This window comes from Gymnoscopelus microlampas (assembly GCF_963454915.1).
Source record: "Gymnoscopelus microlampas genome assembly, chromosome: 2".
NCBI lineage: Eukaryota > Metazoa > Chordata > Actinopteri > Myctophiformes > Myctophidae > Gymnoscopelus > Gymnoscopelus microlampas.
Genome location: NC_139939.1, coordinates 46,604,565 through 46,667,049, shown reverse-complemented (window position 1 = coordinate 46,667,049; position 62,485 = coordinate 46,604,565). Strand labels below are relative to the sequence as shown.

Here is a 62,485-nt window from a genome sequence, read left to right as displayed (position 1 = left end):
GCTGAGCTATTTTTAACTACAGAGATAAAGTCTACAGGGTCAGTGATACCCTAAGCACTTACTGTAGGCCTACTAGAGACCCCCCCCCCTGCAGCTATTTTTAATACACTCTATTTTAAATTAGCTGATATTAATTAAGATAAAACAGACATGGCACGCTTGGTGAAAAGTGTGGGTGGCAAATATGATATGACTGCTTTTCTTCTGAAAAGGCTGCCTATATCAGTAGCCACAGGTGGAGTTTTCCAAAGGTATCAACATAACAATCACAGAATACAGCAGAGGTGTGTTAAAACTCAGGCTTACTGTAACTTCAACGCCCTGAATCCATTCAAATGCACTCATTGGGCTGTGTTCCATTGGTGTATGCTGCCCCCTGGTGGTCACATGTTTAGTTTTCAAGTGGCCAAATCACGATGTACTGTGGTTCTCAAACTTGTTCGTGCCAAGGACCCCCAAATAGACACTTATTAGACCACGGACCCCCATTTGAAAAGATAAGCCAGGGACCCCCATAAGAGAAGATTTTTACGGCTCTCTAGCAGCCATTTCAACCATTTTAATTTCAAGGACCCCCAGTTTGACATGCATTAGGCTACAGACCCCCATGTAATGACATGTATGTCTCTGGGACCCTAATTCATATTGTAAAATCAATGTTAATTTAACTCTGAGAGTGTACAAATGGAACCAAATGGACCCAGGGGTCCATTTGGTTCCATTTGTACACTCTCAGAGTTACAGACCATAAGGTCCCTGTCCATCATTTAGCTGGGGACCCCTGGAACCCCCTCAAGTACCCCTGGGGGTCCTCGGACCCCACTTTGAGAACCAATGCACTAGCCAATAGCCATATTCTCTACCAGCTTTAACAAATCTTGTGATTATTTCAGCCCATATAAAGTGTTTTACTTACAAATCACATTATGTTCTAAACACCATACTATCACATACATCATCACATAGCGTACTGTATTTCTTTTGTTTTATTTAACCTTTTTAACCCTTTTGCTCTCACTCTATCTCTATCTTCCCTCTACTCAAAGAATAAGATTCTGATTCTAAAAAAAAGTAGTGGGTGGATAATTCTTAACTCTTAATAGTGTTAGCTATATTGTTAGAGTTGAAAGTCACAAGAGTTACAGTCACTGTAAAAAAAACAACTGTTGATTAAAAAATTATCAACTAAACTAATTTTACATATTTTTGCATAGGAATGTGAAAGTCAAGATCTGTCAGATACTGCATGTCAATAGGTTCTGTGGGAATTATATAGTAGGCCTACCAATAACATAGGCGAATAACCAATAATCAATAACACAGACATTCCATAGTATCTGCAATGCAGCATAAATAAATGCATGATCATTGTACCGTATTTAAAATATATATATATTGATACATTATGTGCTTCAAAAAAATGCTACTGAGTAGTGGCTAGTCTATAGGTAAACTAGTTGCTTTACAGGAAAACGTATCCATCTCAGTGTGGCTAACTGTAACAAAGGCAAAATGAATGTTTATAATTTGTTCATATGACAAACATATACAGCTTGGATTGTAATCTATGAGTGAAATGTTGATACATCCTTTTTCTTTTCTTACCTAGCCTCTGTGTGCATCGAACAATGTTAAATATAAAGCTTATTTTATAAGTTGGACAAATGTGTTAATAAAATAACACATACAATCCTGACCACCTGAGAGCATCAGTCTATACCGACACTTTTAAAAATGGACAAAAAAACAATATTTGTTTGTAATATGGTAACATACACTGTTTTTGTATGCTTTTGTTTTATTGACCTGTATGTGAATTGGAAAATACCAATAAAGAAACCATGAACAACATTGTCTCTGCCAGGCCGAAGGCATGGCCGAGACAGGAGGCTGATTTTTGCAAAAAGAAACTGCCAGTAGCCTACTCCTACAGATGTTGTCCAAACATCATGCAAATCGGTATCTCTTTCACGCATCTCTTTAGTCATTAAACAAAACAGGTCTTGCAGATTTTTCATATTCCATCCTGATTGGCTAAGATTGGCTTCCAAAGTTTTGAACAAAATGCCTCAAATCATGAACACAGCATGCAATTTACATGAACTTTTGCACACACATTTCCACTAAGCCGAGGAAGAAACTGAAACTTTTCAAATCATCTTCATGGTGGCGCTATAAAAGGCCGATTCGTGCTTTTACCTATAACTGCACCGATCTGTGTAAAACTTTGTATGCGCACTTAGAGGCCAAGGAAAAACATTTGCCCTGCATTTTTCACATCTGCCTTTTATAGCGCCACCAGGAGGCCCACTCATGTAAAACACATTTTTTGATATTACTCCCTTCAGATTTGATCCAAATGTCACGGAAATCGTTATGCATGATCTCTATAGTCATGTGATCTATTCTAGATGGATCTGTTTGATTTTCCATATTCCATCCTGATTGTCTAAGATTGACATTTAAAGTTTGCAGGAGTGGCTTGTTGCGGTGAAACTTTGGACGCACATTTGCACTACGTTGAGGAACAAATGCCACCCTTTTAACATTGCCCTATTATAGCGCCACCAGGAGGCTGAACATTTATTTTTATATTACTCCTACAAATGTTGTCCAAACATCACACAAATCTGTACACATTATCTCTTTAGTCAAGTGATCACGACGGATCCGTTACATTTTTCATATTCCATCCTAATTGGCTAATTCCGAAGTTTGCTGGCCAATAACCTACCTGACATGGCGGAGACCTGTGCTCCGAGGAGCACTTTTTCTAGTTTTACTTTGTGTTTAATCTACTTTTTAACTCTAGTAGGTTCTTATGTTGTAGTTTTTAAACACTGTAGCACTTTGAGATTTGTGAAAATAAAGTAAAGTGCATTACAAATAAAATGTAATTATTAGTATATTTACTGCATATTGTAGTACCTTTCAAATTAATGTGAGTGCTTTACAGTCAAGCAGAACCTATGAAATACAATTGTACACATAAAACACAATAAAGAGAGAGAGAGACGGGGTGTGTGTGTGTGTGTGTGTGTGTGTGTGTGTGTGTGTGTGTGTGTGTGTGTGTGTGTGTGTGTGTGTGTGTGTGTGTGTGTGTGTGTGTGTGTGTGTGTGTGTGTGTGTGTGTGTTGCGTCCCCTGTTGTATCCCTCTCCCTCTCTCTGGCCAGCCCCAGCACCCAGTGCGTTTGTACAAGGACTAAAGGAGCTTATTGGAGCATAATAATGTGATGAGCAGGGAAGTTCAGAGCAGAAGTTTGAGGGGCCTCTTCACTGGAATGTTACATTCACTTCTTAGTATTGGGGCCCGTTGGTCTGTCTACACAGTGAATCTTCTACACTTTGTCATAGTTATTTCAAATCAATAATTGCCTCTTTACATCCTATTAAATCCAATGAATTGCATACAACAAAACAATGAGAAAATGACTTTATACACAGCCCACTTTTGCTGCAGTCTGTAGATAAACTGTGAACTACTCAGTCAGGAGATACACATAGGGAACACTTGTCAAACGTAAGCTTACATTCTCGTATTTCCCCCCAGGGATCACTCTCCTAAGCAGAGCCATACTGTACGTCACACAGACTTGTGCACTAACGTACCCTCTGCATAGTTCAGTGAAGAGATCATTGAAGTTATATCTAACTGGAACATTTTCATTACGCAAAAAAACAAAACAAAAATAATTAAAGATACGTAAAGCATGTTGGTTTATGGCTGTTTTGTTTTAATTAAAAAACGGACTTACCTACTTATATATTTTACAGAATTAATATAAATGTAATGCATATCCCATTTTAGTTCAAAAGAACAGGCTTGTATGCTTTGTGGCTCCCTCTAGTGAAAAAAAGAGAAAATAGCCAAAGCATCTTAAAAGCTGAGGCTGAGAGAGAGAGAAAGAGAAAGAGAAAGAGAAAGAGAGAGAGAGAGAGAGAGAGATGAGGAAAAACATCAGTGAAAATAGCAAGTTTCATCATTTGAAGTCAAGAAGTTGCAGCGAATTTTGACCTGAACAGTGTACACCTGATATTGGAGCTACAGTATAGACCTTTTCACACTTAACAAACATTCCAGGTTAATCTTATCTTGCAGTGTTTGTGAATATCATCAGCAGCAGGAGAAAAACATGTATAAATACAATTTAATTTGACTTCATAGGCTGCATCAGGTCTGAGGTGTCTGCGACTCTGCGTGGGGAGATTATAATTGTTATGAACACACTAACACACATCTAATCCACGTTGTAATCCTGCACCTGCAGTGCTCACACATACTGCACGTGTGTGTGTGTGTGTGTGTGTGTGTGTGTGTGTGTGTGTGTGTGTGTGTGTGTGTGTGTGTGTGCGCGTGCGCGTGTCCTTTAAAGTACATTGTATTCTACACATCCTATAGACCCTAATGTTTTACCAAAATTTGGGGTAAAAAGCATTACTCAAAAAAAAAAAGTTAATTAACTACATAGATGTAAACGTAATTATGCTGGTTCAAAATAGGACTCCACAGCACTTCCGTGTTGCTCTGTGTCAATAGCGAGCCGTGTTCTTTTCTGATGTCCTGACAGACGACCATAAGGAAAGGTCACCTTGGAACAGCCATGACACTCGCCGGACTATTCAGAGGACAGAGAGAGAGAGAGAGAGCGAGGGGCCATCTCTTTCTCTTCCACTCTGAGCTGCTCTTTTGGAACAGAGAGAGAGAGAGGGACAAAGAGACTCGGAGAGAGAGGGAGGGAGAGAGAGAGAGAGAGAGAGAGAGGGAGGGAGAGAGAGGGGGAAGTCCTTTTCATGAACGCTCTCACCGACTCCCCTGCAGTTGGTGGGACCTGTGCATGCTGGGGGTAGAGGGACAAGTGGAGGATGAGGAGGAGGGGGAAGAGGGGAGCAAAGGGAAGTCCTGAATCACAACGCTTGAGGGAATTAAGGGCACGTTCGTTACGCACGCTGCACGTCACGCATGCTGCACGTCACTTAGTCAGCCGACTTGGGTTGCTCCTGTACGCATTCTGTGGTTACGTAGCAAGGCTGTGCGGGGGTGGCAACTCCTTGATGACTAAATATGGCAATACTGCAGTTATACGGATGGATGCAACACATGACATCTTGGCCCGAGACACCTTGCAGTATTGAAATAATTCATTAATCCGTTTTTGAAAGTTTAAAAATGACGTCAACGCAGGCTCGTGTCAATGGTAGACAGTTATCGATTCAAACATTCAACCATTCAAGGACATTTAACCCATTGAGACCTGAAGCCGATTCTACATGTCTCCTAAATCTCAACAGTTTTCTGAAAATGTATGTTTCTATATCAGTGGTGCTCAATCTTTTTCATGCCACGAACCCCCAAAATTATATGTATTTGGCCGCCGACCCCCATCAAAATATGTTGTTCCAGGGACCCCCAGAAGCAAAGATTTGAGTTAAAAATGTTAGCTTTAAAAAAATATATATTCAAAGATTTTCACACATTTTCGCTCATAGCGCGGCACACGGTGCTGCGCTATGAGCTTGTATATCTGCTATTTTTTAATAGCCCAAAGTGTAAAATAATGCTTTTTAGCTCAAATCTAAAAATGACACAGTTCCAGGTCAAAAGGCAGCAGCCATTGTGGTCATTTAACATTGAACATGTCAATTGAACATGTCAGTTCAAGACATGAGAGATATGTCAAGATAATGCTGAATTAGAGTGATTGTCCGTTTCCTTCTAAAAACCCTCTTCCTGTTACTAATAAAGAGGCTGGGATACATCTGGATAATAAGATCAGTATTCAGTCAGTGGCTGGTTTCTATAACCGCTTTAAAGGCCATGTGGAACCCAAGAGTTATGACCTCTACCACATACACTCTGAATAATTATGTACAGGAAACTCTGACACACTTAAAAAAATATTCTAAATGGCTCCATATTTATGTCTTGTTGCAGTGTTTGCTAAATACAGTATATCAGTAGCTGAACGGAAGTACATTTAAAAGCCAGTGACAAGTTGCAGTGACATCATTCCCATAGAAAGGCTGCAGGGATTTTTTTTCTAATGTTTTTCAGGCCAGTAATGAATTAATTTACATGTTACATGTTTTATGTCAACTACTAACGTCTTAGCAAGAACAACAGAATAGACAATCTACAAACTCTCAGAGCATTGCGGTGCGACAGTGAGCTTGTAGCATGGCTATTTTCAGCATTTTTAGAAGCGATTATTTTATTTTATACATTTTATTTACTTGATTATATCAATGTATTCGATTAACCGTTGCACCCCTAATTCTATACACATCCCAGTGGCTCTCTGGTTTCCTTGAGGGGGTTTCAATTAATGGACCTTTACAGGTCTGTAACTCTGACAGTTATGGGGTCCTTCAAATTAAAACGTTTGAACCACTGCTCTAAGGACACCAAAACAGGCATCATTTAATACAAAAGTGACATCATGATACTACTGACCCTTGCTGAACAGCAGCTGGAAGTCCTGCTGTAACACGAGAGCCAAAACACTAGAGACTGTCGGTTAAAAGTGCCACGCACATACAAAACACTAAATTAAGAGTGCCGCTGAAGAAATTGTAATATAAAGTAATATATTAAAAAGAATTGCTAATGTCTGGGGTTTATTCTTCTGATATGAAGTGTAAACTTCATATGTAAACTGAATGCAAAGCGAGGCTCTATGCCGAGCCTTCATGAAGCAAAAAATCACCACACAAGTAGCTTGAATTTTGGGGGTGCAACAGTTGATCGAACCAATCAATTTAATTTATTATATGGTAAATTAAAACAATATATAATATATCTGTGTCTTTTGATCTCAAATGATTCCAAGTAAGGATCCCAAGACTCCACACACTGTGCTGAACAGCACAGTGTGGAGTCTTGATACAGGCCTACTGCCAGCACAGAGTGCACTACACTACACTGTCTTTATACCTGCCTCACAAAAGAATCTATTCATCGTCTTCAATTAGTGCAGAATGCTGCGGCTCGCCTTTTAACTGGGTCCAAAAAAATTCTACCACATCATATCCATTTTAGCTTCTCTACACTGGCTCCCAATCCCCTTTAGAATTGACTTTAGAATCTTGCTCACGATATTCAAGGCTATAGGAGGGGTCTTGCTCCGCCTTACATATCTGATCTGCTCTCCCCCATGTCATGTGCCAACACGCTGCCTGAGATCCTCAGCTAAAGCACTACTAGAAAGCCAAGTTTGCAGTTTAAAGACCAAAGGAGATCTGTCTTTCAGTACCAGAGCTCCAACACTTTGGAATGCACTGCCCTTGGAGATCAGGTTTGCTGAATCGGTCTCCTCCTTTAAATCCCTGCTGAAAACACACTTTTATAGATTAGCTTTCAGTGCCGCTAACTCTTATTAATTTCAGTCTATCATGTTGATTGTTGAAATGTCTCTTGTTGCTTCTTGTTTTGTGAAGCATGCCTCATGAGCACACAAAAACACAAAAGCACTTTGTAACACAATTTTGAAAGATGCTATATAAATAAAGTTTTATTATTATTATTACACTGTTCCTGGACCTAAGGTCAATTTGTACAGTCTCGGTTAAACATGACTCATTTTGCTGTGTGCACTCTTATGTGAGGTTTGACTGACCCTCTATAGCATGTGTCAGCAGTGTGTATCATAGAACACTGCGATTCATCAATAAACGTCTGCATCACTGTCTTAAAGACAATTTCCTCTATATACTTGACAGCTTAAGTGATTTGAGAGATCTCTATCATATTGTCCCTCAGTCACTCCTCTGTCTCCAGCTGAGCAGGAGGAGGATGCTGCTGGCCGTGATGCAGCGGGGAGAGCGTTCATTACATCACCATGTGACTGGGCCAAGCCCTGTGTGCCATGGCAACGTGCGCGACGTGCCGGCTGGGTGGGAGGGGTGGGAGGGGTTGGAGGGGCGCTCGCTGTCCAGCTCCCTCTCTGCTGCTATAAGGAGAGGGGTGGGTTATCTTGCAGAGCACAGTTCATTCTTAGCTCTCTCGCTCTCTCTCTCTCTCTCAATCCCCCCAAGCTCCCCCTCCTCTCTGCCCTTTCCTCTCCCACTGAAGGAGAAGCTCTGGTCCCGCTCTCCCCTTCCTCTCCCTCACATCCCCTCCCTGCCTGTCTCTCTTGACAGCCACACGCTCGACCAATCAGGGCGTGTGGTGTGGGCAGGACAGAGTGAACCACCATTCCAGTGCAGGACTGGTGCATCTCCCGAGAACTAGCAGGGAGCTAGCGGCATTGAGGAGGAGACACACGACAGACCCAGCCTCTCTGCGTGAGTGTGTGTGCTTCTGTGTATGTGTATGTGTGTGTGTGTGTGTGTGTGGGGGTGTGTGTGTGTGTGTGTGTGTGTGTGTGTGTGTGTGTGTGTGTGTAAGAGAGAGAGAGAGTGTGACTGTGTGCGTGCGCAGCCACAGACTAGCAGGCACAGTCCACGCAACCTCTCCTGCTTTTTACGTTTGTCTTGCTTCAGCACTGTGCAGCTTATAGTTAGGCCTATAATATTTTCCTGTGCTTTAGGATAAAAAGGGATCAGCCGGTGTGGACAGAAGCAAGCTGGCTTCCGTCGCCTCGTTTCCCCCCCTCCCACTGTCTTAACTATACCCGTGGTCGCTGACAGCTCCGGCTGGTGGACGTGCAGGCAGGATGATAGCGGCTCAGCTTCTGGCCTACTACTTCACAGAGTTGAAGGATGATCAACTCAAAAAGGTGAGTGAAAGCTTGCTTCGGAGTGCACCAACAGTCCTCTGGCTGTGTTGAGTTTGTAGCTGTTGTGTAACAACCAGGGTCATCTGACAGAGCCACTGGTTGATGGTGATCAATCAATAAAAAGAGAATATGCCTGTGGGGCGTATAGTGAGGCTGAGCGGGGCGGATGGAGCAGTTGGGTAACAATTAGAAGGACGTAATGATGAATGCCTGTTGACTGTTGGATGCTTTTGTCTGGCTGAGTGGGTTAGCGACTGTTGTTTGCTTTCATCACGTTCAGTACTGGATGTCCTTGAGAAAAAAGGGCTGTGGCAGGTTGAGTTGCCGGCGGTGGTGGTAGGGATGCAGTAGAGACAGACTCTCATTAAGGAGTGTTTCTGGGGAGGCTGAAGCAGACAGGTGTCAAGCCAGAGGCTGCTGGCTGGAGTCGTGAGCTCCACATCTTCTCATCACACTCATCCTCTATGCACTCCAATGCCGTTCTCTCTTTCATTTATTTTCTTTCTCCCTACTTTAAAAAAAATGTATTTAGTTTCCACCCTGCACTGTACGAAATGGTACAATGCTGCTGTACAAATGGTTTAACAGATCCCTCTTCATCCGCTCTTGGTGTTAGTGCAACACAAAATTGATCCCCCCTCGTTACCACTGCCAAAAGGACGGCGTATAAACTCGTTAGTAAGATGCAGATGTTGCCCTCAATCAAATCCAGAACAGAGATAGACTCTAGTCCTCCGAGGAAACAGGCCCACAGGTATTGGACAGGATGAGAAACCTGAGGAATGCTCCCATGGGGGCTCGGTAGTCGGTACATACATGGACTACGTGATGAGATGTGTGATGTCATGTGATATTGCAGTGCAGTGTGCGGTAAAGCGTGTGATACAGCGTGTGATACAGCACGCACACCTTTCCCGCTGTCTAGTGTGGGAGTGGAACGAACATGGGTAGGATACACTACACTACCATTCAAAGATGGCTCTTGTGTAGCCAGAGTCAATATTTCTTATCTAATGAATAAGAAAACATTAATTATTGAGAAAAATATTTAAATAAAAAATATTCTCATTTTCATTATTATATATTTAAACTGTGTTTGAGGGAAACTATTTAATTTAAACTGTTATCCAGAAGTCGCATTTCTTTAACTAAAGGCATTAAACAACTGTCGGTACATGGTTGAGTTGTGTAATTAAGTTTAGAAAAGAAATGTGACAATACAGAGACAAAATATATCAAGCTGTGTGCAGTTCTATTTATCTGCTGTGGCTTGAAGGCAAGACAACCTGTATCTCATTAAAAATCAATGTTTGGCCAATGATAAATACGGTACTGTACTGTGATGAATAATGCAGCTCTAATGGATAACAGAAATCTAATTATTCTGTCATTGATGCAGCTCTCTGTTAACTATCATGTCCTACAAGGGATTGGAATCCGCCCAAGTGCTGAAGTTTTTACCAATGAGCCCTGCTTGCTCAGGGGAGAAATTTAATTTTGATCTTCAGGCAGAGCCACTTGTCAACCAGTAATGGTCAACCATAGGATCAACAGAAGAGCAAGAAGACCAAATACAACCACCACAGCTGTGTTAGCAATATTGTATTATACTAACTATTATCATTGAATTCACTGACAAAATTACATAGTGAAGCTTTAAAGCAGCACCATATAACTTTTTTTTTGTTCATAAAATGTAATTTTGTCCAATCTGTATGGTAGAGTATGATAACACAATATAACTCATACAATTGGGGTGGTTGTATTTTGTCTCCCTGCTCTTCTATTGAGACATTTAGATTGTGTCAAAGGTCATGTCACACCTAGACACAAATGACTCTGACACAAATGTTGACCTTATGGTTTAGATTCAATTTATCCTCTGAGCAAGCAGGCAAGCTCCATTAGCTCAATGGTAAAACTTTCAGTACTTGCGCAGGAAACCGGGTTCAAATACGGGGTAGAAGAGGAAAGTTACATAGTGCAGCTTTAGGTAGTGCTCATCATCTGATATACCCGTTTCAATGGGAACAGGAATATGAGAGCATAATATGCTCACCTTAATTTCGTAGTGCTGTAGCTATGGCAAATTCAACAGTGAACAATGAAATGTTACTATTAATATCACAACAAGAATGTTTGGGCTTTAGGCTTGGCACCAGTAGTGCATACGCAGTTTTTCTGTTGGTACTGTACTGTAGCAGCTAGTTTATTTGATAGGAATGTGGGAAAATAAAAGATGCACACTTCATTAGGGATCCACGATAATGGAATTTTGTCTGATATCATTATGTCCATGGTCATATCAACCGATAGATACTATTGCAATACCAGTTTCCACCAGTAGGGTTTACTATAGATCTGTTATGTGATTCTGCAGATTTCTTTAAAAGAACTGCTTCATTATGAGCTGATTATTAGGCCTACTGAAACTGAACACTATACTCTTTCAAAAGGAGTAAGGGACAGTTTTAAACAAGCTTCGATATAGAAGTGCACACAGATATGATCATCCCATTGCTTTTGCGATCATTCTCTCCAAAATATCTTTTGCAACACAGTGCAGAGGAGCGCTACATTTCCACATGTTGAATCTTCAGGTGGCTTAAATATTAAGTTTGGTATTAAACGATTGTGTCTTTGTCCCTTTTTGCATGACTGAAGCTGAACAGGCAAATGTCAAAATTGTTCTCACTTTCAGAGACTTTAAAATAATTCCACAGCACAATCATTGTCTCCTATGTACTGTAACACAAAGCTGTTTTTCCACGAACGCATTAACATGGTTGCTAAATTGTTCTAAATTGCAACTCTAACTTACACAACTACATAGGATGACTGGTTGTTTGTAATGAGTTGTGAACTGAAAGCAATTCAAGTACTTTTTTGCCAGTCACTGTGGACTCAAATCTCTAACTATATCTCCTATATTGTGCCTCAGATTGACAAGTACCTCTACTCCATGCGCTTCTCGGATGAGACACTGCGAGACGTCATGGGCAGGTTCCGCAGGGACCTGGATTCTGGACTGGGTCGTGACACAAACCCCACCGCCACGGTCAAGATGCTGCCAACCTTCGTCAGGTCCATCCCTGATGGATCAGGTACAGTGTTTATTAACAATCACACAGAGACACTAATATGTTAGCCGTTTATGTACAGTACAGGCCTCAGTAGAGCTGGCACTTTCCAGAATCTACTAGTCACATTCACTATACTTCACAGAATATACAGGTTACCTCAGAAATGATGGCTGCCTGTTTTCAATAGTGGGCTGGCTTGTGACAAGTGTACATGTTATTGAGCATCAGCTTAAAGGCATGCTGACATTCAGACATTGTGTGTGGTCTTTTTACTTCAAGCATTCATCACATATAATCAAAGGCCTCATGCATTGGCATTTTATAATCTGTAAATGGAAAGACGCCTCATTACTAGCATTCCTAAATACACAGGGACGGCATTGGCTCAGGAGATAGAGAGGCCGGAAAGTTCATGGTTCGATCACCATGTCTTCCTAGGTTTAGTGTGTCGAAGTGTCCTTGAGCAAAGACAGACCGAATCTAATAGTGAGCACGGGTTAAATGCATTGGACAAATTCCAGGTATGTGCAAATGTACTTGGTCAATACCCCAACAACAACTAAAAGGGACACATTCATAATAATAATTAATATTATTGTCATCATTATCATTATTATTTATTCCTTACTGAGCCTAGCATACCGAATAAAACATATTGGATGTAACCAACAATGTAGAAAAAACAATTTGTATTTATTTCATTTATTTATTTATGTTAGGGTATGCCTTCAAGTTCTTTAATTGTGCAAATTATTAATGAGCAGCATTATATTGCAAAAACGCCATTGTTATGTTGTACATTCCATCGGCCCTATCCTGTCAATCTGTCCTACAAAAATGTGCTGAGGTGTTCAAATCGTCAGAGCCATTATGTGATGTGAACCTTTTGGTGTGTGGCCCCCGTATGTGAACTTGAACCACTGTTTTGGAGGAAGGGAACAGTTCAACAATGACTCTGTGTTGTGTTCTGTTCATTTCCTACTATGATAGTAGATTGACTCACTGCCAAACATTACGATAGTAATCTATGGATTTATGTTACATACAGACGATGCACTGGAGACTGAGAAACAATTGAATTTTCTCTCACTCCAAATATCATAAAATAGGATACAATACTAGTTTGACTTTGAATCAAGGACATGGTGGATTTGATGGGTTAGTTATAGTTAGAATTGCGTGGTTACAGATTACACCATTTATTTCACCTTCAATTAAAATATATTTTTTTCAATGAGAACTTTGTATCAATACAGATCATACTTTCTGTGGGTGTTTACATTTCATTATGCAGTATATCAGTACATGTTAATCTGAACCATGCCAACATTGACAGAGAAGAGAGAAGATAATAGACAATATAAGATAGTAGGCTACTTTCAAGATAATTTGACTTTTTTTATTTGATATAATAGGAAACATCCTCCATTAGAAGAAGAGCTACCGTACAGCTACATTTTTAAACAAAAAATAACCTTCAATCAAAACATCTTCAACAATTTTACCAGGTCAAGATACAAATCTAGAGTCATTATCAATGACTATTATTTAAAAAAAAATAGCAGATCTACAAGCTCACTCTGTGCTGCGCTATGAGCTTGTATATCTGCTCTTTTTTTAATACCCAAAGAAATCTTTTTGTGATATGATTTTTGTTTGATATGAAAAAGTAACTAGAAACTGAACAGCTCTCACATTCATTGCCTGGCATCGCCTGTACTTGTTGGTAAAGTGTTTGTATATAGAAATACCATCAAGCGATTGTCAGACATGAAGAGATTCAACAAGGCAAACAGAAAGGTCTGCTGACCAACGACAGGCTTCTTCCACATTATAAATAGCCACCACTAGACATGAGGTACATGAGTACAAGTAAGTGGGCAATCAAGCAAAGGTCAGAGTTGAGGCTTTGGCCCGAGCTAACACCATAGGGATCATGGAAGAACTAGATCTGGTATGATAAATACCATAGGGATCATGGAACCTAACAAAAGCCGAGTACATACAGTATGCGTTTACCTGAAGACAACATTATATACTGTACATACATATGGAATATGGTGTTGCAATTTAAGAATATTAACGCTATCTAAGAGTAATGCAGAGTTATATTCTTATGGTGTGAAGGTGACTATGAAATAGATGCTCTTCTGCGACCAAACAGTGCTAATTATAAAAGCTGGACCGTACTTCATTCCAGGCAGGTCAGAGGGCTTGTTTATGGCGTAGCATAGCAAACACTGCAGCTTAGTATATATAGTGTAGCATAGCAAACACTAACCACAAATATTGTGTTATCAAATGAACCGCATAGTTTCCCCAGGGTAGCATCACTGGTTAGATAGCGCTTCCTGTACCAATAGGTCACAAGTATGATTTGCATGTGGTCACATGTTTGAGAGCCATGTGGTCCAGATTGTCCTTGACCATGACACTGAACAATTCTCTCTATACGAGTGTCAACTGAATGCCTACACCATGACTGTAGCAAGGAGCAATACAGTGGCCTTAACTGGTATAGTTTCTCTAAGCTTTTGCCCATAGTATGTCATTATCTACACTAAAGGTCTTGTGAGCTATAAACACATACACTATAGCTTGTACACATGTTTACAAAATAGCCTTAAAGAGATTTTCAAAAACTGTCATAAAATAAATAACAGGAGAACAGATGGCTGGATGTTTATGGAACTTTGAGGGAATGATCAGATCACCAGGCTGCCACGAAGAGATTAACTTTTGGGTTGAGAGCAGGGTTGCCAGATCTGCTTATTATAATTTCCCCGCAAGATTGTATTTGAAAATAGCCGATCTACAAGCTCACAACGCGTCGCGATGTACGGTAGATCTGCTATTTTCAAATAGCTGATGTATATGTTAAAGTGCTCATGTGGCTCATAGTCGCTTCTTTTGGGCTGGTTTTCCTAGACCTGGTTGCTTGTTTCTCTCACAGAATCTGGCAACGCTGGTTGAGAGGGTCTTGGTGAAAATGACATAATCGGTCATATCTGGGAACAAAGAGATTTAGAAAGATGTGGTTTGATGTGTTAGATCAAGTGATGTAATCTTTTGCCATCTGTGACATCACATTGTGCCATGAGATGACATCATGTACAACGTCTGTCTGTGTCTGTGAACAATGTAATGGTAGTGATCAGTAATCTAACCTCAAGAGAGAATTCGCTTTTGCGTTGAAAAGGTCATAGTAAAATTCAATAACAGACAGTGGATTTTCATAACATTTCATGTGAATTGTCAGTCGGCTGCCCTGAAGAGGTTTTTAACATTTGGGACAAAAAAAAGGCCAAAACGACAAGGTCACAATCAAGGGCAAAATGACATAATTACACATCTCTAAGGTGGAAATGGCCTATATTGACAGCTTCATAGTGTTGGTTCATGCATGCACTCTTTGTAATGCAATCTCTGTAGTTTAGTTTTTGCTTTATTTAGATTGGAGTTTAGAGATGGAACGAACTACGGTCAGAGAGTTTAGAGATGGAACGAACTAAGGTCAGATAGTTTCGAGATGGAACACGCTAAGGTCAGAGAGGGGGAAAGAGATGCAACACAGGTCTCCAGCTGGACTCAATCTGGGGACATTCTAATTACAGTATGCGGTTGACACTATCTGGTCAGCTACTGGTGCACCCCGTCACTCAGGGATTATTTTAATTTAATTCTTGAATTTGTAAATATTCAAGTATTGAATGTCAAGTAACATTTTATTGAATGAAAAGGTTTTCTGAAACCGCCTCCTTATCTGATGATGTCTGATGTTACTTAAGAAACAACTTCTGCCCAGGGAGGATCCGTTTACATTTTAGCTCCTTGCCTGGAGTGACATTCTACCTTAGAGCCTGGCATGAATACAGTAGATGTCTCAGTTGGGTTCACATAAAAGTGCTACAGTATACTAACTGGTTCTCTGTGTTCACTTTGGAGACCTAACAAACACAGAGAACCAGGTTCTGTGTGTCATTAGATCATGTTGAGATTACATCTCTCTTGTTTTAGACAGGTTACATCTCAAGTTCCCAGCACAAGTTTCTAATTTAGTTGTGTGGTGCCATTGTTCAAGTCATTGTTTACATAAAGAACAGAACCCACTTTTACCTTTAATAGACCTGCTTTCTAATGACATGACCAGTCTTTACCATTACAGTATACAAACAATTTCCATGCTGACATTTTTTGAATGTCTCTCAATTAATAGGTGTCAATTAGGGTAGTATTGTTAGCCTTGTAAAAGTGGCAACATGTTGCTTTCCATATTTTTCCAAAAGTTATTATCGGATCTCCATTAAACTTTGTGAAAAGTTTGGTGATGCCGCAACAGAGAAAAAATGGCATGTAATTTCCAAACACATTCAGGAAACACCATGAAACTATGTGGAAAGGTTGGTCATCATGGGATAAATTAAGAACTGAAAAAACAAAGTAGCGGTGGGTGTAGCTTCTCATAAAATCGCATTGGCCCAAACAAATAAAATGGGGTGCTGAATGGTCCGATACATGGAAATAGCACTTCTTGAAAATTGCATAGCATTGGTGGAGGTGTGATCCGTGACGGAATGGTGCAATCTGCACTGAAGTAATTTGCTCTAAATAAAACTTTGAAGTATGCCAAGCTTCAAAACCTAACTGCTGCTTTAGGGTCACCATATTTTCCATTTTACAGAAAAGGGTGACTTCATAGCTCTGGACCTGGGAGGCTCCAACTTCCGGATCCTGCGTGTGAAGGTGACAGATGACAAAAAGCAGCCGGTTCAAATGGAGAGCCAGGTCTATGAGACCCCTGATGACATCATCCATGGGAGCGGGACACGGGTAAACACTGCACTATCATTTGCTTTTAACCTATTCAGCTCATGCTCAGTTTTAATATCAAGTAGAAAATATTTAAAAACTGGGATGCTATATTTTGGACACATCTTTTATCATCTTATTCATCAAATATATTCTCCATTTCAAATCATTTCATGTTTTTAGTCTGCATTCTATACACATCCGAATAGCTATAAGGCAGTGGTTCTCAACGCGGGTTCCGGGGACACCCAGGGGTCCTTGAGAGGGTTCCAGGGGGTCCCCAGCTAAATGAATGAAAGAAAGTAGGAACCAAATGGATCCTTACAAGTCTGTAACTTCTGAGAGTGTACAAACGGAACCAAATGGACCTTTACGGGTACATTTGGTTCCATTTGTACACTAACAGAGTTAGAGGGGTCTGTGGCCCTAATGGATACCAAGCTGGGGGTCGTTTTAAATTAAAAAGTTTGAGAACCACTGCTAGGATACAGTGACGTCATCATGACACTACTGACCTGCACTGACCTCCAAAACAGCAGCTGGCAGTCCTACAGTAACATGAGAGCCAAACACACTAGAGACTGTCGGTTAGGAGTGCCACATAGAATAACAAAATTAAGAGTGCCGCTGAAAATTGGAACGTTTTGGGACAGCTGGCCACAAAAGTAAGGTGATATATTGGAAGAATTGCTAATGGCAGGGGTTTATTGTTATTCTACAACTGAATGGCAAGCAAGGCTCTACCAAGCCTTCCAGAAAATAAACAATCATCACACGAGTAGCTGAATGGAACAGTTAATTGAACTAATCAATTTAATCCATTATAAAAAATAATTGATATTATTCATAATATTCGAAAATAGCCAATCTACAAGCTCAATGGTCAACGCAATGCAACGTGTTGTGTGCTTGTAGATCGGCTATTATCGTCAAGTATATGGGGCTAATCAGTTTAGTCGATTATAGGAAATCAATAAAAAATGTTCGTGTTGATTATTTGATATATAAACCATTAAGACTTTACATAAAAAAAACATGCGCTTCTCAGTCCTTGAAAGTACATATTCTCTAAGAAATATCAGAGTTGCAGCCGTACTCAATTTGTTTGTTCCGAGACAGATTTTGTTCCTTTTTAGTACTAACAAAATAACTATTTTGTATATGTATGTGTATGGGACAAACTAAGTTAAACATAGTTCAGTTCAGTATGTGCCCTTTGTCCTTTGCACAATACACGTTCCTTTTATGTCTCCAGCTCTTTGACCATGTGGCAGACTGTCTGGGAGACTTCATGGAGAAGCAGAAGATCAAGGGCCAAAAGATCCCAGTAGGATTTACGTTCTCCTTCCCCTGCATCCAGTCCAAACTGGACGAGGTACAAATGGAAATGCAAAGTGTCCTGTTTCCATATATTTTTATTAAAACATAATGATTATTTAATTTATGGAAGCAGCAATAATATTTAATATTTCTAAAGGCATAATACATCTAAAAGGAGAGAAAAGAGCCTGCACACTGCAAACTCCACGTGTACAGTACATGTTTACTGGACGTTTATAGGGTTTTTCGATCCTGAAATGTTGCCCAAGTACTGTACATATGGAGTCTACAGTATATTGTGTACAACTTTGCTTTTTTTAACACCTCCTGAGTAGAATTACCTTCTTCACTAATACATCTAAAGAACCATAGTTGTCGGTGCATTCTCTTTGAAATATTTCTTGCAGTGCAATTTGCTGGTGTCATACAAATGCGTTTTCCTTAAGAGCTCCAGACTTAACATTCATAACAGTAAACCAATAGTTCAAAGCAAAGTTGGTTTCCTCTTTAAAGTCCTCTTTTAGTGATTGTGTACTAAATGTGTATTCTAGTGGATGGTGCTGTGGATAGAATATCAATCGACACAAAAATATCAGAGTTGCCAAGTTTGGCTAATTGTAACCAAGAGACTGGCCCTATAAAAGTGTTTGTTTTATAGGCTGTCTTAGTGACATGGACAAAGAAGTTTAAAGTCAGTGGTGTGGAGGGCATGGATGTCGTCAAGCTTCTGAACAAGGCAATCAAGAAACGAGGGGTGAGTTTGGTTTCTTCTTAACTAGTTCACTGCCCAGTTTGAACAGTTTTCTTGCAAAATGTCAAACATTCAAATACATCCAATCGATTGACTGAATGACTTCAACAAAAATAGGTAACTCAAATCCTTTGCCGTGTGCGTGTGTGTGTGTGTGTGTGTGTGTGTGTGTGTGTGTGTGTGTGTGTGTGTGTTTCAGGACTATGAGGCAGACATCATGGCGGTCGTTAATGACACAGTCGGTACCATGATGACCTGTGGCTTTGATGATCAGCGCTGTGAAGTGGGCATCATCATAGGTAAACAAATACAGCAAAGACCACATTTATCTCATGGACCACTGGCAGATAAATAGTGTAGGGAAATTAGCCAGATACGTAGACCATAATGGTGCGGCCATAGCTGAGTGGGTTGAGAGTCGGTCTGGAAATCAACCCCGGACCTATGTATCTAATGTGTACATAATGTGTATCTACAGTATGTGTCCCTTAGCAAGACACTTAACCCTAACTGCTCCTCCCCGGGCTCTGTATTAATAGCGCCCACTGCTCCAAATAGTTAGAATGGGTTAAATGCAGAGACTGTAGGCTATGTAATGTATGCAGCATGTCATTAAAGGACATATACAGATCAAAGGCTACGTTACCATTTTTCTAAAAGACAAATACTAGAAAATGTAATTGTGTGCAGACATCCTAGCCGGCGAAAACAAAACGAGACACACATGCACGCACGCACGCACACACGCACGCCATTTGAAAGTTTTTGAAAATGTTTGCCTATAATGACATTCCCAAAAATAGGGACACTAGGTTGAAAGTGGTTAATTCCTAGCCTGGGACCAGATGAATCTGCCAGTGCAAAAAAAAACAACCCTGGCACCACTCCATTGTGAATCCATTTCCTGCTCCAGAAGTCTGGGGTGACCAATCAGGGCCAAGTATTCAAATATGGGAGACTGTGATTGGTAGTTGGTTGTAGGTCTAACCAATTGCGTCCAGAGACATTGTTTTGATCGCGCCCCCTTGGAAAAAAAACATCCTCATAGAAGCACCAGACTCATACCCACACAGTGATATAGTCTGGCTACGCGAGGCTAGTTAATTCCATGGTTCTGCCTTTGAGCTACACATGAAATTGAACCCCCTAACCCCAGCAGTGACAGTGCCAACTACATAGGAAATAAAATCTGCCATAATGCCATGCATAAGCTAATTGCTGATTTACCTTCTTGTAGCTCAGGAGTCATGTTGTTGTTGTTGTGACTCCTTCCAGGTACAGGAACCAACGCCTGCTACATGGAGGAACTGCGTCACATTGACCTGGTGGAGGGAGACGAGGGCCGCATGTGCATCAACACAGAGTGGGGCGCTTTCGGGGACGACGGCTCCCTGGAGGACATCCGCACAGAGTTTGACCGGGAGATCGACAGGGGCTCCCTCAACCCAGGGAAACAGCTGTAAGACCACATGGAATGCTTGCACAAACTTTGGGAATGATGGGTTTGTGGTTGTTGATAATGCAGTAAAACAACAGTTTATATGTAGGAATGGGATGTGGCTTCAAAATGGTATAGAATTCTAAAATTTGATAACAAATGCAATTTGATGACAAATTCAGTATGACCACTAGATGGCTATACAAGATGAATAATCATATATAGATGTAAGAAAGAAAAAAACATAAAAACAAATAGTATAGTTTACAGTAGCATTCATTTTTCATCTGTCATGAACTTTGTTCATCAAGTGCTGTAATTTTGTCACTGGGAATTTTTGGGGGCAGGGGTGGCTTAAAAGGTTAAAAGAGTGTGCTTGTGGCTGAAAGGATACCGGTTTGATTCCCTGAACATGCTCTTGAGCAAGGCACTGAACCCTCAACTGCTCCAGTGGAGCTGCACAGTAGCCAACAGTATAGTCTTATTATAAGACTGTGGTTGTACGGGGCAGTTCCCAAGTTTGAATGTGTGTGTGTGTGTGTGTGTGTGTCTGTCTGTGTGATTGTGAAGCAGGACGTTACTGAATTCTTTTTTTAGCGGTGCCAACCGCTCTAAGCTTGACTTTGTCCGTATGTCCGTCCGTCCGTATCAGCACGGGATGATGAGCACGGGATTTTACACAGCTATAACTCCAGATTGCAGCATGCCACCAAGTCCAAATATGGTATGTGGACTTAGACCACCAATAGGGACGAGCATGACTTGCTGAAGTTAGCAAAGAGGGGTCCAGGGACCCCCCGCGTATGTTATGTCCGTCCGCCCGTTTAGGGCACGGGATTTTAAACAGCTATAACTCCAGTTTGAAGCCTGCCACCAAGTCCAAATTTGGTATGTGGACTTACACCACCAATAGGGACGAGCATGAATTGCTGAAGTTATCAAAGCGGGGTCCAGGGACCCCCCGCGTATGCTATGTCAGTCCGCCCGTTTAGGGCACGGGATTTTAAACAGCTATAACTCCAGTTTGAAGCCTGCCACCAAGTCCAAATTTGGTATGTGGACTTACACCACCAATAGGGACGAGCATGAATTGCTGAAGTTATCAAAGCGGGGTCCAGGGACCCCCCGCGTATGCTATGTCCGTCCGCCCGTTTAGGGCACGGGATTTTAAACAGCTATAACTCCAGTTTGAAGCCTGCCACCAAGTCCAAATTTGGTATGTGGACTTACACCACCAATAGCGAGGCGCATGACTTGCTGACGTTATCAAAAAGGGGTCCAGGGACCCCCAGCGCCCTTATGAGCACGGGATGAGCACAGGATTTTAAACAGCTATAACTCCAGTTTGCAGCATGCCACCAAGTCCACATTTGGTATGTGGACTTAGACCACCAATAGGGACCAGCATGAATTGCTGAAGCCCCGCCCCCTCTGTCTTCCCATTGGCTGGCCTTCAAACAGCCATAACTCAAGTTCGCAGCATGCTACGGAGTACACATTTTGTACATGGACTAAAACCAGCAATAGGGACGAACTGTAATTACTTAAGCCCCGCCCCCTCTGTCTGCCCATTGGCTGGGCTTTAAACAGCCATCATTCCAGTTTGCAGCATGCTACCAAGTACAAATTTGGTAAGTCGACTCAGACCACCAATAGGGACGAACTGAAATGAGTTAAGCCCCGCCCCAAAGGCACCGCTTCCTTCACACAGGGTGTGATTTTTTCTACTACAGCAAACTCTGCCTTTCTCAAAACCTTCTTTTGCTGTGGGATCAGGTTCGAGAAGATGGCCAGCGGTATGTACATGGGAGAACTTGTTCGACTCATCCTGGTCAAGATGGCCAAAGAGGGACTGCTGTTCGAGGGACGGATAACCCCTGAACTCCTGACAAAAGGAAAGATTGAAACAAAGCATGTTTCAGCAATTGAAAAGTAAGAAATCCTGGCTATGAAGTTGAAATAAAGTATGCATTAGTTATGTATATAACTTATACAAAGTACTTCATTTAATTGCGGTTAGACTTGAGATTTGGACTTCAGTCAGAAAAAAGAATCAGCACTTGTACTTTTAAGATTTGACTTGACTCAAGACTTCAAAGCAAAAACTAATTCAGATTTGATGTGGTAAAAATCCCAGAGCAGTCGCTTATTAAAGAACACGCCTAGTTTAGTGTACTGTTCTGTACAAAGATCTGCCTTTCTGTAGCATATTTTTTGGATAAACTGTGATAACTGGCTAAGCACTGCCAAACTGGCATGGATATTGTAGACTTAACACTGAAACTTACTCAACTCAGACTTAAGTTGCGAAAATCAGCTCTCAAGACTCGACTTGTACTTGCACCGAAAGACTTGAAAACAGCTCTGCTTACTTTCAGTAAATTATTTCCATTTTAGGAGCAAGGAGGGCTTAAAAAAGACCATGGAGATCCTGACCAGGCTAGGAGTGGAGCCTTCGGACGAGGACTGCCAGGCTGTGCAGCATGTGTGCACCATTGTATCTTTCCGCTCAGCAAATCTCATTGCTTCAACACTTGGTGGAATCCTCACCCGACTAAAAGACAACAAGGGAGTTGCACGCCTCCGCACTACCGTGGGCATTGATGGATCTCTCTATAAGATGCACCCTCAGTAAGTATTTCCAGTGGCATCCTGGATTCATGAATGCACTTCTCTGCATCTCAATTGATTTTTAAAGACAATCTGGAGTATTTAGTTTATTGACTATCACTCACATCTTGACATTACTGCCAACCATTTTCCAAAGCATTCCACAGTTGTTTTTGGGGAAGCCATTCAATTCCATTAATTTCAGTACAGTAAGAAAATCAACTTGCAGTCTCACATATCCAGACGTTTCGATACCTCCGCCCTGCTCTGCCTAAGAAAGTAGATGCAGATCTCTGCAACTTTAGTCTTGCATAGCCAGACTTTCAGAGACTTAAAATCTCCTCGAGACAGCTTAAGTCAACTTTAAGTGTATAGCCCTATAATCACTGTTACAGTCTCAAAGGGCTTTATAGACCCACATTTAGAAGAAAACAAAAGGAAGAATCCTTGTGAAGGATCACTAAAGCTGAGCCCCTCTATTTGTGATCCTACTTAGTTAACTATTAACTATAATCATACTGGTAACGTGGCATTAATAGGAACACATTATACACCAAAGAGTATTAATTCATGAATTGCAATAGGCAACTGGGGGGCACCTCTAGGGGCACAACCTCCTTTTTTGTGAAGAAACAACAACACTACATGTTAAGGGCAGTGGTGCTGACTGAGAGATTAGTTTTCAGCTAATGTTTGCCTATTATGACATGCCCAGAATAGGGGCACTAGGCCTATATCTTCCATTCACATGCTATTGTGAACAACTGATCTGTCCCTCATCATATCAAACCTTGATCTATCATCAATCTCAGTTTTCTTGTTTCACCTGAGGGGTTCACCTTATTCATAATCAAGCCATCATTTTTCAATTCTATATTTGATTTTACCCTTTTAGATCGATGAGCCAGTAAGTATCATCCTATAATTCTACAAAGCTCTGTGGCTCTGTGTGTGCGTCTGAAGCCCATTGAAGTCCATTTTTGTCAATCATTCTTTCAATTAATCATGTGTGTAGCATACATCAAAATAAACATTGGAGACATTTCCAACATAATGTTTTAATGACTACATGATAAAATGTACACGTATGTGAAATCTAATGGTAAAATGGTCCATGTTTATGTATGATATATGGCTGAATGTGTGAATGTTCAGACTCAAAACGACCACATCTCCATTCTCAACAGATATGCCCGGCGTCTCCACAAGACAGTGAGGCGCTTGGTACCAGAATCTGACGTACGCTTCCTGCTGTCAGAGAGTGGGAGTGCCAAGGGGGCTGCCATGGTGACGGCGGTGGCATACCGTCTGGCCGACCAGGCTCGCCAGATCGAACAGACCCTGGACATGTTCCGATTGACCAAGGATCAGTTGTTAGAGGTGAAGAAAAGGATGAGGACGGAGATTGAGAGGGGGCTGGGGAAGGACACGCACGAGGAAGCCACGGTCAAAATGTTGCCTACCTACGTCCGAAGTACACCCGATGGATCAGGTGATGAAAAACGGAGAGAGGTTGAGGCCAGTAGTGGGAGGGAGGTTATAATTTTTCACAAGGTTAGATTAAGCTTTCGGGTTTAAATTTCATATTACAAAGAATACGAGTGTGTGTACAGTGGCTGACAAGCAGGGCTATGCTATAGGATGATAAGCCCTTTTTAAGAATCTATAAATCATGACACAAATATCATCAATAAATATTAATATTTTATCATTTTACTTCAATTCTAATTCAAATCCAACCTGCACCTGGATTTCCTATCTATAGTTATGGTCTCTGACCAAACTTTGATCAAATGATTTTGAGTTTGTTTCAACAAAAACAACACGCAATCCAAATATGAACGTGAATATTGTCACTGCCAGGCGGAAATCTTGCATGTTGAAAACAAAACAAAAAAAGATCCTGTGTTCCACTGGAAAACATTGTATTATTTAGTCACACGCTCTTGTTAATACTGTCCATTGGTTGAATATTTATTAAACCCACAGAATAGCGATAATAGCAGATCTACTGTATAAGCCTATGAGCTGGTAGATCGGCTATATTCGCTACTTTTGTGCGACTGTCATAAGACAAACTAAGGCATTAATATACGGGGGAAAAACACAAAAACCTAGAATATGGACATACAAGGGTTCTGCCTGACATCAACAATCTACTCCCTATGTACAATTTCTTTTAACCAACAAAACTTTTCTCGTGTCACAGAGAATGGTGATTTCCTTGCTCTGGATCTGGGCGGGACAAACTTCCGTGTTCTTTTGGTAAAGATCCGCAGTGGGAAGAAGCGAACGGTAGAGATGCATAACAAGATCTACGCCATTCCCATAGAAGTCATGCAGGGAACAGGAGAGGAGGTAATTAAGGATCTCACTCTCTTTGGACCTACTGTACAGTACCACTTTTCCTGATTATGTTTGCAATACATAACACTCCTGCAGTGTCTTTCAGCTGTGCTACAGATTGTTGTTGCACTGTAGCATAACTATCAGGGTTATAGTCATATTCCTAAATATGAATGTGTTGTTTCTAATAATGCATACTGCATGCTCAAAATGCACACAGTATGCAATTTTAGTATGGGTAGCACCAATTGGAACTGAACAAGTGACTACCCTTTGAGCTATACAGGACCACAGTTATACCGTGAGACTGTCATCCATAATCAATGGAGCTAATGTATTTGAGTCCTCCAAAAATTATGAAAATCCACCTCTTCACATATAAATATTTCTCCTCACCATAAACATGTATTGTACAGTGTTGGCACAGCTGATGACGGTTACATTTGTTTCAGCACACGTGATGTAGCACTTTTGTTCTCTAGTTACTAAAACCAATTAAGAAAGCTCTCGCTGTGTCTTCCCAGCTCTTTGACCACATAGTGTACTGCATCTCCGACTTCCTGGACTACATGGGTATGAAGAGTGCACGTCTGCCCCTGGGATTCACCTTCTCTTTCCCCTGTCACCAGAAAAGCCTTGATGCAGTAAGATTTTAAGTCTAATATACGCACTATAACAACTGTTCCCAAATATTCTTGAAGCAGACAAGCAGTGGTACCTCCGGTTTATTGGCCGGGAGCTCCAAAGAAATGTAGCTGGCACCAGTGTAGAGGTGTGACAGTTAATCGAACTAGACGATTTAATTTAATTAAGTAAGTAATCGTGCAATTGTGATGTGTTGCCTTTCTCTGCATCAAAAGCGTTAATCAAATGACTTATGAGTAAGACATTAGCATAATTGATATGATTATCAAATGGGTTAAGTTGAAGTGTTGACTACTTGGCATTCTATCATATATATATCATATATAATCATAGTGTTTTACATTCTACAGGGTATTCTTGTAAACTGGACCAAAGGCTTCAAAGCCACTGACTGTGAGGGTGAGGATGTGGTGGATCTTCTACGAGAGGGAATCAAGAGGAAAGAGGTAACCTTGAGTGTTCATTGAACACTCAACTGCATCAAGTTGATGCAGTTGCTGACAGATTCTGCTAACAGTAGAATCTGTCTCGAGAGATTAGTTTTCAGCATAACTAACCGTTGTCTTCACCCGTTTTTATCCTTTAATCATTACCGAAATGACACATTGCATTTCATTACACCCTGTAAACTGATGAAGCACTATATACTGTACAGTGGCGCACCTCTTGAAGTATTAGGCTTCACATATTCTAACATATGATTACAAATGCAGGCTATGGGTGTATGGGTCCCATAATACAGGCTATTCTCCAAGGTTAGCCCTGGCCAGACTTTAACCACTTAGCCCCTATATACCAGGTTGCATGTCAAATAGCAGTAGTAGTCGAACTTGTAGATAGGCCATTTTTGTCGACTGTTTGCCTGATTTCAGCCAATGAATTTAATGAATATTTATTTTTCCGTTGTTTTTGACTCTGGGGGAACCACGTCCTAAGAAAGGCTCGTCCCCTTTCTTAGCCCACTTCCTACCAGGTGCTTCAGTGTTTATTCCTGCTAACAACAACACTACATGTTAGGGCAGTGGTGCTGACAGAATCTGTCTTGACAGATTTGTTTTCAGCTAATGTTTGCCTATTATGACATGCCCAGAATAGGGGCGCTAGGTCTATACCTTACATTCACATGCCATTATGAACAACTGATCTGTCCCTCATCATATAAAATCTTGATCTGTCATCAATCTCTGTTTTCTTGTTCTACCTGAGGGGTTCACCTTATTCATAATCAAGCCATCATTTTTCAAGTTCTATATTTGATTTCCCCCTTTTAGATCGATGAGCCAGTAAGTATTAAGTGAATTACAGTTTAAGCTAAAGGTAAAGCGAAGTCGAAATGCAATGTGTGGATTATTATAATAGCATGTGATGAAATCAGGACAATTGCCTATGTCGAGTGTGATTGGTGTGTTGCGTTGTTATTCTCATGTTAAAAATCCCAAAGCATTTTGAAAACACAATTCAATACTTTGTTTTGTGCAAGTATTTGAACCAGTTAGTGAAATGATGACTTTGCTGCCTATTGTGAAAAGGGTTTGTGAGTGAATTGCAATTTGCTTGCTGTGAAAGGTTACCATATCTGACTGACCATTCTCCAACTAAACCAGCCATCGAATTACATTTTTGTTATTCATTATTTCATTAATTATTCAATCATTCTTTCAATTAATCATGCGTATAACATGTGTGTTCAAATATTATTAACTTTTGGAGTGGACAACTGGGGGAAAAAAGAAATATTCAGCATGCATGCCATACCTAATATGGAAGTTTCATTTTAGGTGAAACCTTTTCAAAGAATAAAAAAAACAGTAAATGAACAGTTAACAATAGAATGCAAAAACATATTTTTTTTGTAAATTTGACCGAATAAGTGATTTGGTCAAATCTCAAAACACCCACAAAATACATTATATTCACTGCATTGAGATTTAACGCATTAACTTTGACTTTTAACAGATTATATAATAATGCATGATTTTTATTGGAAGGTGAGAGATGATCTAACACCACCCTGTGATTACATTTTAGCCTAGAACTATAAGTCACCTTGTGCTGTTTCTGTCAACAGGAGTTTGAGCTAGACGTGGTGGCCATAGTGAATGACACAGTAGGGACAATGATGACCTGTGCATACGAGGAACCCACTTGTGAGGTGGGACTTATTGCAGGTATGCTCGTCACTGCTTCTGGACCTTTTTAATTACTTTCAACCTGGCGTCCCTATATTGGGCATGTCCTTATAGGTGGAAATGTTCAATAATTTTCAAAGAATTTAAAATGTTTCTAAAATAGTGAAAATAGCAGATCTAATAAGTTCACAGATCTATGAGCTTGTAGCAGAGCCACAAGCCTCTAGATCGTCTATTTTCGCTATTCGTCATACATGAATGTAATATATATAGGGTTTAAAGGTAGGGTAAGTGATATTTTTGGGTTGAAACAAAAAGTATTTTGTTAAAAGGTTAAAATACTATATTCTGATAGTAATCATTGCTATAGAGTGTTTGTTCAGTAACAGGAGTCTCCCTGTCTCTCCAGCTCTTTAATAAACAGAAAATACATTTTTCGGTAGGTGTCAAAATCTCAGCCAATCAGGAGAAAGTACCCATTTTTAAGCTTAATTTGTATAGTGTTCCAGTTCAAATTTTATCAGCTCATTTCATAGTGTCATCACTTCCAAATTCACTTGTTTAATCTGTATCCTGATTGAGTTCTCTGTCCTGGTTGGAAAAAATTGGAAATGAAACTGAAACTGAAACGAAAATGCATTTTCTGTTTTATAAAGAGGTGGAGAGACAAGAAGACTCCTAATACTGAACAAACACTCTATAGCAATGAGTACTATCAGAATATAGAGCTATTTAACGCTTATTTTAACCAAAGCAAATCACTTACCCTACCTTTAAGTGGTTCATAGATTTTAGACGTGAAATAATTTGCATTTCTTGCTTTGTTGCATTTATCCTGTTTAACTGCGTCTCTTATTGTATTTTTAGCACATTATGCCATTTAGTAAACTCTGTTTTGGAAAGGTGTAAGGAGCTATATAAACATTATAATTATAATTATCCTACTACTTTAGTTGAAATGACCTCCAAAATATGTCCGGGGTTGCTCAACACACGATCACTCCATTTGCCCCGAAACTTGCCCCAGACTGTTGATCAGAGCTCTGGCTATAATATAGGCTTCTTTTCCCGCCTTCAATGTACTTACATATTGTAGGGTTAATATAAAACTACATTTCCTACTACATCTTAAAATTTTAGCCACAGCATCTTTCCTTCTTTCTGGCCGCAGCATCCTTTTTCTGATCGGGCCTAGATGTGAGGGCCGCGAGGCGGCCCAAACCTCTAGTTATTATTATCATAAAAAGGGGGAAAAAAGGGGGAAAAAGCACTAATAATCATTAAAGTTTTAGGAATTGTATGTCCAATCAAACGTGGCAAAAACGTGACGGCAACATTTATAACACCAATGTAACTACTGTATGTAGTTTCTGATTCTTGTGTTGTAATGTGCTGTCCATCTCTCAGGGACTGGCAGCAATGCGTGTTACATGGAGGAGCTGAAGAACATAGAAACAGTGGAGGGAAACGAGGGCCGCATGTGTGTCAACATGGAGTGGGGGGCGTTCGGTGATAACGGCTGCCTGGACGACATCAGGACAGAGTATGACCGTTCGGTGGACGAAAACTCGCTCAACGAGGGCAAACAAAGGTAGAGGGAAATCTCGCCGCTGCTGGACATTTTATTGCTCTTCATTTGCTGTATCGTAGCAGTCATGCAGAAACCTTGTATGTCCAAAACCATAACTTTTCAGAAAATGGAAAAATATAACCTGTGTTCCAATGGATCCAGTTACAAGTTCTTTTTAATCCTTTTCATTTGATAGATATTTATAAAAAACACAGACACATTTAACCACTTTCACTTTAAAAGTGTATCAAAAATAGCTAAAATTGCTGTTTCTACAAGTTCACAACGCCATTTACGCTACTTCATTTACGCTACACTCTAGTATGACGAAGTAGTACTTCTGCCCAAAAGAGACCATATGTTGTGGACCTATACCCATAAAGATAAAGAAATTAAATATTAAAATTAAAGCCAACTATTTGTCACAAATATTATTTCTATCGCAACTTTTTTCCACAACTACAGATTATGAATTCTTGCATTTACAATACCTCACTTATTCACAAATCAGACTTTTCTCTTTCTCCTATGTTTAGGTATGAGAAGATGTGCAGTGGTATGTACCTGGGAGAGATCGTCAGGAACGTTCTGCTTGACTTCACCAAGCGTGGTTTCCTGTTCCGCGGACAGATATCTGAGACACTTAAGACCAGGGGCATCTTTGAGACCAAGTTCTTGTCCCAGATAGAGAGGTGAGTGCTTCAATTCACACTGCACCATCACCATGAACATTCAAGAATATGCTGCCATTGCAAAACAACAGTAAATCAACCCAGTGGCGCTTTAGACTCCACAGGGGCCCTACGCAGGATACGGGACACGCACGCGTGCATGTGTCCCTCGCGCGCGCGTTTTTTTTCGGTGCACGATTTTTTTCGGGTTTCCCGCGGATAAAGTTACTTTTTTTCGGTTTTAGTGTGCTGCGCAGCCTGCGCTGATGTGAACGCAGTAATGCACGTTATTTTCTGCTGAAGGGAGGGGGCGGAGAGGGGGCCTCTTTGATCGGCGGGTAGGCGGGGCCCCACGCAACCTGCGTCGTGTGTAGGGAGAAGCGGCCCTGAATCAACCAGTTTAACCACCTTCAACCTGGCATCCCTATTTTGGACATATCATTATAGTTAAAAAGTAAAACCTCCTAAAATATTTCTTCTCAAAAATATATTTTATACTTCATTGTACATACTAACGTTGCTGCAAAAAATTATTTGTGCAACACCGTTGTATGATGAACTATAAAATAGGGCAGCCGTAGCTGAGTGGGTAGAGGGGCCGTGTAGTACTCAGAAGGTCAGCGGTTTGACTCTTGGCTCACCCATCTAAGTGTTGAGTAAGTTGCGCATGAGCGAGGGCATGAAACCCTAGGCTGATTGGTAGTTTGGCAGGCTAGTAAGCAAGGCAGCAGCAGCTAAACACATTTATAATGGGTGTTTTAGAGGCCCAGAGCCATGGGTTAAGCCAATGGTCAATGCATGCATGCACATTCACACACCTAAATGTAACACGCCCATTATTTTATTAAATGCAGCCACTGGCTTACATCACAGTGTATAAGCAGTACATGGCTAGTATTTTAACCTGAACTGGAAAACAAACTACACAAAATCAGCCACGGATTTCCATCCCCCATTAACCCCTAACAGCTCCCAACCAAGGCGAGCGCACATCTGAGCAAGCCATCTGCTGGTTGAATGCGGATAAGTCATTTCCCCCTTCCTTTAAGTAGAGTCAGACCGATTATCGGTTTGGCCATTATTTGACTTTATCGGCAATCATGCAGCCGATATGTCCCGATGTTTAACCACTTACAACCTGGCATCACTATTTTGGGCATGTCAGTATAGTTAACTTTTTTCAAGTTTCGTTTGATTTTTTTTCTTCTACCAAAACATTGGTAATCTGTTGTCCGGGACTCTGTCGGGATCGGTCCTACAAATCTGGCATCGGTCAGGCTCTACCTTCAAGTGGTTAAAAAAACAACAATGTGAAAGTCTACCTTAGCCTCGACAGCTGTAGGGTTTCTGGTGACCCTCATACTGTTATGTGACCTTTGGACCCGCTCGCTCTCTCTCCTCCACAGCGACCGTCTGGCTCTGCTTCAGGTCAGGGCTATCTTGCAGCAGCTGGGCTTGGACAGCACGTGTGACGACAGTATTATCGTCAAAGAGGTGTGTGGTACCGTGTCCCACCGTGCAGCACAGATCTGTGGAGCCGGAATGGCTGCCGTAGTGGACAAGATCCGTGAGAACAGAGGACTGGACCATCTGGACATCACTGTGGGTGTGGACGGCACTCTCTACAAACTGCATCCACAGTAAGTGACTGAAAGAGGAAAACAGAAGAGCTTTATAAAAGAGTGACGTGACGTACACATCATTTTTTATGTTACTTTTCAAGCTATGCTGAGGAGAGGGGGATCACATTTCAAATTTGATAAAACGGAATACTCCACAGTTTTTCAACCTTATCTCCATGTCTTATAGTACTGTAGTAATAATCAATGCATCAACTAAGTAAGTCCTTCAACATCTAGATATTGCCGACGCACCAACTCAAAAACACCACAGATTGCTGACCACAATGGCAGTTACAGAGTCAGACATAAAACATTACAGCCATTCTTGCCTCTGCCTCTAGGGGCAATAGCCTTGAGAACTTCTCGAGAAGAAACAAGCCTTCCTAGTGAATTATAGGAGCAGAAAGAAAAATTGCATCTTCTGAGATGGCATTTTATCTAATAATCAAAACATGTCCCAATTTGACTAAACATTCACCCATTTTACAGTGGGGTAAAGTCACTGATTTTACGTGAGTAGAGAAACAATGATTGTATAACCTGCAATAGTAATGAATCAAAACTGCTCAAAAGAATCAAGGGAACACTTTGATATGCCATACTTTGATGCCTTGATTTTTTTTGTGCAGTTTTTGTTACCACTATACACTGCTCACAGAAACTGCAAAGAAAAACAAGAACATTAAGGGATGAAAGGGCTCGCTTAATGTCTTCGAGTAATATAGATTATCAACTCTGCATTTATCGTTGCCAGAGGTTATATAGCTCAGGGCCTATAAACCTGTCCAAGCTGTGTAGGCGAAGAGCCCTAGGGTTAATATCAGTAGCTAATCTGTCTGTCTTTTTATAACTCCCCTCACCCAGGGCAAACTAAGGCTTATAGATAAGATAACAATATAAAAGACTAAAAGTCTGGCCCGACCATCTGCACTTGGACTGACATAGGTTAGCTTAACTTATGAACTATTAATAGATAAATACAGGCATAAGCATCATGTAAAGTCTATCTCCAGTAATACGGGCAAACAATCTGTAGTCCATGAATGGATATACATAAATTAAGACTTCAGACTATCAGTGGATATTATGTGAGGCTGATATATGTACTGTAGCCTAGTGTCAGCCAGCTTGTTTCCCCCCTCTCATTATTGTTTATAACTATGCTGCTACAATGTCAGAGGAGCCGAACAAAAAACGTTTTATTCTTTTTGTACCTGTACACATTACACATTACACAAGACGTAATAAAGAATCTTGAAATTTGAATGTAATCAATCTACAGTGAATATAATGAGCAATATACAATCGATCGACAGTGAAAGATTTACAACAGTTAACTTAAGCTGGCCTCTGTTTTTGACACTACTGTGTATGTGAGATCATAAACTTATGACATATTATTAATATAGTATTATACGTGTATATCTAATATAAAGTGTATCAATTATATATCTGTCTCGTTTGATTAGTTCAGTTGGGAACTGTTGTAGCAGTAGTGGCTCAGAGTCTCTGCCTGATGACCGAAAGCCTAATATCTCCCCCGGCCAAGGGGGAATTCCCCTTTAGGTTATAGTGGATAAGATGTTGGCGAGACCAAAGTCTCTGCAACATCGGATTCCGGGTGTAACACTGTCTCCTGATCACATTTTTCTGTTCCCTACTTCCTCACAGCTTCTCTCGGATATTCCACCAGACAGTGAAGGACCTGGCCCCCAAATGTGACGTCACTTTCCTACTATCAGAGGATGGCAGTGGCAAGGGGGCCGCCCTCATCACCGCCGTCGGCTGTCGCCAGAGAGAGCAGGAGGCCCTGCAACACTGAGGCAACGCTCCATCCACCCCGAAATGAGCAGCTGCTCCACCTCCACCACCTCCCCCCACCTTTAACACCACCTCTCTCCATGTCCCATTGGCAGCCGTGACTCCATCCTCTGCTCCACCTGCTGGCCCCTCCCTCCACCACGCCAGAGAGAGACTCTATACGCATTAGGGAATTAAAATTCAATGTCTAAATATTTATTTATACCGCGACGGAAGGTTTATTATTATTTCCAAGTTTGTACATTTTCCTTGGTAGCCTGTTGTCAGTAATCTGATATAAGCATCTCAACTCCTTACAGTAGGTGTGCAATATTTGTGTGTTTGCTAATTTTATTTTTATATGGGAGGGAAATATAGAAAATTGTATTTATATAGGCCACTTTAAATCCCAGAGGTCATTACAGTATTTGCACCACGGACAAACAACAATCCCTGTACTTTTTATATCCGGGTTAGAATACCAGTTTTAGTGAAACTTCTGAATGCACTTCAAAATGCTTTTTTGCAGTTACTGTAACAGCTTTTTACCAGCTCCAGAAGGGCTCCCTGCATAGGGTTGAATGCAAGAGTCACGGCTGTTAAACCCATTTAGACCTGGAAAGCCTACACGTTGTCATACCTTTAAATCCGGGAAAGCATCTGTGTCATTTTAGTTGTTACCATATATCGTTGCTGTCGGGGCGGGAAACCTCTTATCTCCATTAAGGCTGCAACTAACGATTAATTCCATAATCGATGAATCGGGCGATTATTTAAACGATTAATCGATTAATCGGATTATCGCACTTATTAAGCAATTACCTTATAATTTTGAAGTTTAAGGCATGTTTTATCTAAAAATAAAGACAATTTGTAGTTTTGTAGAAATATTAGACCTTAATTGTCGAATATTTAAGCATGTTCTAATCATGTATACTTTAATTTACTTAAACACTTTCCAATTTTTTATTTTTTTTTAACATTTTGGATAAAATAGCCAATTTTACATTGAATTAATTACATTCCATTATCGATTAATCGATTATCGATTAATCGATTATCAAATTAGTTGGCAACTAATTTAGTAATCGATTATTAATCGATTAATCGATTAGTTGTTGCAGCCTTAATCTCCATGTTTTAACTTTTAGTTTTTTCATGAATTAACGCCCTTGGATCATACTACAGTGTCACATAAAAGCATCAAAAGTAGCAGATCCACAAGCTCGAAACGCGGCGCAAAGTGACACGTTTTGAGCTTGTAGATCTGCTACTTTTGTCATTTTTTATTTGAATCCTGAAAAGTAACAGTTTTGGACATATGAGGTTTCCACCCGACAGAGACGATATATAACATACGTTTTTCAGAAACCTGTTGGTGGTGGTGTTTTTAGAATAGGTCTCAACAGGTCTAAATGGGTTAGAACAAACCCTCATTTTATGTACCAAACACTCACGTTATACTAGGCTACTAATCCTTTTCTGTGTACATGTCCAACAGTTACTCATATATTAAAGTGTTTCACCTGCACCATACCGTTTTCATGAAGAGTTGAAAGGGTTTGAATGAGCCCCTGGTAGTTCAAGTGTTATAGCTTATCTTCTCGTTACCATTTTGTGAACTATTATAGGTGTTGTGTTGATAAGATCACCTCTGAGCATTGTAAGCCACAAAGAATAAAATGTTAATTGGGCTCCAAGAAGAGTGGATACCAAGAGCGCTTTTGTGTGTATTTGTGGCCGAGTGACACGTTTGTCCTATTGTGTTTTGACCTGTAGCTTTCAATGTCCCAAGTTGTATGGAGACTGACTGCATGCCTTATTACATTGACACAAATTGGAGTTCTGGATCATTTCTCTCTCTCACTCTCTCTCTCTCTCTCTCTCTCTCTCTCTCTCTCTCTCTCTCTCTCTCTCTCTTTCATTTATTTTGTACATCAATTACAGATCTGTGCTAAAACAGTGACACGTGAATTCATTAAATTATATTTTGTTGTGCAGTAAATCCTGTGTCTTTCTTTTCCCCAAGAACCAGGGACAGGTTTAAATAGGCTACTAAAGAAGGGACCGGAGTAAAAAAAAAAAAAAAGAGAGAAAGCAAAAAGGGGGGGGAAAGCAACTTGCAGCTATAATATGACAATTAACTGCAAGTTGCAACACATTTTAGGTACATTTTGGAAATAGGGAATAACAATAATTACCTCAGCCCTTCTTCCTTTCTTCCTTCATTGGAATCCAATGCAGTTGCAGACTTAAACATACAGCACAGGATCAAAGCCTTTTGCCCAATGCAATGCTTGCAAAGTCCACGAACAGCTGTGAACAAACAGCATATGGTGTTAATATGCATTGTATGTAGACTAGACTACACACACAGATCTGACATTCTGCAAGTCTGCGAGCCACCACTGTGCTCTGTCTGTCTGCACACACACACACACACACACACACACACACACACACACACACACACACAGACAGACAGACTGCAGCAGCACAAATTGGAGGGATACGCCTGAACGTTATACTTGCTATAGTTGCCTGTCATTTCTCTTTGTTTACAATGCATGCACATCAATGTCTGGAGGTAAAAAGCACCGCGTTGTCGCTGCACGTTGCAGGTAATGTGTGTGTGTTCTGGCTTAAAACGGATGCAATGACAATGTTTACTGTATGATAGTTGAGTCGAAGGCGCTCTGTGCAAAAAAAAAAAAAAAAAACAGGGTGTTAGCTCGTTAGCCTGACAGGCTAACTTGGCTAGTTCTTGCCTTTGGCTACGTGCTAGCATGGGTAACAGGATAGGTGGGCACTTAGGGACATCTGGGCACCTTGGTGTTAAATTGGCTATTTTGTCCAAAATGTTTAAAATACATATATATTTGGAAAATGTTTTTTATTAAAGTAAAGTATACATGATTAGAACATGCTCAAACATTAGACAATTAAGGTCTAATATTTCTACAATTGCTACAAATAGCAACACAACCTGAATATCCAGTCATTTTGGGGCATAAACAAGAAGTTGAAGGATAAAATTAAGTCTGACAATGACGTACCGTGCATGTTCACATCATGTATACTTTACATTACTTCAGACCATTTTTTCACGTATTTTAGTTTTTAACATTTTGGACAAAATAGCCATTTTTTACATTGAGAGGTGCCCAGATGTCCCTAGTAGTGCCCAGCTATCCTTATCCTCTAGCATGTCATCTAGGTTAGCATTGCACTGGAGCGTGGAGGAGGAGGAATAGCTTTAGATAGCAGCAGCGTGTTTTATGTTGCAACTTACGTTGACAAGACTCTGAAGTTGATGTCATTGTGCTTTTGCAATCAAAACTTCATCTTCATTCCCCCCACATTGCTGTGTAACGTATGCATGACATTGTTTTTTTCGTGGCATTATTACGTGGACTGTGTGTGTGTGTGTGTGTGTGTGTGTGTGTGTGGAAGTGGCTAATGTCAACATCTATGCTAACGACGTTAGCTAGTCAATGTTTTTTAACCTGTTGGGTTAGCTACGAGAAGCTAACGTTAGCCCAGTTAGCACTTGTCCATTATATCTGAACTGCCATTTGCATTTGTTAACAGGAAAGAACTGTTGTAGGACAGTCTGTGTGTTTATCAGTGCTGCTCACCGTACGTTTAGCTGTAGGACTCACAGCGCTGACCGGACACTTAAGGTTACTGACTGTCTGGCGGCTCTGGCCACAAATAAACAAATAAAAAACCCTGACACCTGAACCTAATGCACGGCACGTGCTGTCATTTGGCCAGGGCAGGTGTTCCACACACAGGAGTGATTGATTGATTGATTGATTGATTGATTGATAGATAAAGAGAGACAGTTGGTTCTGTAACTAACTAAGTTCAAATTAAGGAACATATTTGTGCAAAAATGAATAATTAAATGACACATTAAGAATGTTCATATTTTGCACTTTAATATATGGTTTATCTTATGATTTCAGCCGGGTTGTGCTAAGCGTGTGAAGCCCCCGGTGAAGGACAACCTTGGAAGAGCAACCTCTCTCTTTGCAGCTCAACACAGGAAGGAAGTTACTTGGACCTCGTCTCAACCCCCATAGGCTTTGAAACTTCGCAAACACGCAGATGACTGCTTGAGAGCACAGAGCGGCCCCACCGTGGCCCATGAGCTGTTCCCGTTCCTCTCCCTGTCCTCCTCGCCCCTCAAGCTGACGCAGAACCCCAGGCACCTGCCCCCCCTCCCCCACCCCCACCCCCACTCCCACCCCCACCCCCACCCCAGCGTGGCCCCGCCGCATGCCATGGCCACCGGCGGCACGGAGACCATGCATTACATACACCTGCACAATTCCAGCCAGTCGGTGCTGGAGGCCCTGCGCACGCAGCGGCGGGAGGGCCTCTTCTGCGACGTGACGGTGCGCATCCACGACGCCTCGCTGCGCGCCCACGCGTGCGTGCTGGCGGCCGGCAGCCCGTTCTTCCAGGACAAGCTCCTGCTGGGACACTCGGAGATCTCGGTGCCGCCGCTGGTGCCCGCCGAGACGGTGAAGCAGCTGGTGGACTTCATGTACAGCGGCTCCCTGGTGGTGCTGCAGTCGCAGGCCCTGTGCATCCTCACCGCCGCCAGCATCCTGCAGATCAAGACGGTCATCGACGAGTGCACGCAGATCATCTCTCAGAGGAAGGCGGCCGGCGGGGCGGCGGCGGCAGCAGCTGCGGCGGCCGCCGCCGCGGCCGGGGGGGCGATGCTGGGCGGGGTTCTCCCCAAGCAGGAGGAGCGCGGAGGGGTCAAAGGGCGGGAAGGTGGCGGAGGAAGCTGTGCCGTCGGGGGTTACCCCAACTTCTCCAACTTCATAGCGGACTGCGGGGCCAGCAACATGGGCGGCGGGCTGGGGGGCACCGGCGTCAGCGAGGGCGGCCCCGGACACCTGGAGCAGGCTAACCCCGTGGGCCTGATGGCGCTCGGGGACATGGGGCCCGGCGCCATGTGCGGCGCCGACGGGCTGGCCGCCGGGGCCGGCTCGGTCCTCATGAAGCAGAACGCCAGCTGCACGCAAGACGTCAGGTACAAGCTCCGGGACCTGTTGGCGCAGACGGCCAACGGCGCCAGCACCAGCAGCACGGGGAACCTCTCCACGGGGTGCAGCTCCGGAGTGGGCAGCGTGGACAGCATCGGCAGGGACAGCCTCCGCGGCAACGCCACCGACCTCTCGGATGACCTGGTGGGGATGGAGCGCTACAGCGAGGAGGAGGACATGGATGGGAGAGAGCGGGGAAGAGACGGAGACCGAGACAGGGGGGCGGGACATAGCCGCAAGCAGAGGCAGCCACTCAGGCTCCAGGTAGGGGGATAAGGGGAAGAGTTGCCATGGTTACAGCTTTCAGGCATGCAGAGCTGCAACGGTTTGCTTTTCTTTCTTTTTCTGCTTTCCCTTTTCCCTCACTGCATTGGCGTATATCACTGAAATGTTTCTGCACTTTATCACAACTGAAGAGAGGCTGTCGTGTAAACTACTTCTCCTCTAGTTGACATGCTATGGCCTTCCGCGTACCTGCTGTGGGTGATTAAGCTAATTAACATCCGGGTGAAGAACTCGTTGCTCTCTCTTTGCTAAATTGCTCTTCTGAAATTTGTAGTCGTGTTTGCATGTGCACTTTTTCTTTTCTTCTTTTATTACTTTTTTGTATTAATTTTGACGTCTCTTTCTTAGGTCCTGGGAGGAGAGGGAGTGGTGGTGAAAGATGAAGGGGTGCAGGACGGAGATGGGACCGTCTATGCTCTGGAGGACGGGAGGCGAGATGGAGAGCAGGAAGGCTCCCAGGAATCCATGGCGAGCTTTGGACAGGTGGGCCAAATCAGAGCTGCAGTTTTGTCTTGCAGGTGCACTGCAGCTATGAGTGCTTGTGAGAGGGGGGGGGGGCCTCACTGGAAAATGTGTTAGATAATCAGGGGAAAAGTTATGTGTCGATTTAACCACTTAAGCCCTGTGTACTTTGTCGTTCTACGAATAGCTGATGTACAAGCTCATGTGTTGTGAACTTCTGCAAATTGTTTTAATTATTCGTTCACTATAATGACATGCTCAGAATAGGGACGCAAGGTTGAAAGTGGTTAAATAAATGAAGAGTTTCTCTCCTAAATGAGATAGCCACTATTATTTAGATTTTTGTCAGTTTGTCTGTTTTTTTGTGTGTTTTTGAAACATTTTTATCTCCTAAATGAGATAGCCGCTATTATTTAGATTTGTGTCAGTTTTGTTTTTTTGTGTGTTTTTGAAACATTTAAGCATTGGGTGTCATTTGATATGTAGTCTTTTGGGAGTAAATCTCCTTAATTAATGATCAATTTGGACAGAATTGCAGTAGCTCAAAAGTTGGCACAGGGAGGAGAAATTGTCAAGCAAGCATATATGCTGCAGCGTTTTGTGTCTGAAGACTGTACAAGGAATATCTCCCTGGAATATCTAAAAAAAGGATTCTGCCTTGTCTACCAATTCTCTCCAAGGCACTGCATAGCATGTCACTGCGAACTGAGGGAGTCATCCACTAAGTATAAGTGTGGTTTGTCATTGTTTTTATGCATGGCAAACCACTTTATTGTCATGCAAGGCAAACCACTTTATTGTCAATTAGACTACATAGTGCAAGATCTGAACTAGGGGCTTTGATCTGTTTGCACAGTACACAGAGGCAATTCAGGGCAGGCAATTTGGTAAAGTTCTCATAGACCTACGATATGTAAACTTTATTTTCCAGTTGCTGCAGTTTGTTAGAGAGAGATTTTCTACCGGTCGGGAGTAATTTTTTGCAGTGCACAACATTGGCAGGTGGGGTGTTAACGTATTGTCAGTCAAATGCTGTTAAATTTAGACTGTAGCTGTTTGGCTGCTCTCACAGTCACTTGTGAAGATAACAAGCCGTCATTCGGATTCCGCTTCTATTTGAATGGTCCTACTCCTAGCGGACTTGTTAAATAGTGACAGGAAAATGAATTTGTGAATCCATCAGTCTATGATGGATTACAAAAAAAAGTGTTTTTCAAAAATGTTTGTTCCTGATTGCAAACAAACATGTACTTTCTTGTTTCCATATGAGAGCTAAGATTTACACAGCGAAATCCTGAATCGTTATTTCCACTGTGAGAGTGTAAAAATGGGAGCTACGGTATAGATATATTCCTGCAGACAGTTCTCGACTATCTCCACAGAAATCCTGTCAGATAATGTACAGTTGGTGTGTGCCCTTGACAGCAATGTAGCTGGACTGGTCGGACCACACTACCAATAAATATCTCTCACTCGTGGAGTATACACTGTGCTGTGCTATTACGGTAGCAGTTGATTTTAAAGGTGCATTGTGAAATGTGAGGGATATGAAATGTTTACCCCTGGATCCGGCTGAAAGCATCGCTCCTGTCATTTGCTTGTTACCCATGAGACCGCCTTGAATTCTGAGACGTATAGGCCTTTCCTGAATTAATTTCCTCCTGTACCAGTTGGTTCTTCTGTCCTCCATGGACCTCATGCTTTAACTAGTTGCAGTGTTAACACTTGAATTTACTTACTACATGTAAGTAAATTAACAGACTAATGGCATCCATCCCAGTAACAACAAACGAATGGCATCCACCTAACAACAGACTAATGCCATCCACCACAGCAACAACAGATGAATGGCATCCACTCCTAGTAACGATAGCCTAATAGCATCCACCCCAGTAGCAACAGACTAATGGCATCCACCCCAGTAACAACAGACTAATGGCATCCACCCCAGTAACAACAGACTAATGGCATCCACCCCAGTAACAACAGACCTAATGGCATCCACAATAGTAACAATAGACTAATAGCATCCACCCCAGTAACAAAGTACTAATGGCATCCGACCCCGCAAATTATCCCTGTTCACATGAGAGTACACTTGAGAGTTCCTCAGAGTAAAACGCCACCGGTCGCTTGGAATTGTGAAATTCAAACCAATATGTGAAGGGTTTTCTTTCCTCCATTGTGTTGTATTGTAGGATTTCTATGATGAGCAGGGGGTGTTCTCTGAGAGCTTCTGGCCGCAGAGTGAACCTACTCAGACCATGTCGTTCAACCCCAGAGGGAGAGTGAACAAGCCCCTGACTCCCCCTCCCTCCTCACAGTCCATCAACAACCAGGTAGGCGCTCCGATTAACTGTGTCAAATCTTGAGTGTTGATTGAACTCTTTAAGAGTTTACATATGGAACCACATGGACCCGTATAAGTGGCTGTCACCATTCCAAATTTAAGTTGACGATTAATTGTCACTCAAATAATTGCGATTAACTATTTAATTGTGTGTTTGGCATTGAACATATGAAGCCTTTTAGGCTTTGTAATCAAAAATTGCACAGGGCAGATATGACTAATAACTTAAATATACAAAGAAATGATTGACTTATTAAATAATTGTATACATGTTTTGTACTTGTAGATCAGAAATAGCTGATCTACAAGCTTACAACGCGTCACGAAGCTTGTAGATCTGCTATTTCTGTTTTTGAGTGGTGCCAACCACTCCTACATTTGACTTTGTCCGTGTGTCCGTATGTCCGTCCGTCCGTATGTCTGTCCGTATGTTTGAGCACGGCTGATTGGTCAAGCTTCACGTGACACGTGACAATATGTTGTCACGTATCACGTGACAACATATTGTTGCTGATTGCAACACAAGGATGCAACCAGTTACACTTTCAAAGGCACCACTCTCTTCACACTGGGTGTGATTTTTTTTTTATATGTGAAAAGGTGTGAACATTTTTCAACATAGAAAAGATTATGACGATTATGCAAAAATAATTGCGCTTATCTCAAGTAACTGCGATTGATGTAATAATTGTGACAGGCCTACGTACAGGTCCATTTAGTTCCATATATACAGTATATGATACTACAATACCACATCTTTGTTTATTTTTACTTTGATTCACCAGTGATATGTTTTCATTGGAGGAAGAAAAAAGCCAAAGAGTTGGCAACAAACTGCATGTTGTACATGCATGATGCATTCAACATGAATACATTAAGTAATGCAAAGCAACGCTTGCATCGCAGCGCAATGCGTCTGCAACTTAATGAGGTGTAAGTAATGGATTCTTTCATTTGAGGCCTGCCCCCACTGTTTGATTAAGTCCAGAAATAGCTTAGAAAAACTTGTCGTATACAGTGTGTGTGTGTGTGTGTGTGTGTGTGTGTGGGGGGGGGGGGGCAATAAAAACAGGATGTCCTGATGGGTTTGCAGGCTATGTCATATGGAAGGTCACAGGTTCATATCCGGCTCTTCTGTGGTCTTTTTTTGCACATCATAACCCATTTGCCATAGTTTCCTCAACTCGCTATCATATACGAACCGATTAATGGCAAATGCAGATCTGCCAGCCTGTATGCATTTTGTATAGCAGGTACACATTTTGACTCAAAAGTACTCTATCCAATTTTACTCTCTAAAGTACGCAGAAAGCTGGTAACGCCTTGTGAGTTTGAAGGTGCAGGACTCAAGTCTACGCGCCGACATTTCTGCCAGGATGCATGTTCTAATAATACCGTCTGACGACATAACTTCAAACTGTGTCTTTCTCTATGTATAACTCTGTCTCTGTGTCTCTCTCTCTTGTCTCTCTCTCTCTCTCTCTATATATCTCGCTCTGTCACTCTCTCCCTCTCTCGGTGTGTGTGTGTCTGTGTGGACCAGATCCTGTGTGTTGTTGCAATCTTTAGAACTCTCCCCAATGACAGCAAAACAATATTGGCAAGACAACATTGATGCAAATGATCGGGTTTCGTGAAAGGCGCTTTGTAAATTCAAGCTATTATTATTATTAAATAAGAGATTAGCTGTAAACGTTTTGTTTTACATGCTTATATTACCAACTATTATACAATGTTGTTGCATGCTTGCATGTCGCCGAGGGGACAAGAGCTACTAGTAGAGTAGATCCCATAGGCTGGACGGAGAGCTTCATTAGCTTGCACCCGATTGGCTACTTCCTTGCAGACACATAACCCATAGGCTGGAGGGACAATTAGTCTGTGATCATGAGAGTATTCACAAAACCCCACAAGTCTGCAGCAACACCTGATTTGATTCCTCTCGTTCCACTGGGAGGGATGTGGAAAGTTGTACTTGAGATTGTGAATTGAATTGAGTTAATGTTAGCCTGACTGATATCATTGACATCAGTCATAAAGGATCGGCAGGTAATAATTAATAAAAAATGAAAAGGGACAAGATTACAACACAAATGTCAATACTTGCTACAGTATATATTCAAGTATATCCCCAGAGTCAAGTAAGCGCTCATGTAATTGTTACCATGTTGTAATACTGTAGGTGGTGGCCTGCTATGGTGCTGATAACCTCAGACCCCAAACACAAGTAACAGCAGTTCCACCAAAGCCTCAAGGCTGAATGAGAAAATTAAGCCATACCAGTTAATCGGCACAAAATAATTATCAGCATGGATTTACTTTTATTATACTATTATAGCAGTCCATAATAGTACATGAATGTACGCACGTCAATGAAGAGAGAGAGAGAGACCAGCCTAATGGTGCGGACAGTGACAGCCCGCAACTGATGGGAGAAATCGAGAATGAAAGCAAAACAAAACAAAACATCACTCTGTAAAGTGGTACTCGCATTACCGGGCAGGTCTAGACATGTTGTAATTGCCCACAGGTTTTTTTACTTGCCCCAGGGCATTCGGGCATCCGTAAAGGTCGGACCCTGCCGTGTTCAAAGCGAAGCTGAGTGAAAACGTGCAGGTTTGATACTCAATTTTCCCAAGGTTGGCAGGTCTGCAAATCAGGTCATCAAAGCTGTCTCTGAAAATCATAGGCCTGTGTGTCCGTTGTCCATCAAAGCGTTTTTTTTGTTGTCTTTTTTCCAAAGCTGAGAAACACAAGGCGCTCTTCCAAAACGCTCATCCAAAAGCCCAAAGTTGGATTATTTTTCAACTCTCTGCGACCAGATAAAAGAGGCTCTGTGCCTCGTCACGCTGCTGCCGTTTCTAGCATACCGTAAAATACACAGATCTTGCATTGGAAATGATTCTAGGGTCTGCCTGACGTTTCTTCCAGTTAAGAGGGAGTTTTTCGTTGCCACTGTCGCAAAAATTGCTTGTTCAGGGTGGGATTGTCGGGTCTCTTCTCTACATGTAAAGTGTCTTGAGACAACTTGTTGTGATTTGACACTTTAATAAAATTGAATTGAATTGAATTGATTCAAAACATGCTTTGGAAAAAAAAAGCTTTAGTGGACACAGCCCCTAAGATGAGAATTTAGGTGTCTCTTGTGTTTTCTCCCAGCTGCTTTTCCAGTACCCAGTGAGCCAGTCGCAGCCAGCTCCATTCTTCGTGGGTGGGCCCATGGGAGGAATGGACAGCATGGCCGGTGCGGAGCCCAGTCAACAACAGCAGCAGGCTCCGCCCCCAGCACCTATGACACCTGCCCCGGCCCCCTCCACTTCTTCCTGTTCCGCAGGCCCCTCCCCTTCATCCCAGGGATCTGAGACCTCATTTGACTGCACACACTGTGGCAAATCATTACGTTCCAGGAAGAACTACAGCAAGCACATGTTCATCCACTCCGGTAAGTTGTCTTGACTGAGTCAGCTGAATGAACACGATGTGTATGTACCACTATATCCTAGGCATTATATAGTCCATGATGTTAGACGTTTAATTTAAATGCCTCCTATTTGAATCGCTCCCCTAAAGTGAAATACATACTGTCCGTAAGAACCGTGGGCTGACATAGGGACTGGAGGGGGAGACAGATTCGTCACGTTTTGTCCATCGAATTTTCTATCCATCCGGCTGCGGACTGAACTCAACCCGACCTGCTTTCACCATACGTTAGCGTCTCCCATAGAAGTGTTTGTGTTTGTGTTTGGTTTGTGTGTGTGTGCGCTCACTTGTGCCAAGTCAACCTGTATGTGTCTGTGTCTCTTCTCCAGGCCAAAAACCTCACCAGTGCTCCATCTGTTGGCGCTCCTTTTCCCTGCGTGACTACCTCCTGAAGCACATGGTGGTGCACACTGGCGTCAGGGCCTTCCAGTGCTCCGTGTGCGGCAAGCGTTTCACCCAGAAAAGTTCACTCAACGTGCACATGCGCACGCACCGCGCTGAACGCACGTTCCAGTGCACGGTGTGCCATCGGGCCTTCACCCACCGCACCCTGCTGGAGCGCCACGCCCTGCAACATGCCCATCACACGCCCCAGGGCCAGGCTCAGGGGCAGGGGCGAGGCTCTGGTATGACCTCGCCCCCCAAGCACAGCCCCCCAGCTCTGGGAGGGCCCTCAGGTATGGCTGGCACAGGGGGCATGGGGAATATGGCCAACATGCCCAGCCATGGGGCTTCCTCCACCTAGAGAGAGAGATCAGTGTTCCTGAATCCCTGAATCCTTAGCTCCACTCTCCCTCCTGACCCCTCTCCCCCTTTCGTTGATCCTTTGTGTTGATGTTAAAAACCATTTGACCAGCCCCTACGTTACGGTGGGAATAAAATACACGTGTCCTGCCACTTTTGCCCCTTTGAAAGAGGGTTCCCAGTCCCACGCGGGTCTTGAAAAGTGCAAAGGTATTAATGAGAATTTCCGAGGTCTTAAAAATGCTACACATGTAATGTTGTGGTTGTAAACCTAGTGTCATTTCTCATGTTGTGATATTGTTTTTGTCAACAATAATTTCCAGTAATGCAGTGATTATGGTGCTGCTAATAGTTCATGATGCTCAGCCACTATGAGCTGGCATCATGCTGATCACTGATCCAAAGTATCTTTTAGCCAATCAAGAAATGTAGGTCCTTAAAATACAGACATTTTTTAAATTCTAGTATTCAAATGCACCACAAAGAGTCAACAAGGTTCGGAAAGAGGGTCAGATTGGTATTGATTCAGAGTTTGTCGGTGGAGATTTTATTTTATTTAAAGAAAAATGATATTTTTTCTTTTTTTTAAAGGGGGGGGGGGGGGTGGTGTGGCGGCTCATTTATGCTCAACGTTAAGTACAGATATGGACGGAGCCTTCTATCCATACACCACATTCATTTTGGCCGTATTTTTCATGTTTTCTGAAAGCTTACGGATATGGACAAAACGGAGCAACACCGCCGGAAATAGCTTGAACTACATCTAGTTGAAGTGAGACTTCACATACTTTTTATTAAATGGCAGCACCTTTTGAGCAGAGGTCGTACGAGTTAGTAAGAACTTTTAAACATATATATATGATGTCAGTTCGCCTGGTCACAGGGACAAACGTTTATTACAGAACAGCTCTTTCTTTAGGTACTGTACATTTATTAGGACCTCCTTGACGTCGCCATGTTTATTGTCACGAAAACCTTCTCTGTCCTCTAGTATTGCTTATTATCCATGACGTAAAGGATGCATTGAAGTCATCATGGTTACATTGTTTGAAACTGACATATTTAATTTCATAAAGTATGTAAACGGAGCATAAATGAGCCTTTTAGGTGAAAGTAATTGGAAGGGGATTGGGATCATTTCACTTGCAGTTCAGTTCTATTTCATTCACAATATAAACTACAGTTTACATACGCATCTCCATCTTCAATCATCTCCATATAGGTTGAATATAAGAACATTTTTTCATCAAAAGATTTGCAGCTTTTGAGAAATGAAGAAAAAAAGAACGCCATTTCATTTTGAATTGAATGTGAATTGCCTCAACAGTGAATCTGGGAATGAACAGAAGTTTGTTGATGGTTGAGACGATGACTTAAAAGTAATCTAGCAAAGCTAGAGTACTTTGACCACAAGAGTGAGAGTGAGGAGAGTAGGAGTCCAGATGCACAAGAGAGTGAATGAAATTCACCGTCGAGCGTCAGACAGCTTTGTAAGTTTTTTCGATAGGCACCACCGCACAGCCTAGGATCATATACCTCGAACCAGAATGAGTCACACAATGGCTCTAAGGACACTATAGTTTGAAATGTTTTGGGCATTTCAGCATGTTTTACACAACACACACACACACCTACAATTACCTCGGTGGTCCAAAGACAGGCATTATGCTTCACATAAGCTACATCAAGAAGAAACAGTGAAAATCTAAAGATTATTATAGATCAGTTTACTTTTTAAAAAACCTTTCTAAAGAACATAAATGTAAGATTTTTCCTGTACATCGTTACGCTAGCTTTGTTAATCTGTTGCTCGTCTGTGATTCTTCGATGCAAAAATAAGAAAAAGGACGAAAAAAAAATACGTTTGAAAGAACTTTAAAACTGAAAGAGCCATTAAAACTATGTTCAACTAGTTTGAATAACGATGACAAATCAATGATTTTTATCAGGATTTTAGAGTGTATGCGTTTGGTTGTATTTTTGTCTTTCAGGGCTCTTGTCGCTGAATGGGAATGATATGTTGCAAAGAGAGATAAGCCTTTCTCGCAACAGTGAAAAACAGTGAAAAGTCTAATAAAGTTTTTTTATGATTTTAGTCAAACTAAATAAAAAAAAGTACAATCACCCCTTAAAGTTTTGACTTAAAGTCAAAACTGTGATAATGTCGGTTATCACATTAATATTTATTACAATTTGATCGCTATGCACAATTAAGTTTGCACATCATGTGACTTAGACCTAGATGTTGTTTGCCCCAATGATATTTGGCCTAAAATGTTTGTTTTGTCTTATTTTGCACCTAAAAGGTGATCCAAACTTTACTACTTTTTGCTTTATTTTTATGTTCAGGAAACCACAATGTAAAAAAAAAAAAAAGCCTTCTATTTGGAATTGATACATAATAAGAAATGAATAAATTGGCACTGTATTAAAGACAACCTTAATAAGTTGAGTAATATATCCCTTTGGTAAAACCTTTTTGTTAAATTAGTGGATTCGACAGACTCATTTCTGCCTGGTCGTCACTATAAATAATGACATGAAATTCCCCTATTGAAATTAGGAAAAACTGCTTGTTTACAATGACCAGCCTAAGCAATGTGTTGCGTTGCCTTGGTTTGTAAGATTGTAACCTAATTTGCATACTGTATATGATGTGCTTGGCAGCATTACAGATGCAAGTGAATAAATAAAGAAGTGTAACAACCGTTAAGATTTTTAATAGGTTACTGCTAAGTTATAAACACAATTTGTTTTTGTGAAACCCACAAGGTTTTTTAAGCTTTTTGGAAGTTATATTTACCTCATTTGCTAAATGCCAACACCATGCTATGGCCTACCTTTGTAAATGGGCAGTATTAGACTGTTTCAGAGATTTTATCTATCCTCAGCTATTGAAATGGTTTTGATGCATTTTGTCTGAGGCGGACCCTTGTACAGTACTGTAATATGTGTGCTTAAGCCATGTCAGCGCATTGTAATGTACTGTGTTATGCCTTTTTTTCTCTTTTTTGTTTTAGGAGGGAACATGATAATTCCCTCTTTTTTCCGTTTCTTTTCTACATTAATATTTGTTTAACAGAGGTGAAATATGTCATAAGAAAGTCATTTTATAAAAGCACTTGTCATCATATACCACATCATTTATGTATAAAAAACTAAAGGCATGATTTAACTTTTTATGAAAACTTAGATGTCGTACTTCATTGACTTAATTGAATTTTAAAACAAGTGATTTTAAAAAATATTTCAAAGATTTTTCCTCCAAATAAAGTCTCCTACGGCTTAAAGCCAGTTTGTTGTCATCTGATTTTTACCCCCCCAACACATACAAAAAAGACATTTGTTTTTCTTCAGTGGTATTTTTGGGTGGTTGAGGTCTAATAGCATTGCTGTCATACAAAGAACATCTCAAGCCCCTGGATGGTTCTTTAGAGGTTCTACTGGTTCTTCAGCTTAATTTAGGCACCTCTAATAGTGCTACAGTACAGGTACAGGTGTTTTCTAGCACCCTTTTTGTGCAGTGAATTGAATATTTTCGATACATATTGCAAAATTGTCAACATTTTTACAAGACAAATCCTCAGTGTTTGCAAAAATAATAATTGAAAAGTGTTCCATTTTTATTTTTAAATTATTTTGTGCGAAATAAGGATGCCATGGTTAATGTGGTTACATTAACGAGGCTTTTAAATGTGATTTTCATCCAAAACGTACCATAAAGTTTACTTTTATGTTCACAAAGCTGTAGAAATGGTTTTCTATGAACATTATACACAAACCAACAGTAACTTTATTTGGTCGGTTCTCTTGACTGTTAAGTCCCCATTACTAAAATAAAATAAAAAAGAAACAAAGAAAGAAAGGAAAATAAAAAGTATTATATAGACAATATAAAAGCTTCCTCTTCTGAAAGGACCCCATAGAAAATCTTTTTCTCTCCTGTTTCAGTCTTTGAAGGTCTGGCTGGTAGTGGCTGAACTCTGGCCAGAAGGCATCTGTTACTCAGCAACATCTGTTCCTGTTAAGCCCAATTTATACTTCGTCGCACAGTGGTGTCACACGCTGAAAATTTCACAGACCTACAAGCTCACAGCACATCACAGATGTGACGCGTTGTGAGCTTGTAGGTCTGCAAATTTTCAGCGCGTGACACCGCCGTGCGGCGGAGCATAAATTAGGCTCCACTCTCTCCCCAGCATGCCGGGGGACACATAGCTTCTCCCAAGGGTGGCCCTTTGTGTGTCCCATTGTCAATTCCATCATTGTCTGCCGAGGTCTGTTCCCATGATGCTGTGGGGTTATAAACCTCTATAGAGGCCAACTCCACTGCTGATGATTTACAGTAATTTATCTCTGCCTATACCATAATTGTATTTTAAAATGTAACCGTAAATTAAAATAAAATTGTCGCAAACCGTATAAACTAAAGATGTTTTATAAGGTGGCCTAGTGAAAGGACACAAAACCCCAGCCTCTGGGTGACGAGAACAACTTCACTTGGAATTTTTCAACTTTTAGGACTGAGTACCAAACTCTGGGATGTTATATTCAAGCATTGCTTTACATTTCTCAAATTTAGCTTAACATTTATCATGGTTTCAGCCACGACTTAACTGGCTTTTTTTCTTTTAACCACTTAAAACCTATCCTACATACTTCTTTGAACAGGGTCCCCCCCCCCCCCCCCCCCACGGCTTTACTTCATCCCTTCTACACCAAATCTCTTTGCCAAAAATTGCTGATTTACAATATTATGTATGTCAGATATTTTCTGCAAATGTTCACCCCAGAATAAAGGGACGCATGTGGTTAAAGAGAAGAAATAGGAGTGGTAAATCTAGCATGAGGACATTGTTTTTTATGAATAGCCCCTCCCGTCTGTCTCCTGGGAGACACTTTAAACTTCTGTCAGTAGCCAACAGTGTCTGTATAGAATAGCCCACTATGGGGTCGCCAGGGAAAGATAACAGATGTTACTGATTAACTTTGCTCACAGACCCCAAAAGAACGAAGTGTTGAGAATGTTTACAGGCTGAAAAGAACAAAAACAAAGTTGCACACTGTTAAATTTCACGTTTAATAATATTTATTTGGAAAAATAGTCTTAGCTAAATCCTTCATTCAAAAACAGTAAAGGAGGCAGTAACATAAGAATTTGTACAATCCCTTTTAAATAACATTTCTTTAAAAAAACAAAGTCCCATTGACCTGAAGTGCCTTTGCAAATAACATTGTTACAAAACTTAAATAATAACAAACATCACAAATATACAATATTACAAAATAGAAATAATGTAAAAATCATTAAATTAACTTAAATTAAATCATAGCTTTAAATCATAACTTTTTTCTTTCTATTTTTTCTTCTTTTTTTTTACAAAAAGGACGATCTGTATCAAAAAGAGCAAAACGCGTTTTTTTTTAATAAAGACAAAATGTTCATGTCCAAAAAAACAATACTATGTCATAAATGGTTTGGAGGGCTTTTTAGGAGAAAGAAAACGCACTTCAATGAACACAGTGATCATCAAGTATACATACAGTCTTCACAGGTCTAAGCGATGGGAGCACAGCCCATGTGAACACCCTCGTGAAGAACCAGGCCATTATGGCCAAACATCCACCGTTCAATGCAGTTCCTGCACCCAGCAACGGCATGTGGGTTAGAGAAAAGACCTGAGTGCAAATGTTGCAAAAAAAAGACTAAAACCTTGGCTGAAATTGTAACAACAAGACATCACATCGTCACAAAGTGACAGTGTCCAAATTCGTCTCAATCTCGTTACAAAATCAATTTGTCAGCCCAATCAAAGCCAACGGAAACACAAGTGATAGTTCACTTCTTTTAAATTATTTTGTTTTCATTTATTTATTTTTTGCCCCCGCCCGTTTCTCTTCCCACAGGCCGCCACTGCCTGCACTTAATTTCCAGTAGAGAACCAGCTCACTCTGAATATCAGTTAAACGTCTCCGTATCAGCAGCAGTCTTAAGGTGGGACAATCCCCCCAGGGTTTAGAAGCAGCATTTCAAGGAGTATAAAAAGTCTCCTATATAGCAAATGATACAACGGGCAGCTCGTTGGTCGCTCGTTACACCTACAGAGACACAAAAGAAAATGGAGATTAGTGTTTATTTCCCAAATATCTCCACGGAAAGCAACAGTGTTTACACAACAATTATACTTGGTGACATGACGTCAGGGCGGGTTCAAAACTCACCTCAGTTGCAATTATACATTCATCCTTCTCCTCTGACATCACAAACACAGATTTGTACTTGGTGTCCGCACATGCAGACATTTCTGGGCCTCTCTTTTCTGATGCATCGCTGTGGAAGAGAGAAAAACACAAAAATATTGTTAGCCATGCGGTACTTCGACCTAAAAATAAATCACAGCTGAATTTGTACATTTCAAGACAACCATCAACTTTTCATCATGAAGCGCTTACCTTTTTAAACGTTTGCTGCGCTTCTCCTCAAACTCAAACGAGTCGAGAGATTGGCACTTGTCCTCACAGGCTGCTTCCAACATGGCTTCTTTAGCAGCGTGCTCGTAGTTTACCTCATGTACGAGGTTATAGTCTGCGGGCGGTTGGCGGCTCTTGTAACTGCTCCTCCCCGGTGAGCAGTCTTCATCGGGGTCACTGCAGAAGTCCATCTTCTTGTTGATGTTCTTGATGCCCGGTGTCGCCACGACACTGACCGCCAGGTCCTTGTCGCTGCGGTGACAGTTGTTGGTCAGGTTGTTTATGGTTTCGCCCTCGGTGAAAGTGTCTTGGCCCTCACGCTGGGCCTTTGAGCGGAAACATCCGACCAGCACCGCGCAGCCGGCGAGAAGCAGCAGCACCAAAGCCACCCCAGAGCCGACGGCCATCCAGGGTACTTCTGTGCCGCGGATTGCGGCGTGCTCCGGAAGTAGGAACTGGCAGTTGCGGCCTCCATAGCCGGGCACGCACGCACAGACATAGCGGCTGTTCCTTTCGTGGCACGTCGCTCCATTGTGGCAAGGATTGTGTTCACATCGGCTAATGGGCGAACTGCAGTTGCGGCCGGTGTATCCCGGTGGACAAGAGCAGACGTAGCCGTCTGCATCCTCTAGGCATGTCGCACCGTTCTGGCAGGGGTACGCCGAGCACTCGTCGCCGGTGTGGTCGCAGTTCATGCCAGTGAATCCGTCGGGACACTGACACAAGTAGGAGTTGACGAGATCGACACAGTGTGCTCCTGTGACAGAGTAAGGACAAGCAATTAGTCTTGGATCCATAAAGCAGGCAGAGTGTTGTACCGTAAGTCTGAAGGTCCATGGCATGCTGCCTGACTCAAAATGATTAACCACTTTCAAGCTGGTGTCCCTATTTTGGGCATATCATTACAAGCAAACATTTCTCCAAATTTCTAACAATTCTAAAAAATATTCAAACATAGCAAAAGTAGCATATCTACAAGCTCACAATGCATTGCAGAGTGACGAGTCGTGAGCTTGTAGATCTGTAGATCTATTTTTTACTACTTTTTAAATAAGTTGTTAAACAAGACATACCGTTTGAACAGGGGCTGGAGGTGCAGTGATCAATCTTCTTCTCACAGTTGAAGCCGGCGTATCCAGTGGGACATTGGCAGTAGTAACCTCCATCAGGGTTATCGGCACATCGGCCATCGTTGAAGCATGGACCGTCGGCGCACGTCATGGCACTCAGTTCACAGGTGTTGCCATAGAAACCAGGAGGGCATACGCAGGTATATGTGTTTTCCTTATCCTGTGTGAAGAGAGGGGCATGTTTATAATTCTATCCTTGAAGTATTATTACAGTATATATTATCTTTGCAATACTGTAATGTATTCTGATCTTTACTTCTCTAACTGTATTTGTACTTCAGCGATCCACTGAGCGGTTGCTAAGACGTGTGTACAAACAAACACTATGACTTACAGTGTGACTTGCAGTGCAGCTTCCACCGTTGCGGCAGGGGCTTCCCGCACATTCGTTGATCTCAGCCTCACAGCTGGCCCCAGTGAATCCTGGCTTGCAGGAACAGGTGTAGCTACCCTGGCCAGTGTTGCTACAAGTGGCTCCATTCATGCAGGGCTTGTGGTGAGTGCAGTAGTTGAGATCTGGAAAGACACAGCAGCACATGTGGATTAGCCTCAGAGGAACACATGGCAGAACAACAGCAGCAGGAGAATGTCTTTTTGTTTCGCCGCTCACATAACTTTTACTGTATATCTTCTAAACGCCCGCTGTCCTGCTGTTGTCTCTGTTTATCTCGACACTTGCGCCCTATCATTCATTTTTGTTTTTAACACTTTTTTTACACCCGAGCGTTGGCATCTCTCTCTAACACACGCACACACACACACATCTTTTCTCCCTCTCTCTCCCCATCTGGCACCTCTCTCGTCTCTTTTCGACTTCAAGAACTTAGCAAACTGTTCTGTGAACGTATGTATTCCACGGGCTCTGCATTTGTTTCCATACACTACGGCTCTGTTTCAGATCAGATTCTCAGAACATAACCCTTAGACTGTTCAGGAGGTTGGTACTAACCCTGAGTTCTGGGAACCCTGAACTTATACTTTTGAAATGTTTCAAAAACGTTTCCATTATAGCAGATCTACAAGCTCAACATGTGTTGCGATGTGACGCGTTGTGAGCTTGTAGATTGGCTTTCTCTATGTTTTTTTTTTGGAATGACATACCTCCCCCTTCAGGGGTGGTCGAGGTTATAATGGAAACAATAAACAAAAAACAATCACAGAACTGGAAAGTTTCAGGTTCTGGCAGGTTCTGGCTTACCCATCATATAGTGGAAAAGAGCCATCTGTCTGTCTGTCTGTCTGTCTGTCTGTCTGTCTGTCTGTCTGTCTGTCTGTCTGTCTGTATGTATGTCGGTCTGGGACTCACCTTGGTTGCAGAAAAGCCCCCCCCATCCCTCCTGACAGTTACACTGCCATGGTTGCTGACACGTCCCGTGGAGGCAGCCCGGGTAACGAATGCAGTCATCGCAGTAACGGCCTTTGAATCCCACTCTGCACCTGTTGTCCAATTAGAAGAACACCGGTCAGTCAGTCCACTCAAATTACCTCATGTGTCCCCCTCGCTAATTAATTAATGCTTTTCTGTTGGTAGCAAGAGGTCAGCATCACATGAACTTACTTGCACTCCCCGGGTTTCTCGCAGAAGCCGTGCTCTTCATCACATCCTGGCAGACAGATCGCTGTATGAGATAAAAAATATATATAAATTATAATGTTTACAACGGTAAACAGTTGGAACAACATGGTTTATGATAATAAAAAAACTGCTGTTAGGCTGCTTACTCATATTTATTTACAAACGAATTAATTAATTAAAAAAGGAGTTCCTAAACCAATTAGCTGTTATTTAAAACAAAAGTCTCCTTTATAACCATGGAAGAATGTTCTGCTTAATGTAGTAAATAGAAGGGAGGCGCGCGCACACAAGCACACACTTTTTTTTTCTTCGCTGTGGGTCAAAACTCTTTTATTCATTCAGTGCACACACACAACTCCCCTTAATGTCTCGGATTGGGCAGATAAGAGTGGACAGCTGGCGAGTGTGTTGCCAGTGCGCGACAGCTGCCCCATTGTCTACTCTCTCCCAGCAGCTGCCCACTTCAAACAATACCTCAGCCGCCTCGGCCAATCAGCGGCCGGCCCACTACGAGAGTAACGAATCGGACGTAAGCATGTAAATTTATGGCACGCGTGAGATTATTCCGAAAAACTTTCCTCAGCCTCATTTGAATAAATCAAGTGGTCGTGTGTGTGGGAGCGTGTGGGAGCGTGGTGTCTCCTTGTATATGAGCGCACACAAGTTGCTAATAATAACGGCTGCCACGAGTAGGCTAATAGGCTATAGGCATACTAAATTCATAACATAACATAACTACTCGTTTATATGATGTACAATGCACCTTTCTTGGCTTTAATCCTTTCAGCATCCTTTTGTATAGAACTGTACTTTCTGTGCTTTATTTTGCAAACTGTTAATAAAGTATTCAATCAATCAACAAGGGATAGCTGATAGCACTTAAATAGACTGCCATTATGCTTGGGTCATGATCATTTTATGCTGTAAAATCCTCAACCCAAAATGTTGTAAGCTACCATCGCACTCTCACAGACAGTTAAATTAACAGTAGTAAGCAGTGTTGCCATGTCGGCTAATAAGTTACTTATTTTGGGCTTGTTTTCCTACACCTGGTTGCTTATTTCTTTCACAAAACCTGGCAACACTGGTCAGTTGTACTCACGTTCTGTGCAGTACTGTCCCTTCCAGCCCGAGTCGCACACTATCTCGCCTCTCTCTCCGCAGGTGAAGTGTCCGAAGGCGTCGTCCCGCGGGCGGCAGAACACCGAGCACCCGTCGCCGTAGTAGTGCTCGTCGCACACGAACCGGTACGAGTACTTGAGCTCGGTCCTGCCGCCGGTGTGCAGGTCCTGGGACCACTCCTCTCCCACGGTCAGATGTCTCTGGGTGGTCATGGTGCTGATGACGCGATCTGGGTTCTCTGAAGCAATAGGAGGAATTATATATTTGGTTATACACACTATTAAGGTTCTCAGGCACTTGGTATCTATGTACAATTAAAAGGTATCTTTCTCTTAAATACCCAGGCAGGGTGTTTATTAGTACCTGTAGAGAGGTCGTCTTTGGAGTCGGTGTGTAATGCCTCGATGATCAGCGAGAACGTGCCCTAGAGAACACAACAAATGGCTTGGTGAGACAGGTGGCCAGCGAAGATGTGGAGATAAGATCAAGCATCAAGCATGGCCCCGAGGCGATTGTTCTCTTCTACAGCGCTGTTTCCTAAACGCTGGGTCGGGACCCATTTGAGGGTCGCGGACACACATTTTTATGGGTCGCAAGTAAATATCTGTTTCCTACATTTTTGTTGTAATTATTTCAAACATATATTTTCAAAATAACTTCATACGTTGCAAAAACAAATCTAAGAAATTCCATAATTTTCACTAGTTGGGTCAAATTTCCCTTTTGGGTCTCCAGCTAGAACCACTGCTCTTACAGTCCCTGCATGTGCACAACAATGCTGTTACAACCGCTTAACCTGATACGAGCACTTTCTGAGCAGCTGTATACCGAGGCTATACTTTCAGTCTCCAAATGTGGTAAACCGTGTGTTTTACGCACGATTACGCGCGGATTCACCAAAGATGGCGTGGGGTCTGCGGTTTGTTTTTATGCATGCATCACTGGTTCGGGAACAAACACAAGCCAATTCCACTCACCGGCCACGTAAAACCGAAGTTGATTTTGACGGGGCTGGAGAACGAGCTCTCCGGGATGACATCGGGCACTTGGAACGAGTTGGAGCCGAGCACCGGCGTCACCGCGCCGCCGTAGGTGCACGGTGGCTCCGGGGACGCGTTGGGCTGATAGTGTTTCAGACAGATCCTGAAGAAGGTTTTACATTCGCACTGCTGTTGGAACGACGAGGTGATGCCCCCCTTGCAGCAGTTCTTGTTGCCCTGTACTCCTTTCTTGTTTAAAAACTCCTGCAACTTCACTTCAAAAACTCCCGAGCAAAATCCCTGTTGAGAGAAAGAAGTGGGTTTTTTGTTTTAACTCGAGTTTAACTTCATGGCTATACTGGTGTTTGTTTCATTCATTGTTCTTTAAATGTTGAAGCGATTAAAATATGTAGCTTACCTGACACACCAAGATGGACATAACGGCAACAGTTAGAAGGATGTCACGCCCCATATTAAATAAATAAATAAATAATAAATAAATAAATAGTAAAAAAAAAAAGTCTGGGGCTCAGGCTGTCCTCTCAAATCCGTCCACAGCTCTGAGAAAGATGCATTGAGCACGTTTTGCTGCCTTGTGGTCTTCACATGAGCTTGGTTGTTTAAGCCACGCCGTTTTCATTCATGTCCAAGAAACAAAAGGATAAATCCCAACTGTAAAAAAAAAGTGATCTGTATTTCAAAGGTAAAAAAAAAATGAATGAAAGAAAGCAAGCAAGAAAAAAAAGGCTTTAAAATTCCCTTGGTGCGATAATCCAGTGCTAAAAGTGTAGAGAATTGTTTGATTCGGTTCCTTTCTTCGTTCAAAAGAAGAAGGCGACAAATTTAGGAAGTAGCTTTTGTTGTGTTCTTGGTCTATCCCAAGGACAGATTTGTCACTGATCCAACATTCTTCCTCGCCACCTTACTCCCAACGTCTTTCCCTCAACATGAACCGTTCATCTGTTTACAGCAAAGGCCGCCTGCCGCCAGTTTTATACGGCTTGGCGCATGCTATGGTAATAACATGCAAATGAACTGCATCCCACCCCAACCCCCCAATCTGGCCCGAATGTTCACAATGGGACCCAATAGGGCAGGCCAATACCCATGCCCTCGTAGCACAAGAGTAAAACTGCAGGCTACTAGTTGTGTGAAACTATTTGATCTCCAAATGAGAAAAGAGCTTTTAAACAAAGATTGAAAGATGATCGACATCCAGACAACACAATAACCTAATTTAGAAGTTGTGTTGCAGCTCAAAGCAGGAATCCAATGATATATGATGATGATTATATGTTTTTGTATAAGACAGACTTTCCAGTAGCCCAATATGTGTTGTGAATGATATACTACTAGCTAATTGTATTGTGCCATGTTGGTCCATGTTTAGCAAAACTTCTTTCAACTGAAGGCATGGTTGGAAAAGTAGCCTACCAAAAAGAATTAATTGTTAGGTTCATTCTATATATTATGTAGGCCTACAGTATATGCTGTTGTGTAGGCTATTCGTCAAACCCTGACTCAGTTAAGTGTGTAGCTTTCAGCACATGGCTTACTTACTCCACCCTCGTTTTGCTATTTCTGGTGATGATGGTGGGAAGAATTTAATGCTTTGAATCCATTCAAAAGCTTAAATAAAGGAAACATTCCTTGGCAGAGATGTGTGACTAGTGAGGTAAACGAGTGAGGGGGGGAAAAAAACGGTTTTCAATTTGCTTCAAGTAAAAAAAAAAGTGGTGCGAGTGAATACACGCGTGTGTGTGTGTGTGTGTGTGTGTGTGTGTGTGTGTGTGTGTGTGTGTGTGTGTGTGTGTGTGCGCGCGCACGCGCGTGTCTGAGAGTGCATGCACATTTCCGCGCGCGCCAGAGAGAGTCCTGAGAGCACTTTGTTATTGTGTGCTGGAGGAATAAGTTGTGTGCGCTCAGCTGTATGGTAATTCGGGCAGCACCTGCTCTCCCCTCAATAACAGTGCGCGAGCCCCCCCACCCCCCAACTTTGAAGGAGTCCCTTCAGTATAAAACAGGGGTCTTCAACAGGGGGTCCGGGACCCCTAAGGGGGTCCTCGGAGCTACTATAGGGGGTCCGCCAAATCTTTATGTGATAGGATGTATTTTTTGTTTTACATTAACCACTAGACCAATTCTGAGGGGCACATTAGCCGATCTACAAGCTCACAACACCTCAGGCATTGCGAGCTTGTAGATCGGCTTTTGTTGGCAAAGAGGTGTAGGTGTAGAGGGGGAAAAAGAGCAGACCAAGTAAACAAAAAAAGTTGTATCTGAAACACAATTTTATACAATATAGAAGGGGGGTCCCTGTGTATAGCTTATACATCTGATGTTTACTCGTTCTTGGAACATTTGAAAATGTCTTTTGCAGCATCATCTCCATGGAGATGGCTTATACATATGGAGGCAATTCCGAGCAAACGTCACATACTTGGGGGACTATTATTCAAGTCCTACTTTTGTGTTGAGGCAATGTTGGGGGGGGGGGGGGTATGGGGGGGGTTTCTTAATTAGGTCGTTCATTATAAGTGTGATTTTCTGTTGGATAATGGGCATGGCCCGCGGTCCATAGTTACCATCAACATATACACATACATTGCGTCACTCTGTTAAGATATGCACCTCGGGTTTTTAGCCTGCATGGTCATTGGTCAGGGCCTTCTTTTGATGCAGTTGTAATTAAGCTACCTGTTGTCTGACCACATTGTCAACACAACTATGGGATGACAGCAAACTCACTGAAGACGTGTGCGTTGGCTTAAAGCCTTTCACATTCAACCATGTTTATGGTATGTCTTGACTGACTCTTATTCAGTCTTATTGACAGAAGTGCCCTGCATGGGCCCGTGGCTTGGTACTAAGAATAAACCTGAAAATTGGCACTCCTTTCCTATTAAGTTCGATTGATTGATTGATGTACTTTGACAAGAGAAACAGTACATGGAAGTACAATTCACAATACAACAAGGTCTAAACTGGATAACTCATAAAAGCACTAAGCTTGTTTAAAATGAGTTCCCATGCACACAAATCATGATGACAGACAGATATACACTACTATACAGAACGTCATACGATCAGCTTAGGTTACTGGTATGAAACTTAATAAATATGTACAAGAAAAGAGAAGTAAGTTGAGGTCATCATTTACAGTAGCCTGTGCTCCAATAAAGTAAGAGGTGTTCTGAGTCTCGGCTTGTGGTGAATGTGATTATTGGCTTTTATGTTTGATGTGATGCTGAATGTGAATATTGTGAAAATATTTATCTGTGGAACCGAAAATGTAATGCCTAAACTTCTATAATTTCAAGTGCTTATCGGGGTGGGGGTCCCCAGCTCCTTTTCTCCACCTTGTTTTTGTACCCACACAAAATGACCCCATCTGGGTGACTGTTTAACTAAGTGCCACTGTAGGGGGTTGATGTAGTTTAACTCCTGCCCACCAGTAGCTGTGTAACTAAAGTGCTATACTGTAGGGGGATGATGTAGTTTAACTCTGACTGTTTAACTAAAGTGCTATACTGTAGGGGGATGATGTAGTTTAACTCTGACTGTTTAACTAAAGTGCTATACTGTAGGCCTATAGTTTAACTCTGACTGTTCAACTAAAGTGATATACTGTAGGGGGCTGATGTATAGTTTAACTCTGACTGTTTAACTAAAGTGCTACAGTAGGGGGCTGATCATGTATAGTTTAACTCTGACTTTTTAACTAAAGTGCTATACTGTAAGGGGCTGATAATGTAGTTTAACTCTGGCTGTTTAACTAAAGTGCTATAGGCTACTGTAAGGGGCTGATATGTAGTTTAACTCCTGCCCACCACCAGTAGCTGCAGCCAAACAAAAAGGGGTGAGTTGAGGTACGACAAATCCATCCATTCTGTGCGCTTTAATTTTCATTGATTGTGAATGGATGCACGGTGGAGCCCATGGGGATTGATTCTGTGTGAAGGACCACGACACGCCTTCAGACGCGGTCAGACCCTTACAAGCCATCTGCCACTATAGCTCCAAAACGTCGTTTTTCCCTCTCTCTCTCTCTCTCTCTCTCTCTCTCTCTCTCTCTCTCTCTCTCTCTCTCTCTCTCTCTCTCTCTCTCTCTCTCTCTGTCTCTCTCTCTCTCTCTCTCCTCCACCCGCCCTCCCTCCAGCGCACCACGTCTCGCCACTGTCCACTGGGCACCAGTGTTGCCAGGTTTTGTGAGAGAAATAAGCAACCAGTTCTATGAAAACAACATTGATTGATTGAATACTTTATTTAGAAATTTGCAGAGAAAAGGCACATGGAAGTACAGTTCACAATACAAAGTCAACTAAATAGGATTGGAAAAAAAGAAAAAAGAAAAAAAAAAGCCGCAATGGCTTGTTTCAAATGGGGTCCTCACGTAGCCTTCTCAATTCATGGAGACAATAAATGACAGACAGATACATACTACTATGCAGAACATCATATAAACAGTTTAAAAGTAAGAAAAACTAAACATATTGTAGGCTACTAGTAAACAGTTCGAGGGGGGAGCCCAAAAGCCCAAAAGAAGCGATTTATAAGCCACATGAGATGATGAGCTATGCATGAGCGCTTTAAACATAATGGCTATATTGGGGGAAGAGAAACATTTGGAATATTTTAACAACACAAATATCGGGGTCCCTGGCATAACATGTTTTCAGATGGATTCCGCAGACACATGAACCACTGGTTTAAATACACATATATATATATTTTTTTTTTAGGGGGGAAACAAGCCCAAATAATCAAAGTACACTTTAGAAACAAGCCCCCAAAAACACCGCAACCCGCAACTAACCAATATAATAACACTTTACAGCAAAACAAGCCGCACGTCGCTTATAATACGCGGACATGGCAACGCTGTCCACTGGGCACCGTCTAAGTGGAACTGGAAGCATGCTAAAGAACCTGTAACGGTATGGCTGGATCCATCTATCCAGGGCCATATGGCGAGGGGAAGCCCAGAAGTTCTCGTCCCCGAAGAGTAGACACCACATGGTGGCTCGTGGGAACGTCAACACGGCGCGCATCACACCAAATCGATCATATGAAGTGGTGTGTAGTGTGTGTGTGTGTGTGTGTGTGTGTGTGTGTGTGTGTGTGTGTGTGTGTGTGTGTGTGTGTGTGTGTGTGTGGTGAAGAAGATGATTAGCCTGAATTAAACCCCCGGATTCATACGTCGGCGCACGACCGTGTCGCGCGCCAGAAAATAGCCGAAGCCCACTCACAACAACGATGCTATATTTTCGGTGCGCGACACCGTCGTGCGCCATGTAGGGGTCTGACTGT

General features: G+C 41.9%; 3 protein-coding genes across 5 annotated transcripts; 2 read left to right on the top strand and 1 right to left on the bottom strand.

The window, feature by feature from the left end:
- The first annotated feature begins 8,153 nt into the window (after positions 1-8,153).
- LOC311037193 (hexokinase-1) lies at positions 8,154-35,514 on the top strand. 3 transcript variants are annotated; one of them, XM_084046311.1, is made up of 20 exons: positions 8,154-8,281; positions 8,527-8,715; positions 11,657-11,819; positions 16,480-16,628; positions 17,863-17,982; positions 18,586-18,681; positions 18,878-18,977; positions 19,954-20,137; positions 21,893-22,048; positions 22,514-22,747; positions 23,914-24,218; positions 24,936-25,084; positions 25,597-25,716; positions 26,068-26,163; positions 26,989-27,000; positions 27,786-27,885; positions 29,254-29,437; positions 29,953-30,108; positions 31,494-31,727; positions 33,381-35,514. In XM_084046311.1, the coding sequence occupies exons 2-20, from the start codon at positions 8,653-8,655 to the stop codon at positions 33,529-33,531; spliced, it is 2,772 nt and encodes a 923-aa protein (XP_083902437.1). In that variant the 5' UTR covers positions 8,154-8,281; positions 8,527-8,652; the 3' UTR covers positions 33,532-35,514. The 3 variants fall into 3 exon arrangements, with proteins under 3 accessions (XP_083902437.1, XP_083902439.1, XP_083902438.1); XM_084046313.1 differs by lacking the exon at positions 26,989-27,000; XM_084046312.1 differs by lacking the exon at positions 26,989-27,000 and having other exon boundaries at positions 26,068-26,175.
- A 2,154-nt stretch (positions 35,515-37,668) lies between these two features.
- Positions 37,669-49,175, top strand: zbtb45 (zinc finger and BTB domain containing 45). Its single transcript, XM_084047280.1, has 5 exons — positions 37,669-38,839; positions 39,209-39,343; positions 41,521-41,661; positions 44,832-45,114; positions 45,482-49,175. Exons 1-5 carry the CDS (start codon positions 37,799-37,801, stop codon positions 45,895-45,897), a joined length of 2,016 nt encoding a protein of 671 aa, XP_083903406.1. The 5' UTR covers positions 37,669-37,798; the 3' UTR covers positions 45,898-49,175.
- Positions 49,176-51,123: 1,948 nt separating this feature from the next.
- Positions 51,124-58,062, bottom strand: dla (deltaA). The gene is made up of 11 exons (XM_084081097.1): positions 57,594-58,062; positions 57,173-57,475; positions 56,559-56,619; positions 56,176-56,433; positions 55,056-55,116; positions 54,804-54,934; positions 53,832-54,013; positions 53,441-53,657; positions 52,350-53,124; positions 52,119-52,227; positions 51,124-51,995 (listed from the first exon to the last, which is right to left on the bottom strand). The coding sequence occupies exons 1-11, from the start codon at positions 57,645-57,647 to the stop codon at positions 51,990-51,992; spliced, it is 2,157 nt and encodes a 718-aa protein (XP_083937223.1). The 5' UTR covers positions 57,648-58,062; the 3' UTR covers positions 51,124-51,989.
- Positions 58,063-62,485: the final 4,423 nt, after the last annotated feature.

Coding starts and splice junctions, on each gene's coding strand:
- dla (XM_084081097.1), bottom strand. CDS start 57,647: ATGGGGCGTGACATCCTTCTAACTGTTGCCGTTATGTCCATCTTGGTG. Junction 55,117..56,175: donor GGGACAGTACTGCACAGAAC/GTGAGTACAACT, acceptor TATCTCATACAG/CGATCTGTCTGCCAGGATGT. Junction 53,658..53,831: donor GCTGCACTGCAAGTCACACT/GTAAGTCATAGT, acceptor CTCTTCACACAG/GATAAGGAAAACACATATAC.
- zbtb45 (XM_084047280.1), top strand. CDS start 37,799: ATGGCCACCGGCGGCACGGAGACCATGCATTACATACACCTGCACAAT. Junction 39,344..41,520: donor CCATGGCGAGCTTTGGACAG/GTGGGCCAAATC, acceptor GTTGTATTGTAG/GATTTCTATGATGAGCAGGG. Junction 45,115..45,481: donor GCACATGTTCATCCACTCCG/GTAAGTTGTCTT, acceptor TCTCTTCTCCAG/GCCAAAAACCTCACCAGTGC.
- LOC311037193 (XM_084046311.1), top strand. CDS start 8,653: ATGATAGCGGCTCAGCTTCTGGCCTACTACTTCACAGAGTTGAAGGAT. Junction 8,716..11,656: donor AGGATGATCAACTCAAAAAG/GTGAGTGAAAGC, acceptor ATTGTGCCTCAG/ATTGACAAGTACCTCTACTC. Junction 31,728..33,380: donor CTCTACAAACTGCATCCACA/GTAAGTGACTGA, acceptor ACTTCCTCACAG/CTTCTCTCGGATATTCCACC.